General features: G+C 40.5%; 2 protein-coding genes across 7 annotated transcripts in view; one reads left to right on the plus strand and one right to left on the minus strand.

Moving 5' to 3' along the window:
- Positions 1-225: 225 nt before the first annotated feature.
- LOC113046763 (gastrula zinc finger protein XlCGF57.1-like) lies at positions 226-52,759 on the minus strand. Of its 6 annotated transcripts, none has more exons than XR_003276152.1 (4): positions 52,649-52,759; positions 40,991-41,664; positions 29,094-29,188; positions 226-384 (listed from the first exon to the last, which is right to left on the minus strand). XR_003276152.1 is itself a non-coding variant. In XM_026207720.1 (4 exons), the coding sequence occupies exons 2-4, from the start codon at positions 41,589-41,591 to the stop codon at positions 37,021-37,023; spliced, it is 1,005 nt and encodes a 334-aa protein (XP_026063505.1). In that variant the 5' UTR covers positions 41,592-41,664; positions 52,649-52,759; the 3' UTR covers positions 36,754-37,020. The 6 variants fall into 6 exon arrangements, 4 of the variants coding, with proteins under 4 accessions (XP_026063501.1, XP_026063504.1, XP_026063502.1 ...); XR_003276151.1 differs by lacking the exons at positions 226-384; positions 29,094-29,188 and adding exons at positions 36,754-37,283; positions 38,418-38,558 and having other exon boundaries at positions 38,699-41,664; XM_026207720.1 differs by lacking the exons at positions 226-384; positions 29,094-29,188 and adding exons at positions 36,754-37,283; positions 38,418-38,558.
- Positions 52,760-63,088: 10,329 nt separating this feature from the next.
- The window catches only part of LOC113046760 (uncharacterized), a 9,899-nt gene continuing 898 nt past the window's right edge, over positions 63,089-72,089 (plus strand). The window contains exons 1-2 of the mRNA XM_026207714.1: positions 63,089-64,727; positions 70,045-72,089. The exon at positions 70,045-72,089 is cut by the window's right edge and continues 898 nt beyond it. Of these exons, the coding sequence (XP_026063499.1) occupies positions 70,385-72,089 (1,705 nt within the window). The 5' untranslated portion in view covers positions 63,089-64,727; positions 70,045-70,384. The remainder of the gene's footprint in view (positions 64,728-70,044) is intronic.

Genomic DNA, 72,089 nt, shown 5'->3' on the forward strand with positions numbered 1-72,089 from the left:
TCCTGGTCAGACAAACTCATAGGCATGTCCCTTATTATCTGATGCTTTAGCATAATTATTCAACAGCTCTAAAAAAAAATCCTGTCACAAAAAAACACAATATTAAACTGCCTGAAGCTTTATAACCTTCAGCATTATTAGTGAAGAATGAAGTATAAACACCAACCTGTTTGTTCTTGCGTATCTTCAGTGTGTTTGATTCTGCAGGGCTCTGGATCTCTCATCTTCTCTCTGTCATCTTTAACTCAGTCTTTACATATTTAATCTCTTCCTGATGATTTGATGCTAGTTTTGTCCTGTGAACTGATGAGAATATGCCAGCATTTATTGCTGAACTGCTGAATGTGTGATTTTTGTGGGAGGAGTTTCACTGAACATCAGTTTCTGTGTGGAAGAAGCAGAATTGCCAAAATAAACAATAAATCAAAGATGCATTAAGTATTTTCTCTTTGTAAATCAATACATTACTATATTATATTACATTATACTATATTATATTACATTATACTGCTTACTGCTTCCGGCTTTGCTACCGTTCGGACGTTCTAGCTTACTGCTCTGCGCTTTGCTTCTTATTTCTGTACTTTTTTATAATTTTTCTAAGATTTTTACTTCAAGAGATCAGCACAGTGCTCAAACAACAGATTTTTGGCACAAACGCTAAAACTAAAAACATTGGGACTGGAATAATACTACAAAAAGAAGACTTTGTCTCCCACTGCTAACAGCTTACATTCCTGTGACGGGATAACAACTGCCTACATTCAAACAGAAGAAAGAGAAAATGCCTCCTGTTGGATCTACTTGTTGCATGAACTGCTGCAAACTTCTACAAAGGATTGTGATACTTGAAACAAAGTTACTTTCTGGACTTCCAAAACAGACGGAACACTCAGCAGACCGTCGTCATGGACCCCCTCAGCATAAAGCCGGTGAGTCCCATGAATCTTCTGAATCTCAACAGTTTATACCAAGTGTAGAGGAACAAGCCGAAACTGATCATCACACTAATCGATGGCACAAACAGGGAGCTAGACCCAAAGGAACACGAGACATCAGATTGTCACGAGTTTCTTGTATTGCTGCCATAGCTTCCTCTACGCCAGATTCGACTATGACAAGGCTTGTAAATACTGGTATTCTACCACCCCCTATACATCTTGAGAACAGATTTCAAGCATTTATGAATGCGGGTGAGGAATCCCCAAAGGTATTTAAACATGGATCTGATCAGCCAGCAGCTAACACCGCTACTAACAGGCGCTCAAGGACGAGCGGACAGCGGCTTTCAGCTCAGAGCGCAGCCGAGCCAAGGACTCTGATAGTGGGTGACTCTGTTATCAGAAACATCCGTAGCAGGACTACAACAACATGCTGACTTCCTCAAGCAACAGTCTCTGATGTGAACAAGGAACTTCAGAACATTCTGATGAAGCACAAGACTGCAAATCAAATCATCATCCTTGTGGGAAAGAATGATATTCGGAAAGAGCAGTCAGAACTCCTTAAGAAGGACTTCATTTAACTCTTTGAAACACTTAGAAGACTCAAAGTTCAGTCGTTCATCAGTGGACCACTCCCAGCAAGGGGAACAAATATGTTTTCACGGTTGCTTGGGCTGAACACATGGCTACAAAGATCTTGTAATATAAAAGGAGTAAATTTCATCGGATGGCCTCTACCCAAACAAACTTGGTGCCAGAGTGCTTAAGGACAATATCTTCTTCTCCCTTCATCATCCTTCAGCAGAGTGTGTCAATCCATTCAGCACACACACACCGGGTCCGAGTCATCATGTGGTTGACATATCCCACAGGGACACTGATAACACCACGCAGCCAAAACAATCACTGCTGATGGACACTATCCCTGCTGAGCCCTGCCCACAGAGCTCCTCACAGACTGACTGTGATGTATCAAAACCGCTACAAGATTCAGCACCCAGGGATGACTTTCTGGAAAACAGCCAGGGAAGCCAGGACAACACATCACAGCCACAGGAAACACCAGAGACACAGCCCATCTCACCAGACACATTATCCCTCTCTCCAGCATCTCCACTTCTGTGCTTCTCACAGAAAATGGAGGAATTGGTGTATGCTGGGACTAAACTCTCTCACTCATTTGCTGCTAGCCCCCAGATATCAACAAAAAAATGGCGGGCCCCCCAACAACCAAAGACTGTGGGCCCTGTTCCTGTGAGAGCTCTCCGACCGCTGCCACAACGCCAGGGCCCAAACCCTCTATCTGCTGAAGGTGAACCAAAAACAACTGATAGCAGCTCTCAGTGATATGTGTCAGGTCCCCGCTATAATAGCAGCAACATTGACAAATGCCTACTGAACAAGTGGGAACCCAGTGTGCCTGTAGCTTTCTCTATTTCAGTTTTATCACGTGATAGAAAATCTAAGGCCTTCTCAAGCCAAAGGGCAAACTCATCTAATCTGCGGCATATTATGCATCAAACTAAGATTGATATAAAGACACAAAGCACTGCCATCAAGTTAGCACTTTTAAACATTCGCTCACTAAAAAATAAATCATTTCTAATCAATGACTTTATAACCACAAACAATTTGGATTTTATATTTCTAAATGAAACATGGCTAGAAGACAGCTGCAGTGCAACAGTCCTCAATGAAGCAGCCCCTCCTAACTTCACTTACATGATTGTTTGCAGGACTGTTAGGAGAGGTGAAGGTGTAGCTGCTCTATTTAAAGATGTCTATCAATGCAAGCAAGTGTCATTTGGTCAGTACTTGTCTTTTGAATATCTAGGGATTGTGCTGAAAGGTGCTCCACACATTCTGTTTATTATTATTTACAGGCCTCCAAAATACTCTCCAGCCTTTGTTGAAGAGATCACAGAAATGTTATCAATGATTTCCTCAGAGTTTGACTGTTTTGCAATAGCAGGGGATTTTAATATTCACATAGATAATGCAGAAAACAAAACTACAAAAGAAATGATAACGGTTTTAAACACTTTTGACCTGATTGAGCATGTGCATGGACCCACACACAAAGGTGGACACACTCTGGATCTAATCATCAGTAGGGGTCTAAACATTTCATCCATTGTTATTAAGGATCTGATGACTTCTGTATTTTCTTTGATATATTGATCTCTGCTACCACTGAATCTAGATCTGTCTCTGTCAGAAGGAGATGCATATACGAGAACACACGTGTACTATTTATGGAGGCTATATCTTTAACACCAAGCATTTCTGCAGACTCTGTTGATATTCTCCTTGATTCCTTCAACTCAAAAGTTAAGAATGTTATTGATGATATTGCTCCAATAATAGTCAGTAAGAAAACAAACAGACAGAAATCAGTTTGGAGAAGATCAACAGCAGTTCAAACTATGAAAAGACAATGCAGAAAAGCAGAGAGGATGTGGAGGAAGACAAAACTTGAAATTCACTATAGCATCTATAAAGACAGCCTTCATGCTTTTAATGTTAAACTAGCCACAGCTAGACAGAACTTCTTCTCAAACCTTATAAACAGTAACTTAAATAACACTCGTACTCTTTTTGCTACTGTTGAGAGGCTGACAAATCCCCCAAGTCAGATTCCCAGTGAAATGCTCTCAGACAGCAAATGTAATGAGTTTGCTTCTTTCTTTTCTGAGAAGATCATCAATATCAGGAAGGCGATTAGCACATCCTCAAGTAATGCAGAGGTCAGACAGATTCGGCCACAATATCAAAAAGATACTATGTCTATTTTTGAAACAATTGATAGCAAAATTCTGGAAGACATAGTGCAGCACCTAAAATTATCAACCTGCTGTCTTGACACACTTCCCACATCTTTTTTCAAAAGTGTGCTTAACTGCTTAGAAGCAGATCTTTTAGAAGTGGTGAATGCCTCACTTCTTTCTGGGACATTTCCAAACTCCCTAAAAACTGCAGTTGTTAAGCCCCTCCTGAAAAAGAGCAATCTTGATAACACAATTTTGAGCAATTTCAGACCAATATCTAATCTTCCTTTTATAGGCAAAATTATAGAAAAGGTAGTTTTTAATCAGATGAACAAATACCTAAACTCAAATGGATACCTGGACAATTTTCAATCTGGTTTTCGCCCGCATCACAGCACAGAGACAGCACTCATTAAGATAATAAATGATATTCGCTTAAATTGTGACTCTGGCAAAATATTGGTGCTGGTATTGCTAGATCTCAGTGCTGCGTTTGACACTGTCGATCATAACATACTACTATAGAGAGACTGGAAAACTGGGTCGGGCTTTCTGGGATGGTACTCAAATGGTTCAGGTCATACTTAGAAGGGAGAGGCTATTATGTGAGTCTAGGAGAGCATAAGTCTAAGTGGACGTCCATGACATGCGGAGTCCCACAAGGCTCAATTCTTGCACCGCTCTTGTTTAGCCTGTATATGCTTCCACTGAGTCAAATAATGAGAAATAACCAAATTGCCTATCACAGCTATGCTGATGATACCCAGATTTACCTAGCCTTATATCCAAATGACTACAGCCCCATTGACTCCCTCTGCAAATGCATTGATGAAATTAATAGTTGGATGTGCCAGAACTTTCTTCAGTTAAACAAGGAAAAAACTAAAGTCATTGCATTTGGAAACAAAGATGAAGTTCTCAAGGTGAATGCATACCTTGACTCTAGGGTTCATACAACTAAAAAAAAAGTCAGGAATCTTGGTGTGATTCTGGACACAGACCTTAGTTTCAGTAGTCATGTCAAAGCAGTAACTAAATCAGCATACTATCATTTAAAAAACATTGCAAGAATTAGATGTTTTGTTTCCAGTCAAGACTTGGAGAAACTTGTTCATGCCTTTATCACCAGCAGGGTGGACTATTGTAATGGGCTCCTCACTGGCCTTCCCAAAAAGACCATTAGACAGCTGCAGCTCATCCAGAACGCTGCTGCCAGGATTCTGACTAGAACCAGAAAATCTGAGCATGTCACACCAGTCCTCAGGTCCTTACACTGGCTTCCAGTTACATTTAGGATTGATTTTAAAATACTTTTACTCGTATATAAGTCACTGCATGACCTAGGACTGAAATATATTTCAGATATGCTCACTGAATATAAACCTAACAGAGCACTCAGATCACTAGGACCGAGTCAGTTAGAAATACCAAAGGTTCACACAAAACAAGGGGAGTTCTCCTTTAGTTACTATGCTGCCTGCAGTTGGAATCAGCTTCCAGAAGAGATCAGATGTGCTAAAACACTAGTCACATTTAAATCTAGACTTAAAACCCATCTGTTTAGTTGTGCATTTATTGAATGAGCACTGTGCTATGTCCGAACTGATTGCACTATATCTTCACGGTTTTATTTTATATAAAATCAATTTCTAACTGTTTTTAAATTGATTTTAAGTAAATGTTTTAATAATTTTAAAAGTTTTAAAATTGCTTGTTTTATTTTTCTTATTTTTCTCTTATTTTTCATGATTATTTTACTTTCTTTGATGTAAAGCACTTTGAATTACCATTGTGTATGAAATGTGCTATATAAATAAACTTGCCTTGCCTATATTACATTTGACTTAAAGGTGCATGAAGAAATTTTTGAAAAAATGCTTTTGACTAGTGTCGGACCGAGGCCCAAAACACATCTGTAGCCAATCAGAAGTAAATAATAGAGAGTGGGGGCACATCATTTTTATTAGTATACTGTCATGCACAAGCATTAAATAAAATGATCATGAAATTACTCTTTTTATGTAAATCCTCTGTATCTATGTGTCAGGTAAAGGAACACAAAATCCAATTGCAAGTAAAACAGTTTATTTGCCACAATGCAAAACAGCAGGGAACAAGAAATTAGAGCAGGTGAGCTGGTGAGCTGTCTCTGTAACACGGAGGCTATGAGGCACTGACTGGAACCAACCCAGAGAATTCTCCTAAGAGCAGGGGTGGAAGCACACTGGGTGATCTCCTTGACAGAGCGCAAGAGATATCTGAGGACTGAGAGCAAGACCAGCATCGACAACTACGAACAACGATCTGACAACATGCAGTACAACCACAAGACAGATAAAGACAGGACAGAACCAGCATCAGGTGCAGCCATGTTGATTAGCTCATCAGCCCAATGATTGCCGGACCAATGCTGAATGAGCAATCAGACAGATAACGAGAAAACAGACATGCAGAATGAACACACAGATCTATGAACCGTGACACTATGTGATGCAACCATCATACTAAAAACAGTCCATAAACAATACAAACAACACTCTCACAGAGTCTAACCACAGTAAGAATAAAATATACGAAATTGATGTACACACAGTCAGTTATGTTTTCAGAGCAGGAAAGAACATCTGATACTGAAATAGATCTTTGCGTAAGTGTAAATGCAGCCTGTTAAGGTGGCCACTTTCTATGATCTTATCATTAATAATGCAGAGGAAAAAAAATTAAATCCTCAACTATTGGCTGTAAACTTTCAGACACTTAAAGAACGCTTATTTAAAAATAAGTAACTGTTTTTGAAATAATAGCCTGCTGTGCTTGTATATATATATATAAAAAAAAAATATATACAGTAAATATTGCACAAAATATGTAAAAAATTTAGCCATGTGCAGTAATATTGAAAACTGAGAATGTGAAGAAAAGTGATATTGTTTTGATAATGATAATCGTAATTGATTTTAATTGTGAAACCACTAATGATTCAGACCCTATATTTTAAAGTGAAAGTGAAATACAGCCAAGTATGGTGACCCATACTCAGAATTCATGCTCTGCATTTAACCCTTTCAAAGTGCGCGCACACACACACACACACACACACACACACACACACACACACACACACACACACCTGGAGCAGTAGGCATCATTTATGCTGCGGGGGGTTCAATGCCTTGCTCAAGGGCACCTCAGTCGTGGTATTGCCAGCACAAGACTCAAACCCACAACCCTACGGTTAGGAGTCAAACTCTCTAACCATTAGGCCACGACTTCCCACTTCTAAGATGGCAATACTGACAAAGAGATTCCAACTATAAAAAAGCATATAACTGCAATTTTGTTTATGTAAAGTTGTAAAGATTTATTAGCACAGCAGACAAATTAATTGGGGAAAAAAATGTAGATCAAGAATCGTTTTGGAAATGGATTGTGACTCCCAGAATCGGAATTGGATCGGAATATAAAGTGCCTGAAGGTTCCCACCCCTAATAGATGTAAAGGATGTAATAAAATTGTGTGAAAAGGAATAAAAGGTGTCAGCGTTTTACTGCCTCTAGTGTTCATTTGTTCTTGAAACAAATGATATGTACTTATTGCTACACATTTCATGTTTCACTAAAAGTGCCATGAGACCTGGTAGCACATAACAGCAACATCATGCTTAACGGACCATTTGACAGTTTCACTAATTGCATTAAAAGATCAAAGCTGTCTGTTACGAATTAAATTAAACCTTTACTCAAAGAGAAATGAACTGACTGTAACGAGTAATAGAGGTTCTCTTGAAAAGATCCCTGAGGGTTCTCGCTCCCACGCCTGAGGTTTCACAAGCACAAAACACTATGAAGGTGCAGGACAGGAGAACAAGGGGGAAAAACGGAGGAAAGGAAACCTCAAAGTAGTAGGAAAGACTCGCTCTAACTGCTCATAGTCTTCCTCTGTTAGAGGAATGCTGACAGAAGATTGAGTCATATAGACCTGAAGGCCAACAACACATGGAAAATACAGAAAACACAATATGAAAAATAGAAAATAAAAATAAAGAACTGTCAATCACACTAAAATAGGCTACTTATTTATCAATATAAGTTATGTCAAGCGTTGAAAAAGTTGTACATCTCTTCAAATGAGAGATGTCACTTTTAACAGCCTGCATTGCGACACAAAATATACAAGCAGCTTCTCTAATTCTCTAACGTTCATCTTATCACAGAGAAACATCGGTTTCCTTTCTGGCTCACAGGATGTAGAAACACCATTCTCACTCACTGACGGAGCTGAGGACTTTCTGGGTTTAAGACCTCGACAGATTCTGATACACAAACAATAATCACTAAATACAATCATCTCATTAATCTCTTCTTTATATAATTAATCTGATCTTTTGATTGGGAGACGATCTCTTCATAGTTTCGGTCCCGTTCTTCTTTCTTCTGTGTTTTCCCTTCTTTTTCCGTTGATTAGGAGATTGATTAGGAGAGTGCACCTCATTTACTGGATCTTCTGGATACAACAGTTATAACATTTAATCCTGAATTAATTTTTTATTACTTCTTTCCTTTATGTATTATTTCCCGTACTTATTTTAACATTATTGCAGATTTATATTCCCAGCCGCCTTTGCTCATATTGTGCCGATATTAGTGGAGGGCACTGTAAATAAATGGATCAATCTTTCATTCATCTTTTATATCCATTTAATTGATCCATTTATTTACGGTGCCCTCCACTAATATCGGCACAATATGAGCAAAGGCGGCTGGGAATATAAATCTGCATCGTTTATCTTTTTGATCTTTCATCCAAATATGTTACCTTTTTAAACTGCACAATTTTAAATAATACCTGTACATTAATTTAAACAACTGGCCTATATATTTTCCCCCTTTACTTCTGTATTTTCAGTTTTTTCTTAAATTAGTGTTATATTCCATCTCTACTGTGTAATTCTTTGTATGTCTAATGTTCACACGTAGGAGGAATGGCTTGATCTTTACAGTTAAACGCTCAAATGTTTTAAATACCTGTTTGCGATGTGATTCATGCACAATTGATGATGCTCATTAAATTTTCACTAATCTAGTATTGTTTTTACCAAACTATATTTTACAGTTTAACTATATTTAATATTTTTTTTTACTTTTAGTCTAGAAACACAGAAACATTAAGTCTGAGCATCTGCTGAAGTATACAGAGATTGATCCAAACACAATTATAAAAACCACACAACAAACAAATCATACAAACTAACAAAACATAACTCGGATATGTGTAACACATATTTAATACCTTAAGCGGATCCTTGGCAAAAATAAATGATGAAATCTGAAGGATTTTCTGTAGCATTTGTTGAATCAGAGAAACAAGTAAATTACAGAGAAGATTTAAAAGCAATACTACAAAACCATACCAACCTCTGAAAGTGAACTATCATATTCAATCTGCAGGATATATTCATGTAAAACATCTAATAAACGTGTTCAACTATAGTTAACTCTAAGACATTCATACAAAACCACAACAAAAGAGATTCCTATTCCTATTTACACGAAAGACAATAAACTAGTGGAACACAGTAAAGATCTGAATAGTTTCCCCCTGTATGAATACATTCTTTGTTGTACACAGTGCAAGAGTAAGAGATAATGAGACCGATTTCTTCAAGTCGTGTATTTATTTTGGTTTTTACATGGCATTTCTAAGTGATTAGAGGCTATCAGTTGTCAGAAATGACACCTTAGTGACCGACACATTAATACATACTGTAGAAAACTGAACATTTGTAAACTGCACACTTGTAAATATTTTAATGGAATAAATCAAGCAATAAGATGGAAAATAAAAGTTTGGCCTTTTTCACTTAACAAGAATCAAATCTCTAGGCGCATATTTAAATCATAATGGAAACAAAATGCTGCATCATACTTAAAGAGTTAACGTATATACAAATAATCAAATGGAAAAACAACAACAATAACATTTCCTTACCTCAATCTTACTTTTTTGAAGTCCTCCTCGACCTTTGGTCCAATTTTCACCAAAATAGAGTCAGGTGATTTTCTGACTGTGGTGACAAAATGTTATTTCATGTCGATAAGCAAAACCATTTTTGTTCAGTGCTGCTACAAATTTAAGGCACAGTGCAAAAACTGCATCTGAGGCTGTATCTCTGCAAATGTTTGATATTTTGATACCAAACTTTGAATGTGCCATTATCACCTCACCCTGACCATGCCACATTCATTTGGTAACAGCACCACCTGTTGGTCAAAAGTGATAAGCCATTATGATTTTTCAGCCATTTCAATTACAATCATCCTAAAATTGCTTTTATTACTCGTTGCATTTGGTCTGATGCTCCATGCCCTGCTTAGCTTAACCCCATCCACTCCGGATCGCTCATCTCAGTTCCTGTGTCACGCCCGTCTGCTTGCCTCATCTCACCACTTCTTCCTAGACACCTGTGATAGTAAGATAGAATCTTTATCGTACTATCACTCTCTGTTGTATAAAGTTTCTCCTCTCCTCTCTTTCACTCCAGTTTTTCACAAGTTTATCAAACAACTGTGGGAAGAATATTTCATCAAGCACGGTGGGTAATGGCTTCTCCAGCTATTGTTATTATTTGCACCTCTTGCTACATGTACAGTTTATCTATCTCTGTCGCTGATGAGGGATTCACATGTGATAAATGCAGGGAAATAGTTACGCTGACAGAGAAGATTTCAGAATTAGAGACATGCATCTAAACTTTAATTGAGGACAGGAAGAATGTTAGGGCACTAGATATGGCTTTGGGTGCGTCTAGCTCAGGGATTCCTGTACATTGTCCGGTTCCAGCAGAGCCCCTGCAGCAGGGCAACTGGGTGACGGTGAGGCAGCGTAGTCGTGGATCAAAACACCGCTCTTCTGTTCCGATCAAAACATTAAACAGGTTCTCCCCACTCAGTGATGCACCCACTGAGAAACCTGATGAAAGTGCTCTAGTTATTGGTGATTCTATTGTACGGAACGTGAATATAGAGACACCAGCCACCATAGTCAAATGTTTACCGGGAGCCAAGAGCGCCTGACATCTTGGCAAATTTAAAAGTGCTGGCTAGTGCTAAATGTAAATACAGTAAGATTATTATTCATGCCGGTGCTAATGATGTTCAACTTTGCCAGTCGGAGATCACTAAAAATAACTTTAAAGAGGTGTGTGAACTTGCAAGCATGGTGTCAGACACTGTAATATGCTCTGGTCCAATCCCTGCCTACCGTGGTGACGAGATGCATAGCAGATAGCATAGCTGGATGTCTAAGGGGTGCCCACAGAATAACAGAGGTTTCATAGACATTTGGATGAGCTTTTGGGGCAGACCTGACCTGTTGAAAAGAGATGGTCTTCATCCCTGCTGGGGTGGCGCCACTCTTCTCTCAAGAAATATGGCAAATAGTCTTAGAGTTTATGCTTGACTAACTGGGGCCCAGGTCAGGAAGCAGACAGACTGGTTAAACCACGGTCGGTGAGCTGCCTCATGTCACAGAGGTCAGTTAATTCTCAACACAGAGAATCTTTCACCTAGATATCACAACATAAAGACTATGTCTGTTCCCCGAACTAGAAAATACAAAAAAGTCCAAACCAAGTTAAGAGTAACAATTTAATTGAGGTTCAAGAAACAAAAAACAGATGCAATACGGATAAACAAATGATAAAGCTTGGCTTATTGAATATCAGATCCCTTTCTACGAAAACAGTTTTTGTAAATTATATGATAGCTGATCATAATCTAGATGTGCTCTGTTAGACAGAAAGGTAAAGTGCACATTATTGTTTCCCTGGTGCTCGTGTTCTCCATGTTTCTGCACAGATACCCGCAATCCTGAAGGCCGACGAGAGCCCCAGAGCAGTCGTCCTTCACGTCGGGGGTTAACGACACTACGATGCGGCAGACGGAGATGCTGAAGAGGGACTTCAGGAGCCTGATCGGGACGGTTCGCAGCACAAATGATTATTTTGGTCTAAATGAGTCGACTCCAAACTACTGTTATAAGCATGAGCCCCGTCAGACTGGTCGTGGAGGAGGTGTTGCAACAATATATAATGATATTCTCAATGTTACCCAGAAAACAGGATACAGGTTTAACTCATTCGAAATACTTTTGCTTAATATTACACTGTCAGACATGCAAAATAAATCTAATGTATCTCTTGCTCTAGCTACTGTGTATAGACCACCAGGGCCGTATACAGAATTCCTAAAAGAATTTGCAGATTTCCTCTCAAACCTTCAGTCATGAAATGACTGACAACATGGGCACTACTTTCTCTAAAACATTAGAAGCTGTTGCCCTCATCAAAAAGAAAGTAACTCGTAATCTTTAACGCAAACGGAGAAAAACTAACTTGGAAGTTTTTAGAATGGCATGGAAAAACTTTCCTGCAGGCCAGTCATACCAAAGTACACATTCAAACTACTCCTTGGTTCAGGGATCAGTCATAAAATGTACTTGAGTGACCTGTTCAGTCTCCAGGCTTAATTCTCATTTCAAATATCTGGTTGAATTTGAAGAAAGCAGTGGCAATGTGAAAACCAAAGATTATCAGTGATCTGAAAGCTTTTTCAGGTGTGGAATGGGCCGAGACTGTAGTAGAGAGGTGACAGAAGCTTCTAAACACTTACATACAGCGTTTATTGGAGATTTTAAAGAATAAAAGATTCTGCACAAAGGGGGTTGAATAATTTTAAACATGAATGTTTAGAGCCAATTCGAATTTTATCATGATTCATCAATGTTCCATTCTCAGAATCACTCAAAAGTGTATTAACACCCTTTCTCTAATACTTTATTGATGCCTTTGTTAAATTGATTTCATAAAATGTTATCCTCCACAGCAAATTGTCTTGCAAGTCAAGGGGGTAGAATAATTTTGATTGCAACTGTATGTCTAAAATTTTTGAAAAAGTTGTGTCTGCTCAATTGAGCACCTTCCTGCACAAAAATGATCTGTATGAAGTATTTTAGTCTGGTTTCAAGCCCCACCATAGCACAGAAACTGCACTTGTTAAAATTACAAATGACCTGCCTCCTGCGTCAGATCAAGGCTGCATCTCATTTCTAGTCTTACTTGATCTTAGTGCTGCGTTCTACACAATATATCATGACATACTCATAGATCGATTACAAAACTATACAGGTATTCAAAGGCAGGCTCTAAAATGGTTTAGATCCTACCAGTCCGATTGCTACCATTTTGTTTATTTAAATGGGGAGTCATCTCATTTATCACCAGTAAAATATGGACAGCCACAAGGATCCATCCTAGGTCCCCTTCTATTTTTCAATATGCATGTTGCCCCTTGGTAAGATTATTAGAAAATACGGAATAAGCTTCCAATGTTATGCTGATGATACTCAGCTATATATCTCAATGAAACCAGATGAAACTTCTAAATTATCTAAGCTAACAGAGTGTGTTAAAAATGTAAAAGATTGGATGACCAATAATTTTCTCCAATTAAATTCGGATAAGACAGAGATATTAATTATTGGACCAAAAAACACTACACGGAATCTTGTAGATTACAATCTGCAACTAGACGTATGTACTGTTACTTCCTCTTCAGTCAAAAATCCGGGTGTTATATTAGACAGCAACTTGTCTTTTGAAAATCATAATTCCCATGTTACAAAAACTGCATTCTTCCATCTTAGAAACATTGCCGGGCTACACAACATGTTATCTGTTTCTGTCACGGCTCATTAATTCACGGTCTCTCTCTCTCGTCTAGTGTGCTGTTGTGTGTGTCTGTGGGCGTGGTCACTGATCAGCGGTGATCAGTAGCGCCCGCTGGATTCTATTGTTTGTTCCCTTGATAAGTTCAGTAACCAGTGTCTCATGTTGTCAGATCATTGTGCTTCCCGGTGTGTTCCTGTACCTGTTCCTGTGTCTGTCTAGTCGGATTGGATTCCACATGTCATCGTCGTTTCTTCCCCGGATTACTTACTCAGCACTGGATCACCGAGCACCGTCACTGGGGTTTACTACACTGATCGGAATACCATTCAAGGGATCATTACTGGAATGAGCACCTTCACCAGTTGTCTACCAAGGTCCCTGCATCACAGTTCCTTCCTGCATTGTGTCCGCCCGCCTGTGCTACTGTGTTGCTATCATCATTGTCTCTATTCTGACCATTGTGCTGAGTTAATAAATAGCGTTTGCATTTACATCCTCTTTCTGTCTTACGTAACAGAACGATCTGACCCGTTATGGATGTAGCAGGCATTACGACGTGGGACGAGTTCGCGGCTTGAAGCTTCACAAGAATGGACACCCAAGAGGAGAACATCTCTCAAATACAACAGCTAAGAGTTTCCATTGCGCAGTCCACACCGCCAGCTCAGCTCCCTCCACCAGAGCCGCAGCGAGAACCGAGACTGCCTACACCAGAAGGATATGCAGGTGAACAAGAGTTTTGCAGAGCATTTTTGATCCGATGTTCTATGCACTTTGCATTACAGCCTCAGAGGTTCAATTAGGAACAGTCCAAAGTGGCGTTTGTGTTGACGCTGTTATCAGACAAGGCGGCTCTCTGGGGAACGGCGGTGTGGGAGAATCAAGACCCATGCTGCGCCTCGTTCCAGACCCTCTCCGAGGAGATGAAGAGGGTTTTCGATCGTGCGGTGGCTGGAGGGAAGCGGCCAGAATACTCGCCGATCTCCACCAAGGTAAAGGTTCGGTGTCGGAATATACGATCCAGTACCGCACTCTGGCTACAGAGTGCCGATGGAACGAGGAGGCGCAGTGGGACAGATTCCCACAGTGGGACAGAGTCCTGAGATTTATATGCTGGACCTTCCTACCAGTCTCAATGGACTGATTGAGTTAGCACTACGAGTGGATGCTCGGCTGAGCAGAATGGGTCACTTCAAACAGGACCATCCGTTTCGTGGCACCATGCGCTCTGAGAACCTGGATATGGTCAGTCCCCTTGACGACCCTTAGCCCATGCAGATGGGTAGAGCTCGACTTTCCCTGGAGGAGAGAGAACGGCAGAGGTCCCAAGGACTGTGCCTATACTGCGGGAGGACGGGCCACTTCATCCACTCATGCCCGTTAAAAGATCAAGCCCGGTAGTAACTATGAGGCTACTATTGGGTGGGATCTTCGCCGAGAAGACCTCATCCTCACCATCATCATCAGTAACCATGTGTGTTGGGCAACCAACACACATGACACCAAGGCCTTACTGGATTCGGGGGCAGAAGGTAATTTTATGGACTTAGAACTGGCTTACCGTCTTCACATTCCTATCACCCCTCTCACGTACAAGATTTCTGTCAATGCTCTTAATGGACAACAGCTTCCCAACATTTTTCATACGCTACTGAACCCATCACTCTCATCACGTCTGGCAACCACACTGAGACAATAACATTCCTCCTCATGAACTCACCTCTGGCACCCATCGTACTTGGTCATCCTTGGTTCACACAGCATAATCCCAGAGTCGATTGGGGACACAATTCTGTTTCTATGTAGAGTAATATGTGTTATGAGTCATGTCTTGTGTCTGCGTGTTCGTCTGTACCTGTGTCTGTTTTTCAGGAGGAGGCAGTGAATTTATCTAACGTGCCCAAGGAGTACCAGGACCTGAGAGAAGTGTTCAGTAAGTCTCGTGCTGCTTCTCTTCCTCCACATCGTCCCTACGACTGTGCCATAGACTTAGTGCCAGGTGAGTCTCCGCCTAAGGGCAAGTTATATTCACTTTCTGTTCCAGAGAGGGAGGCTATGGAGAAATATATTTCTGATTCTCTAGCATCCAAATTCATTAGACCTTCCTCTTCTCCAGTGGGGTGGGGTTCTTTTTTGTGGGGAAGAAGGATGGATCTCTGCAACCATGCATTGATTACCGGGAGTTGAACAACATCACGGAAAGAATACTTATCCTTTGCCGTTGATGTCTTCAGCTTTCGAGCGATTACAGGGAGCATCCATCTTCACAAAATTGGATTTACGTAACGCTTATCATTTGGTTCGCATAAGGAAGGGTGATGAATGGAAGACCGCATTTAATACCCCTAGGGGGCACTTTGAACACTTGGTTATGCCTTTCAGGCAATCCAACTCGCCAGCGGTCTTCCAGGCACTCGTCAATGACGCGCTGAGAGATATGGTTGACCAATTTATGTTTACCTGGATGATATATTGATCTTTTCCTCTTCTCTCCAGGAACACGTTCAGCACGTCAGGCGAGCGCTTCAGAGGTTGGTAGAGAATAGGCTTTTTGTCGAGATATTCGTTTTTCATGCACAGTCTGTTCCCTTTCTAGGGTACATTGTCTCGTCTGAGGGAATGCGTATGGATCCTGACAAAGTTAAGGCTGTGATAGATTGGCCAAGTTCAGATTCCCGTAAGGCCCTACAGAGGTTTCTGGGATTTGCCAAATTTTATCGCTGTTTTATAGTCGTGTCTCTGACTGCTTTGACCTCCCCCAGAATGACGTTCGGCGGAAGCTGTATTTGCAAAACTTAAGAGCCGCTTCGTTTCGGCTCCCATCCTCGTTGCCTCTGATCCATCATGTCAGTTCGTGGTGGAGGTCGACGCGTCAGAGGTGTGGGTAGGAGCAGTTCTTTCCAAACGTTCTTCCACAGACGACAAGATGCACCCTTACGCGATTTTCTCTTCTCGATTGTCACCTGCCGAACGTAACTATGACATTGATAACAGAGAGTTGTTGGCAGTCAAGTTAGCACGGGAGGAATGGCATCATTGGTTAGAAGGGTCAGGGGTACCTTTTATCGTTTGGACCAATCACAAGAACCTAGAATATATTAGAACCGCTAAAAGGAGTCATCCAGGAGTAAATCGCACTAATTTTTTCGTGAAACAACGATTCTGGTGGCCATTAATGTTACGCGACATCCGCAGTTTTGTTTTGGCTTGCTCTGTTTGTGCCACTGTAAAGACTTCCAATCGAATCCAGTCCTTTTGAGACCCTGGTCCCACATTGCGCTAAATTTTATTACCGTAAGTTATTGGGGGTTATTATTAAGTTATTATTTTGTAAGTTATTGGGGGCGACTGTCAGTCTCTCTTCGGGGTTTCATCCCCAAAGCAATGGTCAAATGGAGAGAGCCAACCAAGATCTGGAGAGAGCGTTGTGATGTTTGGTTCGGAGTACGCCCACAATTCATTACCAGTGTCATTAACGGGCCTTACTCCATTTGAATGTAGTTTAGGTTACCAGCCACCGGTTTTTGCTAGTACAGAATCTGAAGTCGCGGTCCCCTCCGCTCACACCTTCGTCCAGAGGTGTCACCACACTTGGACTAGAGCCCGTGAGACTCTTCTCCAAGTGCACCAAGGCCAAGTCCGATCGCCACTGGTCGAAGCCTCCCGTATACGTCATTGGTCAAAATGTGTGGCTTTCAACCAAGAACATTCCTCTCCGCTCCGTGTCTAATAAACTTGCTCCTAAATTCATCGGCCCGTTTCCTGTCACCAAGATCATTAGTCTGGTGGCAGTCCGACTCAAACTTCCTCCTACATACAGGAGAATCCATCACGCCTTCCATGTATCAAAGATCAAACCCGTGTTTTGGGCACCCATTAATCTGTTCCTGTGTCTGTCTAGTTGGATCGGATTCCCCATGTCATCGTCGTTTCTTCCCCTAATTACTTACTCAGCACTGGATCACCGAGCACCGTCACAAGGTTTTACTACACTGACCGGAATACCATTCAAGGGATCATCACTAGATTGAGCACCTTCACCAGTTGTCCACCGAGGTCCCTGCGTCACAGTTCCATCCTGCATTGTGTCCGCCCGCCTGTTCTACTGTGTTGCTATCATTGTCTTTATTCTGACCATTGTGCTGAGTTAATAAAAAGCGTTTGCATTTACATCCTGTTTCTGTCTTACGTAACAGTTTCTGATGTATAAAAGCTAGTTCATGCATTTATGACCTCTAGACTGGACTATTGTAATGCACTTCTGGGTGGTTGTCCTGCTTCTTCAATAAACAAGCTACAGGTAGTCCAAAATGCAGCAGCTAGAGTCCTTACCAATGTCAAGAAATTATGATCATATTACCCCAATTTTAGTCTCTGCACTGGCTACCTATTGAGGTCTGTTTCGGTTACAAATTATCATTACTTACCTATAAGGCCCTAAATGGTTTAGCTCCTGTGTACCTAACTAGCCTTATACCACGTTACAATCCATCACGCTCCCTAAGGTCACCAAAAGCTGGTCTTTTGGTAGTTCCTAGGATAGCAAAGTCCACTAAAGGAGGTAGTGCTTTTTCACATTTGGCTCCCAAACTCTGGAATAGCATTCCTGATAATGTTCGGGGTTCAGACACATTCTCTCTATTTAAATCTAGATTAAAAACGCATCTCTTTCGCAAAGCATTCGAATAATGTATCTTAAATTGTGAGTGTAGTTGTATCTGATCCAATGCACATTCTTATTATTTAGCTTGGGGTAAACTAATTAATTTTACTTTGTTGGATCATCAACTATGCTAATGATGTCTATATTTGTTTCTATGTTTTGCCACAGGATTTACATCCTGTGTTAACTAGGATTTACACAAGCTCCAGTCTAGATCCAGAACACCTGAGAAGAGATGATGCTGACCTCTCAGAGGACCTCAGATGATGCTAACCTTGAATCAACAAACCGAACTAACAAATATTGCTACAAGTGTGACTGCGTCATATAATAATAATAATTAATTATTAATAATGTTCATCGTCTGGCTGACTACGTCTTGTATTTTTCTAAAAATCCTGTCCTGCGTGCACAAACTGACAGTCGCCACTTATAAGCTATTACTAATTTTCTGTAAAGTTGATTTGCAACGATTTGTATTGTAAAAAGCGCTATACAAATAAACTTGAATTGAAAAACTATGGACTCTACCTTTTATAGCATTTTAAATACAGTTGCTCCTTTACGCTTAAGGAAGGTTAAGGAAAACAGTATGACACCATGGTATAATGAGCATACTCGCACCCTAAAGAGAGCAGCCTGAAAAATGGAGCGTAGCTGGAGGAAAACAAAACTAAAGGTATTTCGTATTGCTAGGTGGGAAACAAACCTATCCTGCAGAAAAGCATTAAAAACTGATCCGATTACTTTTCTTCTCTTTTAGAAGAAAACAAACATAACCCCAGGTATTTATTCAACACAGTGGCTAAATTAACGAAAAATAAAGCCTCAACAAGTGTTGACATTTCCCAACATCACAGCAGTAATGACTTTATGAACGAATTTACTTCTAAAATCGATACTATTAGTGATAAAATTGTTACCATTCAGCCGTCAGCTACAAGGGCAGTGTTCTAGGAGAGGAAGAATTGTATAAACTTGTTAAATCATCTAAACCAACAACATGTATATCCCTATATATAGATATATACAGTATTGTTCAAAATAATAGCAGTACAATGTGACTAACCAGAATAATCAAGGTTTTTAGTATATTTTTTATTGCTACGTGGCAAACAAGTTACCAGTAGGTTCAGTAGATTGTCAGAAAACAAACAAGACCCAGCATTCATGATATGCACGCTCTTAAGGCTGTGCAATTGGACAATTAGTTGAAAGGGGTGTGTTCAAAAAAATAGCAGTGTCTACCTTTGACTGTACAAACTCAAAACTATTTTGTACAAACATTTTTTTTTTCTGGGATTTAGCAATCCTGTGAATCACTAAACTAATATTTAGTTGTATGACCACAGTTTTTTAAAACTGCTTGACATCTGTGTGGCATGGAGTCAACCAACTTGTGGCACCTCTCAGCTGTTATTCCACTCCATGATTCTTTAACAACATTCCACAATTCATTCACATTTCTTGGTTTTGCTTCAGAAACAGCATTTTTGATATCACCCCACAAGTTCTCAATTGGATTAAGGTCTGGAGATTGGGCTGGCCACTCCATAACATTAATTTTGTTGGTTTGGAACCAAGACTTTGCCCGTTTACTAGTGTGTTTTGGGTCATTGTCTTGTTGAAACAACCATTTCAAGGGCATGTCCTCTTCAGCATAGGGCAACATGACCTCTTCAAGTATTTTAACATATGCAAACTGATCCATGATCCCTGGTATGCGATAAATAGGCCCAACACCATAGTAGGAGAAACATGCCCATATCATGATGCTTGCACCTCCATGCTTCACTGTCTTCACTGTGTACTGTGGCTTGAATTCAGAGTTTGGGGGTCGTCTCACAAACTGCCTGTGGCCCTTGGACCCAAAAAGAACAATTTTACTCTCATCAGTCCACAAAATGTTCCTCCATTTCTCTTTAGGCCAGTTGATGTGTTCTTTGGCAAATTGTAACCTCTTCTGCACATGCCTTTTTTTTAACAGAGGGACTTTGCGGGGGATTCTTGAAAATAGATTAGCTTCACACAAACGTCTTCTAACTGTCACAGTACTTACAGGTAACTCCAGACTGTCTTTGATCATCCTGGAGGTGATCATTGGCTGAGCCTTTGCCATTCTGGTTATTCTTCTATCCATTTTGATGATTGTCTTCCGTTTTCTTCCACGTCTCTCTGGTTTTGCTCTCCATTTTAAGGCATTGGAGATCATTTTAGCTGAACAGCCTATCATTTTTTGCACCTCTTTATAGGTTTTCCCCTCTCTAATCAACTTTTTAATCAAAGTACGCTGTTCTTCTGAACAATGTCTTGAACGACCCATTTTCCTCAGCTTTCAAATGCATGTTCAACAAGTGTTGGCTTCATCCTTAAATAGGGGCCACCTGATTCACACCTGTTTCTTCACAAAATTGATGACCTCAGTGATTGAATGCCACACTGCTATTTTTTTGAACACACCCCTTTCAACTAATTGCCCAATTGCACAGCCTTAAGAGCGTGCATATCATGAATGCTGGGTCTTGTTTGTTTTCTGACAATCTACTGAACCTACTGGTAACTTGTTTGCCACGTAGCAATAAAAAATATACTAAAAACCTTGATTATTCTGGTTAGTCACATTGTACTGCTATTATTTTGAACAATACTGTATATGTATAGATAGACCCTATACCATCTAAGCTCCTAAAAGAGGTGCTTCCATAAGTCATAGATCCTCTTCTGACTATTATTAATTCCTCATTGTCATTAGGATATGTCCCCAAAACCTTCAAACTGGCTGTTATTAAGCCTCTCATAAAAAACACAACTTGACTAGTTAATTATAGACCGATCTCGAATCTTCCCTTTTCTGTCCAAGATACTAGAAAAGGTAGTATCCTCACAAGTATATTCCTTCTTAAAGAAAAATGGTATCTGTGAGGATTTCCAGTCAGGAATTAGACTGTATCATAGTACTGAGACTGCTCTCCTTAGAGTTACAAATTACCTTCTCTTATCATCTGATCTTGGTTGTCTCTCTATTAGATCTATTGGTGCTGCGTTTGACACAATTGACCACAACATTCTTTTGCATAGACTTGAACACTTTGTTGGCATTAATGGAAGTGCATTAGCATGGTTTAAATTGTACTTACATGACCATCATCAATTCGCAGCAGTGATTGAAGAGGTATCAAATATTGAACACAAGGGCAGTATGGAGTACCTCAAGGCTCAGTACTAGGGCCATTACTCTTCACGCTTTATATGTTACCCTTGGGAGATATCATCAGGAAACATGGTGTTAGCTTTCACTGTTATGCTGATGATACTCAGCTCTATATTTCTTTTCTTTGAAAAACTAATGAAATTCATAGTCGATATAAAAACGAAAAGTATTTTCTTACTGCTAAATTCTGAAAAAAAAGGAAATATAGGACCTAAAAACTTTGCATGTAATAACCTAGAACACTGTCTAAGACTTGATGGCTACTCTGTCAATTCTTTGTCATCCGTTAGGATCCTAGGTGTGCTATTTGATAGCAGTCTTTCTTTAGAAAGCCACGTTTCTAGCATTTGTAAAACCTTTTGCATTTATCGATCTCAAAAATATATCTAAATTATGGCCTATGCTGTCAAGGTCAAATGCAGAAATTTTAATCTATGCATTTAATATGCATTTACGACCTCAAGTTTAGATTATTGTAATGCTTTATTGGGTGGTTGTTCTGCACGCTTAGTAAACAAACTACATCTAGTCCAAAATGAAGTAGCAAGAGTTCTTACTAGGACCAGGAAGTTTGACCATATTAGCCCGGTCCTGTCAACACTGCACTGGCTCCCTATCAAACATTGAATAGATTTTAAAATATTGCTTATTACTTATAAAGCCCTGAATGGTTTAGCACCTCAGTATTTGAATGAGCTCCTGTTACACTATAATCCTCCACGTCCACTACGTTCTTAAAACTCAGGCAATTTGATAATACCAAGAGTATCAAAATCAACTGCGGGCGGCAGATCCTTTTCCTATTAGGCGCCTAAACTCTGGATTAACCTACCCAACATTGTTTGGGAGGCAGACACACTCTGGCAGTTTAAATCTAGATTAAAGACCCATCTCTTTAACCTGGCTTACACATAACATACTAATATGCTTTTAATATCCAAATCTATTAAAGGATATTAAGGCTGCATTAATTAGGTAAATCGGAACCGGGAACACTTCCCAAAACACCCGATGTACTTGCCACATCATTAGAAGAATGGTATGTACGCTAATATTAGTCTCTTTCTTATTCCCGAGATCACCGTAGCCACCAGATCCAGCCTGTATCCAGATCAGAGGGTCACTGCAGTCACCTGGATCCAGTACGTATCCAGACCAGATGGTGGATCGGCACCTAGAAAGGACCTCTACATCCCTGAAAGACAGCAGAGACCAGGACAACTAGAGCCCCAGATACAGATCCTCTGTAAAGACCTTGTGTTAGATGACCACAAGGACAAGACCACAGAAAATAGATGATTTTTCTGCACAATCTGAATTTGCTGCAGCCTGGAATTAAAGAGCTGGTTTCGTCTGGTCAGAGGAGAACTGCCCCCCCAACTGAGCCTGGTGTCTCCCAAGGTTTTCTCCTCCATTCTGTCACCGATGGAGTTTCGGTTCCTTGCCGCCGTCGCCTCTAGCTTGCTTAGTTGGGGTCACTTCATCTACAGCGATATCGTTGACTTGATTGCAAATAATTGCACAGACAGTATTTAAACTGAACAGAGATGACATCACTGAATTAAATGATGAACTGCCTTTAACTGTAATTTTACATTATTGACACATTATTACATTATTTGCTTCCTAATGAATGTTGTTCAGTTGCTTTGACGCAATATATTTTGTTTAAAGCGCTATATAAATAAAGGTGACTTGACTTGACTTGACGTGAAAATTGGCCTGAAATTTTGGGCTGAAATGCAGGGCTTTAAAGGTGACTGTTCCGTTGCTGACTATGCCATTGGATTTTGCACCTTGGCAGCCGAATGCAAGTGGAACGAGGAGGTGCAGTGGGATATGTTCCTGCATGGGCTGGCTGACCGTGTTCAAAAGGAGATCTACATCATGGGTTGATTGACTTGGCTTTTCGGGTGGATGCCCACATTTAACAACTGAGACAGCATGTCTGTTCTAAATGTTTCCCCGGAAACACTGAAACTGGCAACCCAAGCAGAGAGAACACAGCCGGTTCTGTCCTCGATCACGAGCCCATGCAGGTGGGTAGAGCTCAGCTGTCCCGGATGGAGAGAGAGAAGCGGAGGTCCCTGGTCCCTGGAGCGAACGTTGTCATGAGTCCTTTCTGGTGTCTACTTGTTCTTCTGTGTTTGGTTCTGTGTTTCAGGAGAAGGCAGCGATTTTGTCAAACGTGCCCACAGAGTATCTGGACCTGAAGGAGGTGTTCAGTAAGTCCTGAGCTGCTTCTCTTCCTCCCTTCCCTATGACTGTGCCATAGAGTTAGTATCAGGTAAGTCCCCATCTAAAGGCAAACTATTCCTATTCCTGAGAGAAACGCCATGGAGAAATATATTTCTGATTCTCTAGCAATGGGGTTCATCCACCCTTCCTCTTCTCCAGCGGGGGTGAGATTTTTTTTTGTTGGTAAGAAGGATTGTTCTCTGCGACCTTGTATTGATTACAGAGAGCTGAACAACATCACGGTGAAGAATACTTATCCATTGCTTTTGTCTACAGCCTTTTAGAGGTTGCAGGGAGAATCCATCTTTACAAGATTGGATTTAAGAAACGCTTATCATTTGGTCCGCATCAGGAAGGGGGGTAAATGGAAAACTGCTTTTAACAGACCCATAGGGCACTTTGAATAGTTGGTTATGCCATTCGGGCTTTCCATCTCTCCAGTGGTTTTTCAAGCCCTCGTGAATGAAATGTTAAGAGACATGGTAGATCAGTTCATATATGTTTACCTGGATGACATTGATTTTTTCTTTGTCTCTCCAAGAACACATGCAACACGTCAGGCGAATACTCCAGAGGTTGCTAGAGAATGGGCTTTTTATCAAGGTGGAGAAATGCATTTTTCATCTTTCCTAGGTTACATTATCTCGTTTGAGGGAATATGTATGGATCCTGAAAAGGTTAAGGCTGTGATAGATTGGCCAAGTCCATATTCCCATAAGGCCCTACAGCGGTCTCTGGGGTTTGCCAATTTCTATCTGTGTGTTACTTGCAACTTCAGCCAACTAGTCGCGCCTCTGACCGCCTTGACCTCCCCCAGAACAACATTCAGGTGGTCCAATACAGCCGAAGCTGTATTTACCAACCTCAAAAGTTGCTTTGTTTCTGCTCCCATCTTGGTCGTCCCTGATCCCACACATCAGTTTGTGGTGGAGGTCAATGCGGGTAGGTGCAGTGCTTTCCCAACGCGCTTCCTCAGATGACAAGATGCACCCTTGCACGTTTTTGTCCCATTGCGGGACAAAGCTGAACATATCTATGACACTGGTAACAGAGAATTGTTGGCCATTAAGTTAGCGTTCGAAGAGTGGCGTCATTGGTTGGAAGGGCTGGGGGTACCTTTTATCTTCTGGACCGGCCATAAGAATCTTGAATATATTAGTTCTGCCAAAAGACTCAACAAAAGGCAGGATCGGTGGTAACTTTTTTTTTCAAACATTTGACTTTTCTCTATCGTACTGCCCGGTTTCTAAGAACATCAAACCTGTTTCTTTGTCATGCATTTTTGATCCATCCGAACACCCGGTTGTTCATTTCGGAGGGGTTACAGTCCGACATTATTCAATGTGGTCATTGCTCCAATGTCGCTTGTCATCCAGGAGTTAGACGTACTCAGTGCTTAGTAAAGCAATGATTTTAGTGGCCACTTATGGCTCGCAACATTCATGATTTTGTTTTGGCCTGCTCGGTTTGTGCCAGTGGTAAGACGTCTAACCGACCTCCAGATGGGTTACTCAACCGGAGTCTGTTCTTTCGAGACCCTGATTCCACATCGCACTACATTTTGTTACCGCTTTCTTATTTATGAAGGTTGTTTTGACCGCAGTGGATCGATTTTCGAAGGCGGCACATTTCATTCCCTTGCCCAAATTATCTTCTGCCAAGGAGACAGCAGTTACTGTAATTGATCACTTCTTTCAGTTACATGGCCTCCCAATGGACGTGGTCTCTGACAGGGGTCCCCAATTTGTGTTTAAATTTTGACAAGAATTTTGTTAATTATTGTGGGCTACGGTTAGCCTGTCTTCAAGTAATCATCCCCAGAGCAATGGTCAGTCCTAGTGTGTCAACCAAGATTTGGAGAGAACTTAGTGATGTTTGGTCACAAAGAATCCTTCATCCTGGAGCCAACAACTCTCTATGGTTGCGTACACACATAACTCATTGCCAGTGTCATCCACAGGCCTCTCCCCGTTTAAGTGAAGTATAGGTTACCAGCCACCATTTTTTCTAGTCTGTAATCTGAAGTCGCGGTCCCCTCCGCTCACGCCTTTGTCTTGAAGTGCCACTGCACATGGACCAGAGCCCATGAGACTGCTCCAAGTGAGGGCACGCACTAAGGATAAGGCTGATTGCCACCGGTCAAGGCCTCGCGTATCAAGGCCTCCCGTATACGTCATGGGTCAAAAAGCGTGGCTTTCTGCCGACAACATTCCGCTCCGTTCCGTTTCCAATAAGTTAGCTCCTAAATTTATTGGCCCATTCCCTGTCACCAAAATCATTAGTCCGGTGACAGTCCACCTCAAACTTTCTCCGGCGTACAGGAGGATTCATCCCCTCTTCCATGTATCCAAAATTAAACGTGTTTTACGCCCGCATTAATCTGCCCACCCCGGTTCCTCCACCACCACAACTCATAGATGGGGAACCTACTTATTTGGTAAATCGCATTCTTGACTCGAGATGGGAGGGGACGAGGATTCCAGTACTTGGTCGACTGGGAAGATTACAGTGTGGAGGAGAGGAGTTGGGTACCTGCTAGGTAAGGATGCTTGTGGGTTTTACTTGGGACTTGGAGTCATAACGACCATCTCTCCTCTTGGTTTATGAGTCAGGAGCATAAGTAACTGTTCTATAAGTATCATCCTGAACTTGGGGCTCGTACTCCAACCAATCCGCAAAGTCGCATCAAGCATTGAGCAATCTGGGGTGCGTTTCCCAAAACCATAGTTGCTAACTAAGTTAGCAACTTTGTTGGTTGTAATAAAATTTCCCATTGCCAACCAATGAAGTTGCTAACAGGTTAGCAACTATGATTTTGGGAAATGCACCCCTGAATGGTTGGGAATATCTGGGCCTTTTGTACAAACTCAGCTCATTGGCATTTAAAGGAACATGTACTGAAACCACTCACTGTGAAGAGAGTTGTTTTTGACAGGGTAAAAATTGTGCTGCTTTAAACTACAATTGAGAATTTTTAACTAAAGTATGTTATAGACTTTTTATAAAGACCCTAAAGAGTAATTTCAACTTGTGGAAAATGGGCATTCAATGACCCCTATAAAATGTGTGTCTCAAAGTATCATTTATGCACAAAACACTTTCCACACTTAGATCAGGTTCAGTTCAGTTTATTTTATTTATTTCCCGAAGGCAATTTGGTTGATTTTCACATAAACAACAAAAACACAATACATTTCCTTCCTAAAAAGTTCTTACTTTAAATTTTAAAACTTTACAACTGAGGGGATACATGAGTTATTTTACTTCCCTGGTTTACAATCATCTCAAGACAATTCATGTTTTTCCCTTTTAAAGAATTAAACCAGCACAACTGTGAAAAAAGATAACACTAACTCAATGTCAAGTAACTCAATCAATGTTTTGTTCACATTTAATAACCTTAGTTTCTGCAAGCAATACAAACTTTGCTGCCCCCCTTACACAAAACCTCAGTATTGGGAGAAGAAAAAAAATTGTTATTCAAAACCAGTGACGACCGCACAGAGTAGCATTATAATTGGACTTTCAAAAGAATCTAGTATGATAAAACAGTGCTGCTTTACCTCTAATACGCACAACTGGAAGCGATCGACTGTGGCATAATAAAAGCTCAGCCGCTTTCGAACTATACGCGTGTCATGCTCATTCATTAGCCTTGTTTCACTTAGATGGCGTATTTTGAATACACGCCCTCCAGCGGGTGAAAAATTACACATTGTGCCACTCATTAAGCTAACGATAACAGAATTATCAGCAAATTTTAAAATATGCCTACTTCTATAACTACTCTTACAGCCTTTGTGTACAAAATAAATAATAAGGGGTAGAGGACACATCCTCGAGGTGATCCAGTTGATAAGAATAGTCATTAAGAAAAACAGTCATTTACTTTAAAGCTGCGGTAGGTAACTTTTGACGCTCTAGCGGTTAATAAACAGAACTGCTTGCGTCTTGCGGAAGAACATCGTAGCCAGAACTACTTCTCTCTGTTTATGTCTATGAAGAATCACAAAGGTACTGGGTTACTCCGCCGCGGTACCCCCGAAGCAATCTAAAATAGTCTGAATATAAACACTTATTATAGGTGCACCCTAGTGATACAGGACAAGCTAAAAACACGGTTTGGAAAATGGATTCATGGTGTACTCGCTTATTATATAAATTTTTCTATATTTTGAACACAAACAAAGTTACGGACCGCAGCTCTGATTGGTTGTTTCCTAACAGGAGCCATGTATTTCTGCAAATGGCAATAGGACCACTGGGAGGAGCCAGAGGAGCTTGATTTTTTTCACAGATTATCTGTCTCATATTCTAGTGTCAGGACATGATGACAGGTTTAACAAATAAATTACTTAAAAATATATTTTTACAAAAGTTACCTACTGCAGCTTTAACTCCCTAAGGTGAAAGGCTTTTATGAAGAGTGAGTTACCAAATGAGCATTTTAGTGTCATTTCTCCGTAAAACTCTTTCCAGACTGAGATCAGCTAAAAGACTTAATCCCAGTATGAATTAACATGTGCCTTTCATGGCTTGCTTTCACGGTAAAACTCTTTCCACACTGAGAGCAGCTGAAAGGCTTTAATCCAGTATGAATAAACATGTGAGCATTTAAGCGTATTTTCTGTGTAAAACTTTTTCCACACTGAGAGCAGCTGAAAGGCTTTATTTCAGCATGAATTAGCATGTGCTTATTAAGGTTTGCTTTATTTCTGAAACTTTTTCCACACTGAGAGCAGCTGAAAGGCTTTATTTCAGCATGAATTAGCATGTGCTTATTAAGGTTTGCTTTAAGTCTGAAACTCCTTCCACATTGAGAGCAGCTGAAAGGCTTTATTTCAGCATGAATTAGCATGTGCTTATTAAGGTTTGCTTTAATTCTGAAACTCCTTCCACATTGAGAGCATATGAAAGGCTTTATTCCAGTATGAATTAACATGTGATCCTTAAGGTGTCCTTTCTGTGTAAAACTCTTTTCACACTGAGAACAGCTAAAAGATTTTATCCCAGTATGAATTAACATGTGATACTTTAAGCTTGCTTTCTGTGTGAAACTCTTTCCACACTGAGAGCAGCTGAACGGTTTTATTCCAGCATGAATTAGCATGTGCTTATTAAGGTTTGCTTTAAGTCTGAAATTCTTTCCACACTGAGAGCAGCTGAAAGGCTTTATTCCAGTATGAATTAACATGTGATACTTAAGGTGTCCTTTCTGTGTGAAACTCTTTCCACACTGAGAGCAGCTGAAAGACTTTATTCCAGTATGAACTAACATGTGATCCTTTAAGCTTGCTTTCACGGTAAAACTCTTTCCACACTGAGAGCAGCTGAAAGGCTTTATTTCAGCATGAATTAGCATGTGCCTATTAAGGGTTGCTTTAAGTCTGAAACTCTTTCCACACTGAAAGCAGCTGAAAGGCTTTATTCCAGCATGAATTAGCATGTGCCTATTAAGGGTTGCTTTACGTCTGAAACTCTTTCCACACTGAGAGCAGCTAAAAGGCCTTTTGACTTCTGTTTTTTTAATGCTGCAACTCACTGATTTTTCACCATTGACATCATGATCTTTCTGATCCTGATATTTCTCCTCCACCTCATTCAGATCTTGCCTTTCTTCTTTCAGTTTCATCAGGCCTATAAAAAAATGAAAATCGAACATTAAATTTGAAAAATAAGGATAAAATATTTGTGTTCAGACATAAACTATGTCAAAACTGCCCTTTTTTAACACAGCGCCATTAAAATAACAAAATTCAATTAAAGTTTATTTGTATAGCTCTTTTTACGATACAAATCATTACAAAGCAACTCTACAGAAAATTACGTTTCTAGCTTATCAGTGGTGACTGTCAGTTTGTGTGCATATGACAGGATTTTTCTGAAAAATTAATACAAGACATAGTCAGCCAGACGCTGAACACTATTAACAGCAATTATTATATGATGCAACCACATTGTAAGATCTGTATGTTGATTCAGGGTTAGCATCATCTGAGGTCCTCTGAGGGTCAGCATCATCTCTTCTCAGGTGCTCTAGATCCAGACGGGAGCTTGTGTATAGTTATGTAAATCCCGTGGCAAAACAGAGAAACAAATAGAGACATCATTTGCATAGCTGCTGTTCCAATAAAGTAACATAAATTAGTTTAACCCAAACCAAAGAATAAGAATGCGCATTTGAAATAAAAACACTGCATTATGCTGACAGGTCAATAGATGGTAACATCACTTTGTAAAGAAACACTACACATGGACAGCTCCAGCAAACAAGGTTTGTTCTTTGATCACTTTCTTTAACAATTTAAACAACACACTACATGGACCCACTTTATATTAAGTGGCCTTAACTACTATGTACTTAGATTGTAATTAATAATTTAGTACAATGTACTTATTCTGTATATACTTGTTTTTACATTGTACTTATATTTAAAAAAAAACATGTAATTACATCTGTATTTAATTTCTGTAATTACATTTATAATTACACTGTTGACCCATACTTTACACCTTAACCCACCCTTAAACTTACCCATACCTCCAACCCTCTCCCTAACCTTACCCCTATCCCACCTCAATAGCAGCAAAAGTGTTTTACAATACAATTCGAACACAATAAGTACATTGTACTTATTTTTTATGTAAGTACATAGTAGTTAAGGCCACCTTATATAAAGTGGGACCCACTACATTCATATCATTGGGAGAAACAATGTTTAGTTTGGTCATTGATACACACACACACACACACACACACACATAAAACATTGAACACTTTGAGACAAATACAATCTGACTGAACCAAAATAATTACACATCACAGATCACTAATTGGGTCAATCTCATGAATCTTTTGAAATGCCATGGCACTAATTATTTTAAATATTAAACATGTAATTTAGTAATGTATAAAAATATCATAATAAAGACAATATTGTTCTCTACCTTACGCAAAGAGTAATTTCAACATAGGAATTAATTATTTTTGTATTTTATTGCATTTTCTGCTGAAATTCTCATTACCGCAATGCGTCCAGCTGTGTCTGAATCTATGTAATGCTAGATGTTTTTACATGACAGAAAAATGACAGACTGAATTTATGTATAATAATGATACAAGTGGAAAAATAAAGTGTCCATGACTGATGAACACATCCTCCGCAACATTTTTTGAGGACCATTTATACACACAATTTGTTTTTTAGATAAATCTTGATTTTAAATTATGCAACACATGTGGCTGAACCTTCAAAATAGCTAGGCAGATCTCTTCATATTGTTAAAGTTACAAATTCCCTTGTCAGAAAGTGTACACGACAAATTGATTATCATTGCCAAAATGGGTAGTTTTACACATTAAAAAAAAACTATATAAAAATATACTTCATTAATGTCTGATTATATACATTGAGTAAAAAATTGGCTAAATCATCATGGCTTCTCGGTTGTTAGCAAAACATGCTAACACACCTCATCCTCTACAACACCATTCTCACTTACCACAACAATTTAAGGCCAGTTGCGGTAGAAAGAACTTCTTTTTTTGGTAATGATAATTTAATCGTACAGGCTATTTTTAAATGTTTATTTAGTAACAAAAAAAGCCTAAGCAAAGACTATGGTGACCAATTCCAGAGAAAACGTTTATACCAACCCACCAACTCCCAGGAAGGAGTTACAACAAGAGTAGTTATCAAAAATAGTCTGCAGTGTTGGGAATAGGGAAGTAACGGTATGAAAATGTCTTATCACGGTTATAGTGACCAAAATTATCACGGTTATCAGTATTATCACAGTATTGTTATAATGTGCTAGAGATGTTAAAAAAGTACATACACAAATCACTTAACTAAAATAAAAATATAATAAAAAGAAATTAAATGTATAATTAAAAAAATTAAATGAAATTAAAGTATAAAAATAAATAAAAAGAAATTAAATGAATTCTTGTTTGCATAATCAATAAAACAATAACATTACCAATGATGTCCCGATTTTAAATGACAACTTGACTTACAACAGTTTAATAGCATTCAAGAATTCAAAATATCTAATGTAAATTTCCAAATAAAGCTTTGAAAAAGTTTAATAAAAAGGTAAACCTCACATTTCAGCCTTTAAATAAAGAAAAGATATGTCAAAATGATAATAGCTTAATAAACCCCAGTGATCACAACAGCATTGCTATTAAGAACACTTCCTTTAGGTCAGCAGTTCTCAAATTCCAGTCCTTGCGCCCCCATTTTATTTCACACGTCTCTCATTAGCCCCTTTCACACTGCGATTCCAGAAAATACACAGGTAATGTGCCCCGGCAATTGTTCCCGGGTCGCTAGATTTTCCCCCTTTCACACTGGAAGTGATTACCCGGAATGTGCTCGTGCATTCACACACAACCAGTAAAAGTCCCGTAAAGACCTGACACCAGGATGTAACTTTCATTTAAGCTATGATCTCAACATTTTTTTGTTGTGAATGTTGATCTGCATTTAAAACTCACACTAAAATAGTTGCACGATAACATGCATCATCGCTATGACACACCCTTTACAGCATTAGTTCTGGCTTTTGTTCACACAGAACTCATTCTGGGACTGAACCTGGCAATGTTACTAATGGGGCGGCAGTGGCTCAGTGGTTCATGTAGGTTGTCTACAAACTGGAAGGTTGGTGGTTTAATCCCCGGCTCCACCTGACCAAGTGTCGAGGTGTCCTTGAGCAAGAAACCTAACCCCAGCTGCTCCCGACGAGCTGGATGGCACCTTGAATAGGTGACACCGCAGTCGGTGTGTGAATGTGTGTGTGAATGGGTGAATGTGAGGCAAACTGTAAAGCGCTTTGGATGGCCATGTGGTCTGTTGAAAGCACTATATAAATGCAGTCCATTTACCATTTGCCAGGTCCCGGAATCAATCCCGGGACGTGTTTGCATTCACACAGAAGGCAATACAGCAATGTTCCGGCAATTTTCTGGGACCAACATGCAGTGTGAAAGGGGCTTTTGTTAACACATCTTATTCAAATGATCACCTTGTTAGAAGTGAGCTCCGTGCATGAACTGTTCACATTGACATGGTCCCTATGCAGTGTTCCTTGCTCCCTACTCTGTTGAAGTTTACCTCACTTCAGAACATTCTTTCATGGATTTGCGCTGCGCAGCATCTTTACACATGGACATTTAGATTCACGTCTCACACTAGAGTATGTGAGCAGAGTGGAGCGGCAACAATTTACCTCTGCGCTCCCAAGCTAGTGTTGGGCGATATGGTAATTTTTCAAATCGTCATATCGTCAGTCCGTGAGATCGACGATACATGATATTATCGTGCATGGGTGGAGCAAGAGAGAGACTCTTTGTTTTTGTCATAGCATAACTATTGGGTGTTTTAAACCACACAAGTGCATGAGAGAGAGCCTATGGAATCACCAATAATCAAAAAAATAGTTTTTCTGCCATTTATACTACTCACTGCAAATAGTGGCGATTATCTGCACCTCAGTATTGTAGTACATTATAAAACAGTATGCAATAACTTATTGAGTCTAATTAAATGGCTGCCACTGTGGGATTACAAATCTGTACTATGTTAAATCAAGTTTCAAATGTAATAGTATGTACTTTGAGTTTTTAAATTCTTAGGTTAAGATTATGACATTCTGAGATGATCAAGTCAAGCAGAGCAGGTTCCTGAGACATTAACCTTTTGTCTTCATGCACATCCTAAATATAGGGCAATGTACCAACATAAAAGTGCCTGCTTGACTCAAGGCACAGCTGTGCCTTTATTTCTATGATAATGTGAAGGTACGGGTGATACTATCAGGCACCTCTGTATTTAAATGACACTGTTATGCTGATTAGATCAAGGCTGGGAAGATGCCAGTGTCAGGCACTTTACTGATTCCATTTGCATGCTTTGTTTAAATGGTCTCCACCTCCATGTATCCCTCCTCCTAGAAATGTATATAATCTACAATGTATAAATGACTGGACAGACTTTTGATGACTGCAGCGCCACGCAGAGTGTTCTCAATAAACAATTCTGCTGAAGATTACCCAAGAGTCTCCTGGTCACCACCTTATTGGGACAATAAAGCCCTTCCTGCGCCTACCCTTATTTTGATTATTTACTTAATTTTCATTGAAAATAACTGCTTTTCTGATGTGATTTGAAATTTGGGAAGCGTTTAATTTTTTTTGCCAAAGCCAGATTCGAACCCGGGTTGATCATGTCAAAATGTGTATGACAAACGTACCACTGGAGCTGATTGTCAATTGATGTCTTTTGTAATCAAACTTGTACTAAAACTTGTGATAAAAATTGATAAAATTATCCACTCCATAAATATAGTTGTCATGATTCTGCCTTCATGTCCTGACTTTTCTCTAGTCTTGAGGCAGGATCATGACAGACCCGTGTTTTGTGTACAAGCACATGGCCTTGTCTTTGGACCATGTGCTTGTGTTGTCTCGTCCCCTTGCCCCACCCCCCTTGTTATCCTAGTCTTGTCGTGATTGCCCTATCTGTGCCACCTGTTGTGTCTTAATTAGTTCCCCTATTTAGATCCCCTAGTGTGCTCTGTCTTTTGTCGGTTCATTGTTCCACACTGAGATTGTTCCTACTTGTGATTGTACCTCATATGTGTTTATACTTGTCAGCCTCGTGAGAGAGTGTATCCTTGTCACCCCTTTGAGAAGTCTTTGTATATCCGTGAGTGTTTATTTGTAGTTAGTGTTCTTGTGTTTTGAGTCTTTGTTTATCGTGCCAACACAGTCCTGTTTAGTTATTTTGTATCTGCCCTAGTCCTTGTTTTCCCCTTCGTGGGTTTTGTTTTCCCCTTTTTTCGTGTAAATAAATCTTGTGTTGTACTTCCCGTCTGTTCCTGAGTTCATCCCTACCCCACCACATAACAATAGTAATAACAAACTTTGATGCAATAAATAGGGTAAGATTTAGAAATGAGCATCCCTCCAAAAACATCCAAATTGTCTCTTTTCAAGTGTTAGGGTATATAAATAGTTGTATTTATAGGGGTTGTTATAACACAATTCTATATTAAGGGGGTTATAGAAACCCCCTGGACCTCACTAATTTTCAAAGCCTGGCTACGGCCATGATTGTGGCATTAAACTCAGTTAGTTAGGGCTTGTTTTAAATATTGCACATATATGGCGCTTTTCCACTGCATGGTACGGTTTGGTACGGTTCGGCTCGCTTCGCTTTTCCACTGCTTGGTACGACTCAACTTGGTACAGCACGGTTCGATTCCCTTTAGCTCGGTTACTTTTCCACTGGAGTTAGTACCGCTTCAAAACGGGTGGGACTGATCGTTCATAGTTGCCGCCTCTACTGTCATGACATCATCCTAAACGCGCCATATTTCAAACGCACAACACAGGAACAATGGAGCCTATCGAGGGGATGGTGTTCTTGATTCTCGGCATGTGGATGTTTTTAACTTCAAGATGGAGAAATGTTTTAAAAATTAGGCTGATGACAGCAAAACAAATTACTGCAAAAAAAACCAAAAGAGTCTGGGAACTCTTACAACAAAGTGAAGATGACGACATCACTCGATTTGCCCGACGGCGCACGAGGGTAAGCTAATCTTGTTTAGGATCTCAATCGCTGTATTGTCACAAAGCATATAATGAATTTAGCTAACAATTTTATGTATTAAAATGTGTACTCTGTGTATTTCAGATGTATCATATTTTGCAAGACCATCTGTTTGGACATTTAACAGAGCTTGTTGGAGTGGTGGGGTGTGATTGTTCCTGGGTTTACAAACACGAATGTCGGAAGAAATGTTTATTTACTTGTGCAACAAACTGCGTCCTGCGATGGAGAGACTTCCACGTGTGTGTACCTCTAATGAAGATTGTAGCCATTGCACTGTGGAAGCTTGCTACCGGCTCTGAGTACAGAAGTGTTGGACATCTTTTTGGAGCAAGCATTTCAACTGTGTGTCGGTGTGTTCAGGAGTTCTGTGCTGCAGCAGAGACGTTGTTGATACCAGAACAAATTTGTTTTCCAGATCAGGAGAGGTCTAAAGAAATGGCTGCCTACGTTGAGAACAGATTGGGACTTCCAGTGTATTGGTGCTATTGATGGATCACACATACCCATAATAGCACCACAAGACTATTTCAACCGTAAAGGCTGGCACTCCATCATCCTTCAAGGTGTTGTGGATGGAAAGGAACTTTTCTGGAATGTGTTCACAGGACTGCCTGGAAGCCTGCATGATGCTCGGGTTTTGAGACTGTCCACACTGTGGGAAGTGGCAAGCTGTGGAAACCACATACCAGCTAGCACCAAAAACATTGCTGGGGTGAATGTTGGCTACTACATCCTTGGAGACTCTGCCTATCCCTTGCAGAAATGGCTATTTAAACCATTCATTGACATTGGACGGCTAACAGCCGATCTACAACATGAAAATCTCCAGAGCACGTATATTGGTGGAAAATGCTTTTGGTAGATTAAAAGGAAGATGGCGTTGCCTTATGAAAAGAAATGACTGTGCAGTCGACCTTGTGAAATCTATGGTGCTGACATGCTGTGCTCTACATAACCTTTGTGAGAGTCATGGAGAGGCCTATGAGAGTGCATGGGATCCACCTTCTGCAGCAGAGCCTGTGCTGGGACTGGCACAGCCTGTAGAGGAGGGCAGGGATGTCTGTGAGGCCCTAAATATAATATTATAAATATTATAAATATAATATTAATAATAAGTAGCATCATTATAAAGATGCAAGACTCCAGCTTTGGCCACGGTTTATGATAAATCTGCTTTGTAGTGACATTAAATTCTTAATTTATTCCAGGAGTGCAAAATTATTAATCTGTAACATTTGATATTTTGAATGGCAATTATCACTCATAATGCACTTGGGTTTGTGTTCACTGACATGAAATATACAGCATTCATCAGGGCTCTTATCCAATTGTTAGCACATTTGGAGAAATAATTATCACATGTTCTTTTAAATATTTTGCCATACAGAATAGCATTTTTGTTCATTTAATGCCCAAACACTATTTTAAACCACGAGCAGAATATGATACAAATACTCAATAGCGGTTTAAAGTGAGTTTTAAGTAAAAGTGTACTATTAATCTTTTAAATTGTGACATTTAGCTTGATGATACCTGTTGCTCTAATCCACATGCACCATTAAAAAGGAAAGTACACTTTTGACTAGTAAATTTTATTAAAGAAAAATGTAAACAGATCAAACGTTAAACAAAGTATTAATGTATGTAGTGCAAAAAATGTATATAAAGACATATATAAACATTTAAAAGTAAAAAATGTACACTAAGCAAACTTTAAATGTTGTGCACAAATGTATGTAGTATAAAAACATTCAGAGGAAAAACAAGTAAAAAAAATAACTCCGTGAAGTATGGACTAGGGAGGTTTTAGTCGGGCAGAGTGTTCTGTTCTTGTCAGTTCTGTCACTGTTCTGTTCTGTTACTCATCGCCTGTACAAGCATCCCCATGATGTTGAGAAAGGCTTGATTGAATGCAGCCGTTTGTGCATTTTCCTCCCTCCTTAAGGCCGCTTCCTGCTCCCTTGCTTGCCGGGCCTCATCTATTGCCATCTGCAAATATTGCTCCCTCCTTTCCCGGTTCAGTTTCTGCTGTAGAATATCAGTCACCTGCATCTCTCTTAAAAAGGCAAGATGCTCCTGATGGTGCATGTTCCGTTTCCTCTTGCCTAGACACAAAGAAAGAAAAGTTACAATTTTGATTTTTTTCTAAAGGTTTTTGCTAAAATCAAAAAAAAAGATTTGAGAGGAAAAATAAAGCTTATCACATATCGTCAATTAATTTATGAAAGAACTGTTCATTAACAACCCCATGATCTACAGTGTGAACTAATCAAAGTTACAGTAGCTAGCAATAATGGATTTATGGTGAGCAACAGGATTTCATGAAATATCCAATTTTAGTGCAGGCTTTCAAAATGACATAAGAAAAGGATTAGGTAAGCTTAGTCTAAATATATGATCTGTAACATAGAGGGCCCTATCTTGCACCCAGCGCAATTGACTTTGTACACCGACGCATGTGTCATTCCTATAAAGCGCGCTTTTCCCTCCACAGAAGCACGTCGCTAAACTAGTGAATGAACTTGCGCTCCCTGGGCGTTTCAGCGCAAAAAAGGAGGCGTGTTCCGGCGCAAACAATCCCTGGTGCTATTTTGCTGTTCCATTAAACAATTGCGCCACTGACCAGAAAAAACCTAGTCTAAAGTCAGTGGCGCGTTGCGCGTTGTTCATTATGCTATTTTAAGGGCGCATGCTTGACCATAATGTATAGCGTGCACAACGCGCATACACTTTGCTCATATAATCTACACAGATGCAACAGTTATTTTTGCATATCATTAATTGTTACACTAAAAAAATATTAATGAGATGACGGAAATCATTGTGGTGTATTTTGGGTGGGTTTCTCCCATCCCCATACAACACAACTTCTCTGTCTTTCACTGCTCTTACAAGAACATCAGTCTCCTCGGCTGTGAACCGCTCCTGGCGTGCGCCTGGTAAATACGCCATAATAATAGCAATCCATAATGGAACTTGCGCACCTGCTTTTAAAGGGAATGTTGGATGACGCTCTGATTGGTTTATTTCACGTTACGCCCAAACCACACCTATGAATAATGAAGCTACTTCAGACCAACCCATTTTAGATTTGCGCCGGGCGCAAGAGCCATTTATCCCGCCGGGAAAATAGCAACAGCGCCGAGACCCGCCCACAAACTTACTTGCGCTTTGCGCTTTGACACTTGCGTTTCAGATCGTTAAAATAGGGCCCTAAGTGTTTTAGTCATATTTCATACCTGGTACCACACGCTCTGGTGTCCTGCTGAAGGTTGCTGGTGTCGACGGTCGTGCTGGTGGCGACGCTGCTATCACCAGTTGGGACGTTGAGGCATCACTGCACGGAGAAAGTGCTAATGAGTCAATCGTAGACAGTGCATCTGAAAAAAAAAGTTTGTACAATGTTTGTTAATGCAAAAATTACAGCAACACAAATCAATCTAGCAACAATAACAAATCCAGAACATCTAAATAATAATTGAATTGGCATAAATGTAAAAAAAACAAGATAAAGCTTTACCAGTATAGATGGTCAATAAAGTGAAGAGCTGTGCTACTTCTGGATCCGCTCCTCGGCAACCAACGAGAGGAACGTCTGCACCTCGTCCACTGACCACGATTCAGCCATTTCTTTTTTGAAATTTTTAAAATTCTTTTATCAAGTAAATACTGTAAAAAGAGGTGCTACCCCGTTGGCTGTTGTCTGGCTATTTAAATCTAGCGGGTTTTAGTGTCTCGTGTCGCAAATACAATGACGCTGGTAGTGACGATTCTGTCTGACCAATCAGTGATCTGCAGTGTTTTCACATCACATTTTAGTATCGGTACGGTACGCTTGGAACCTCAACAGAGGTGGTACCATTTAAAGCGAGCCGAAGCGAGCGAGCCGAGCCGTACCGTACCATGCAGTGGAAATGCGCCATAACTGAGCCGTACCGTACCGAACCGAGCCGTACCATGCAGTGGAAAAACGCCAATATAGACCATTCAGATTACTTGTTAAAGTGCAATGAAATAACTTATATCTGCAGAAGATGTACATCGGTTTCTGGATGGAGACTTTGTAACAGCCAAAACTATGTATTTTGCATGCATGACATTATAGTGCGGAGTGCATGAAAATAATAAGGCGGCAGAGCGAACTTTACATAGTGGTTCTCACTTCGTCCTTCTACGTCGTCATCACCACATAGTGCGTGTTATAAGTTGAGTGATCAGTCTTAAAGAGAAGAACTACGTGAGAACTAGGGCTTTGCAATATGGACCAAAAAAAAACAACAACAAATTTTTTTATCAATTTTGTGATTTGTATTGGTTTTGAAAATGAATTATGTACTGTGTGTACAGTAAGGTTGATACTGGCATAATTTCAACTGTAGTAAACCAGTTTTGTAACTACAAACATACACCTTTGGACAGTGAAAAACTCTTGGTCAATTACAGTAGTTGTTTTCAAAGATTAATTATGTACTGTAAGGTAAGCGAAGATAAGGGATATATTGGCAAACTTTCACCTGTAGTAGGTCAGTCTTGTAACTAAAAACATAATACAACCTTTGCGACATAAAGCCTTTATGGTTGATTACATATTCATTCTTAGAAAACAATTACGATAATGTATGTACAGTAAGGTTGATATTGGAAAAATTTCAGCTGTCGTGACTCAGTCTGGCCACTAGGAATGTACTACAACATTTGGAACATAAAAACCCTATTGGTTATTTACAGTAATTGTTTTTAAAGAATAATTTGGTACTGTATGTACAGTAATGGGAGATATGGGCAAAAGTTCACCTGTAATAAGTCTTGTAACTAAAAATTTACTACAGCCTTTGGAGCATGAAAAAAAAAACTTGTTGAATTAAAGTACTTTTTCATTAATATATTTGTGTACTATACATACAGTAAGGACGATATTGGAAAAGTTGAACCTGTAGAAGGTCAGTCTTGTATGTATAAACTTTCTACAGCGTTTGGAATAAGGAAAAAAATTATGAATTACAGTATTTTCTTCTAAAAATAATTAGGTACAGTATGTACAGTAAGACATATGAAGTAATTGTTTTGTATGAAATATGTACTGTATGTACAGTAAGAGATATATTGGCAATCCTTCACCTGTAGTAAGTCAGACTGGACACTACGAATGTACTACCACCTTGAACAGCAGTTTGGGTATTTACAGTAGTTTTTTTTTTACATAAGTGTTTACTGTACTGCATATATGAAGGCAGGTATTGTCAAAACTAGTAAATCACTTTGAGTTAATACAGGGCTTACAGTTTGGCAATGTTTTATTTTAAATGTTAGAAGTCATGTTAGTTCAAATAAATTGGACGTTTTAAACCCAACTGGTGAAAGCGGTCCCTTACGCATCAAGTGCCGCTATTGCACGTCAAAGCTTTCTCCGGTTTAAATTTGCTGCTACAATACACATTTTGGTTTTTAAATAATATTTTAACATTGATATAAAGTACTAATTGTGGTAGTGGTATCTTTGTAGACTCATGGCACATGAAAGCCAATGTCTGGCGAACATTGAACCTAAAACTACCTTTATCCCGCTGGTTTCTACTGCTAGTGTAAAAACTTATTCATTCTCCCCAGGCTCTGAGTTCAATACAGTTTCCTTATTTTCAAAAAGCAAAAATAAACTCTATTTAAAGTAATAATTAGATCTCCTCACTGTCAGTGAAGTTACATTTCCATAAGAATTTTAAAACAAGGATTTAAGACAATTTCATGGTAGTTAACGTCTTAGTATGTACCACAAATATTAAAATTTAAGGATGAATGCAAAATATACACCAACCTCGTTGTTCCTCGTGTTTTATTCTCCTGGCTCCTTGCATTTTATTCTCTGTGTTTCTGGTTATTATCTTGGTTTCTGGCTCCTCAAGTTTTATTCCCCGGGTTTCTGGCTCCCCGTGAGTTATTCTCTTGGTTTCTGGTTCCTCGTGTTTTATTCCCCGGGTTTCTGGTTCCTCGTGTTTTATTCCCCGGGTTTCTGGTTCCTCGTGTTTTATTCCCCGGGTTTCTGGTTCCTCGTGTTTTATTCCCCGGGTTTCTGGTTCCTCGTGTTTTATTCTTTGGGTTTCTGGTTTCTCGTGTTTTATTCCCCGGGTTTCTGGTTCCTCGTGTTTTATTCCCCGGGTTTCTGGTTCCTCGTGTTTTATTCCCCGGGTTTCTGGTTCCTCGTGTTTTATTCCCCGGGTTTCTGGTTCCTCGTGTTTTATTCTTTGGGTTTCTGGTTTCTCGTGTTTTATTCCCCGGGTTTCTGGTTCCTCGTGTTTTATTCCCCGGGTTTCTGGTTCCTCGTGTTTTTTTCTCTGGGTTTCTGGTTTCTCGTGTTTTATTCCCCGGGTTTCTGGTTCACTCGTATTTTCTTCACTCTTCTCTTTAACAAACTCCATCTTCACAGCAGCAGATCTCAGTTCAGATGACACTCCTCCTGATATTCCTGCTTGCTTCAAAACGTAGTCACAACTGTGAGGATGAGAATATTAAAAGGTATTTATTGACCCGATTCAAAAACTGTATTTCTTTATCGACAGAAACAACTTTTTTTAACAGTTTGTATTAAACCAGCATCACGAAAAAAAAAAACAGAGCGCGGTGAAATAATCTTCTTCTGCTGAGGTTTAATTGTGTTTGTCAAACAAATGTGTTTAGCGCCACACACTGGACTGGAGAGTGAAGCGGCGAGAGGAGGAAAAAAAGAAAATGACGTGTCATACAGCCAGGTATGGTGGCTCATACTCAGAATTTGTGCTCTGCATTTAACCCATCCAAAGTGCACACAGCAGTGACCACAAACACACACACACACACACCCAAAGCAGTGGGCATCATTTATTCTCTTGAAACTGACCTGTGTAACCTTTTAAATGTTTGGTTGACTGCATTTTATTTTCATAATGAACAGACTGCGATGCAAGTTTGAATTGCTAGTATATACAACTTTTTCAGGGTTGGGAAAACATTAGATCGTGACCATGCCTCTGGATGCCGTTCAAGATATATAGCCTTCATTAATGTGGCTTTGTTCTGGTTTGCTGGTTTCACAGGTTTATTTTATTATCTTTCACTTTTAATCACATCTCTTACTGTGTGTTGTAAACATGGGAAATGGGAAAATGGGAAACTAATCTTCTTCCGCTGAAGTTTAATTGTGTTTGTCAAACAAACTAATGTGTTTTAGAAGTGCAGTTAACTGATGAAATTACTTCGTTACTACGTTTCTATTGCTTTTCATGTTGAACAACTTATGTTGTTTCCATTTTAATGTACTTTTAAAGTTTAAAATCACATTAAAAGTTTAGCTAGTACATTGTCAATGAATGATGATGCATTTATATAAGGTCAACGTCACTCATAGCCGCTTACACGTGTTCTGCGTACGTGTCGCACATAGGCCTGGGACGGTTACCGCATTACCGCAATCACGTGACGCCTACCACGGGTCTAAACCTGTAACCGTCATCACAGCACAAAAAAAAAAAAAAAAAAAAAAACACACATTGGCCTGCACATCTGAATGCCTTCGCCAGAATTCAAATGAGCCTTTTTAATCTAGATTAATTCCAAGATTACAGGGAGATTAATATAGATTAAAAATGTATCTATGCACCATCCATTTGTATTGACTAGAGTACCTGTGTAATGTCTTGTAGCCTATATATTCATTTTACTAAAGCATAAAATACAGGCGGACGACTCATGAGAAAGCCAAAAAAGCAGGACCTCAGTTTTTAATTGCACGTGCTTATTCTGCTTAACACAATTCTCTCACGTGGTTGCGCAGCTGACAATTGCGCATTTAAGATACTATTCCATCAAAACATGATAGAGAGGGCTAACTTGGTGGCAAAGCCAAATGTCACGTCGCCAATATGGGCACATTTTGGCTTTGAACCTGATGAAAAAGGACTTCCAGGCAATTTTAATGAGCCCATTTGTAGAATTTGCTACAAAAAGATTCCAGTATCACGTTCAAATACATCCAACCTGAGGACACATTTTACAATACAGTCTTTTTTTTTTTTTTTTTTACTTATAAATATTATTTTTATTTACTTATAAATATTATTTATATTTATCTTATTTATAAATATTATTTATATTTATCTTATTTGCAAGTAAAAAAACAACCACAATATTGTGAGCAGTGACACTTTGTTAAATTAAATAGCATTCGTTAAATTATAGCCTTGAACCACACTGAGACCAAAGTGCACACGAGATGTAGGCTAAATAAATATAAATATGTAAAAATATATAATAAATAATATTTATATATATATTATAGATTTTTAAATATTTATATTAATTTGGCCTATATGTCTACATATTTATATTACTCTATATGCCTTCGTTAAATAGCCTTCATTAACCACTGAGACAAAAAAGCGCACACGTATTATCTATATAAATATTAAAATAGAAAGGAAAAATGTCTGCCGTTTTGATGGAACCCTAAGTATAAGGATATTGACATTTCTGACGAGGTGCAGGATGAGCTCATGGAGGAGATGTTGAATGTCCCCGCCCGAAATATATGACCATTTGCGCTACAAGCATTCCCTCAGAACGTGTGTTCAGTGCTGCAGGTAACGTCGTTACGTCTTTCAGGGCCTCCCTTAAACCTGACAAAGTGAACATGCTAGTTTTTCTAGCAAAAAAAATATGAAGGCTGGGATGTAAACCATAGCGCATTTCGTTTTGCCAGCACTTTTTTTTTCAGACATAATTTCTGTTCTAAATGTTCTTATTCTAAATGTGAAATAATAAATGTTAAATAAACATGTTCCTTATGCTCAATTGCCTTAGCCTCTGTGTGCGCAAAAGTCGTTATAGTTTAAGTGATTGTTTGATGACGAAGACTGTAGCCTAATCTGAAGGTACAAATATGGAAAATAAACATGCAAATTAATATCTATTACTGAGCAATACGATAAATAAAAATGTTTTTGTGTTTTTTTATGATGCTCTATCTTCAGATCTCTGTTGTGAATTGCGATCAGATCTGATATCGCCCCCCAAAAATATGATGGCTAGGGTAACCTCGCCTATTATTTCGTTTTGCAGAATTTGTATTTCAGACATCATTCCATTTCTGTTCTAAATGTTCATGTTCTAAATGTAAAAAAAAAAAAAAAAAAAAAAAGTGAAATCAACCTGTTCCTTAAATTCATTTGCCTCCCGTGTGTGTGTGCGAAAGTGAAAGTCCATCGATCACGGTGGCGTGGGGGGGGGGGTGGTAGTTGCGGGTTGCGGTTTACCGCAATACCGTGGGAATTTATTGCTTTTCAACCGCGGTAAGAAAAATACAATACCGTCCCAGGCCTAGTCGCACACAGCCCAACATTAAATCAGTTAACCGACCATCGACAGCCTTAAATCGATATAAACCTATAGTCAATTAATCTTTGCATGCCTAGCCACTAGATATTAATTTGTGGGAACATCATATTAACTCGTGGCCACGAGATCATTTTGTTGAGGTAACGACATCCTTATGTCTTGGCTTCGAGATGTTATGTTGAGGGAACAACATCCATTTCTCGTGGCCACAACTTCTTATGTTGAGGGAATGACATGTTTTTCTCTTGGATACGAGTTTAATGCATAAACAAACCTGCGCGACCATAGCAACTCTGGATTATCAGAGATGGATTCAATAATATTTTATTTTGAATTGAGAAATTATTATATTTAGTTTTATTACTTGACTTAAGACCTTTAGTGTCTTGGGCGCTCATAACCTGTGCTTGTGAGTGCTTTCCTCAATGTTTATGAGGTTTGGAAGCAAACAAAACAATGGATAATTTACCTAGAGATATTGATGTATGGACTCATTTCAATAAAACACTTCTGGTAGGCATTTTTGAGCATTTATTTTTAGTATTTTACTAGTGTAGGTACTTATAAGCTCAAAGTAACTCACAGAAGTTCACCTCACATGAGATACTTCAGCGAAAAGTAAAAAAAAAAAAAAAAAAAAAAACTTTTCAGCACAAGCTGTGTGGAGAAGCCCATTTTCACCTCCATTGCGTTGGAAAGGCAATCCCGTGTAAAATGCAGTTTGCACACTCCAGCTCTAGGCGGGAATTTGCGGTTTCATCCGACCAATAAAAGAAAAGTGTTTTCAATACAAAAGTCAACCTTCAAATAATTATGTTCAGTTATGCTCTCAATACTTGGTCGGGAATCCTTTTGCAGAAATGACTGCTTCAATGTGGCGTGGCATGGAGGCATTCAGCCTGTGGCACTGCTGAGGTGTTATGGAGGCCCAGGATGCTTCGATAGCGACCTTAAGCTCATCCAGAGTGTTGGGTCTTGCGTCTCTCAACTTTCTCTTCACAATATCCCACAGATTCTCTATGGGGTTCAGGTGAGGAGAGTTGGCAGGCCAATTGAGCACAGTAAAATCCATGGTCAGTAAACCATTTTCTCTAAGGGGTTCAGGTCAGGAGATTTGGCAGGCCAATTGAGCACAGTAATACCATGGTCAGTAAACCATTTACCAGTGGTTAAATAAAGTTCCGGGTAAAAAAATGCCCCTCAGAAAGTCCCTGCTGGCGAGGTGGTACTTTTTCAGAGTTCCGGAACTTTCGGGGGCGGGACTTTGGCGCTAAACATTCTGATTGGTTGATTTCACGCAGCATTGGTTGAGTTCAAACACCATTTATTCGGATCAACATTTTCAAAATTTTACTGTTATTGTGTCATGAAATGTAATTTTAAAAGTATTTCAGGCGAGAATGTAGTGGTTTAAAATTCAAATCTGATGTTTATTTATATAGACAGCGCCTATTTAAAAATGTGTTTCGCCGATCTCTGAGACTCAGTCCTCATGTATCCGCCGAGAGCAGCCTCTCCTGGGATAGACCTTCTGTGCCACTGGCTCTGATGTCTCTTTAGTGGTTAAACATAAAATATAATTCAGCTGCGGGGTAAATCTAACAGGTTTTCTTTGGTCTGTATTCAATTTATCTATATGTTAAAATGAAAATAAAAAAGGCAAGTCTATATTTCGTTTCATTGTAATGGCTGTATATAACGTTACACATATCCCTGAACTAAGTACATTTCTGCAGCTGTTTTTATGTTTAAATGAAAACGAAAGGAGGCAGTGGTATTTTATATCCTATTTCGTGTTATTGTATATATACTGAGGGGAAAATTGCTTTAGCCAAAGCCATCTGGGTTCACGCAGCATTGGTTGAGTTCAAACACCATTTATTTGGATAATTTTCAAATATTACTGTTATTGTGTCATGAAATGTAATTTTAAAAGTATTTCAGGCGAGAATGTAGTTGTTTAAAACTCAAATCTATGGTTTATTTATAAAGACAGCGCCTATTTAAAAATGTGTTTCGCCGATCTCTGAGACGGTGAGCTCCATTCGATCAGCGGGAGCTCAGTCCTCATGTATCCGCAGAGAGCAGCCTCTCCTGGGATAGACCTTCTGATATGTGCCGCTGGCTCTGATGTCTCTTTAGTGGTTAAACATAAAATATAATTGAGCTGCGGGGTAAATCTAACAGGTTTTCTTTGGTCTATTCAATTTATCTATATGTTAAAATGAAAATAAAAAAGGCAAATTTATATAATATTTTGTTTCATTGTAATGGCTGCATATACACATATCTCTGAACTAAGTACATTTCTGCAGCTGTTATTATGCTTAAATGAAAACCAAAGGAGGCAGTGGTATTTGATATCCTATTTCGTTTTATTGTAAATATACAGTAGGGAAAATTGCAGTAGCCAAGACGAGCTGACTGAAGTTATCAAGTATAAAATATATATATATATATATATATATATATATATATATATATATGTATATATATATATATATATATATATATATATATATATATATATATATATATATATATATATATATATATATATTAGGGGTGTAACGATACGCGTATTCGTATTGAACCGTTCGGTATGACGCTTTCGGTTCGGTACGCATTATGTATACCGAACGGTTCGTTGGAGTAATTAATTATATTTGAAAAAAAAAAAAAAAAGAGAGAGAGATAGAAATATAATGATATGCGTTCAACAAGGTAGCCCAATAACCCAAACAACGTAACAGGCAACGCCCCTGACACTCCCGAAGAAGAAAAAAACACCATCTTATATGTTTATGTTAGGCTACTCAGCAGGCGCTCGCTCACTCAGTACGCGCTGAAGGCTCGTTGCAAAATAGCCAATGCGTTTAACAGACTAGAAATGAGAAGATCCCCCAATAACCAACAGGTCTGGTGTTTGGGTGCACTTTGGATTCCCTTTAAGCTATAATGGTGATGGCAAGAGAGTGGTGGATAAAAAAACAACGGTATGTCGCATCTGCAACATGACAGGGTACATCAGCGGGAATACAAAAAAAAAAAAAAAAAAAAAAAAAAAACACCAGCAGGAATATCTGGGATATATGCGTCAGTACTATCTGGGAAAAGACGAAAAAAAGGAGAAACATGCACGCAGCAAACTATCCCTGCAGCATTTAGACACTATAGCTTACAGGGAATCCAACCCAAACACCAGACCTGTTGGTTATTTTAGGATCTTATATTTCTGGTCTGTTAAATGCATTAGACATTTTGCAACGAGCCTTCAGCGCGTGCTGAGTGAGCGAGCGCCTTAGGGGCCGTTCACATATCGCTCCTAAAAACGCGTGGAAAACGCTAAGCGCGTCTTTCTCCTCCTTTCCAAAGCGCTCGGGCAGAAGCGCTCATGAGGCGTCTGTCTTTGCTAAGCAACAATGACGTGCTCTCTCCATGAGACGCGGAAATTTCAGCGAAGGATAAATGGATTTGCAGCTCTAAAAATCGCTTGCAGTAGCTCTGCTACTAAATTTATTTCAAAATTGCAATCCATATACAACTATGATCAGCTGTTCCTTCATCTTGGCTGAGCTCTCAACCTTGTTACGGGAAAGGATGAAGCTGATTGGTTGGTTCTTGTCACATGACCCGCGGTGCGCTTGCGGCATTCTGAAAAGTTGAGATGTTTTTACATTTTGCTGTATCTAAAACGTATCGAACCGAACCGAACCGTGACATCAGTGTATCGTATCGAACCGAACCGTGAATTTTGTGAACCGTTACACCCCTAATATATATATATATATATATATATATATATATATATATATTAGTTACACTGCTGTTTATAGATTTACCGGACTTGCATAGTTGCAGACATCACACTCCCCAGTCGAATGCACAAAGTCTGAACTAACTACCGATGATGCACGTCCAAAATCAGCATACTTTTTTCTTTTCTTTTTTTATCAGCGGTACTTTGTATTGAGGAACATGCGCGGACCTACGTCACCAGTCATTTGCCTAATCTTCCCGGTACTTTACACCGCGGTGGAAACGCAGAAAGCAACAGGTCTGGGGGGAAAAAGTTCCTGGTAAAAATGTTCCGGGTAATTTCGGTGGAAACGCGGGATAATAGTGGAGTACCGACGGAGACTTGCTGCCGCACTTTTGCATAATAGATATCTTCGGCTACCATGTTTGTTTTGTGAGCACCTACACTTCAGAATAGTTCCGAAGCTACAAGTCATTTTAGTCTCATGTACAGTTCACAAATGGATGGGTATTTTCCTGTAAAACATCCCGTTAGTTCTTCAATTGGATCTGTCAAGTCTCTGTGCTGTTGTCCTGTTGCTAATCCTTGCCCTTCCAGCGAAACAGCAGTTTTCAAAGCATCATTGTGCTTACAACCTTAGCAACCTTAGCGTGATGTTGGGCTTTTTAAGACAGCGTGGTTGTAAATTACAGTTCAATATGTTTTATTGCACTATTAAGATACAAATTATACTTTCTGAAAGGTATGATGTCCTTTCCTAAACAGGGTTATTTGTTTGCTTTCAAATTATAAATACATAAAAGATTTTATGTAAACAATGCTTTTTTAAAGAAACTCATACAATTCGCACATGTATTTTTTCTTATTTGGAGAAATATTTGAATATTTGGACGCAGTTTTTTGTTTGCATGTTATTGCCCCCACACCTAGCACAATGGATTATATAGGTATGATTACATTATTATTTTAAATATTATTTAAAAATACCAAGATGACAGGGTGGACGAGCCCACGACGGAGTGGACACAAAGCAGAACCCAAAACGCATGACAAAATATGACAATGAAACATTTATTCAACTTAAGAAAATAAATATATAATTACATTCTCAATCACATCGATATTTTTTTTATTACAACTATTATCTACAGCAGATGTCCACCCTGTCATGTGTATGTCCACCCCATCGAGTTTAAGTGGCCGACAGGGTGGATATTTTGTAACAACGACAAGGTGGACATTTTGAGCTTCAATTAGCATATTAGCTTACAACAAACTGTGACTAGCTAAATTGTTAGTCTGGTTGTTGAAGAGAATTTGGTATATTTAAACTTACATATTTTGAAAATATTGTATTTTAATTACTTCCTGTATATTTTATGGCGACAGGGTGGACATGTTAAGCTTAGGCAAAACAAGTAAGCAAAACTTATATGATGAAAATTTGTCAGTTGAAAAGTCAGCTGCTACTCACCTCAGCAGTTGAAATTCCTGCCACTGAAGATATAAAAAAAATCTGTTGTAATGATGTCACTAATGGTGATGGCATCTTCTTAAAGGGACAGATTCCGCAATATGACAGGGTGGACAACCATTCAAGGGACATGGACAGACTCTTCTTTTTTATTAAATAAAAATATTGTTTTTATTACAAAATGATCAATACACTCAATTTGAGTAATATCTTATTTAACAAACTATTAATAGGAAAAATTTTTTTTTTTATTTGACTATTTTACTCTCATTCAAATTTAATGAGCAGTGCCTGGGACATAGCAAAACAACATACATCCTCTCATACAAAACTAAAGAAAATATTGAAAATGTATCTAAAGAGCCAAGTAATGCTTCTGTTATGCATAAAAAAACTTGATATAACACACCTTTCATAGTCATTTGTGTGTTGAGTTATCATGGCAAATGAGTTATTTATGTTCAGAACACCAAAAGGCACCCTACAGTGATATTGACCCGAATAGCAAAAAAAAGATGAATGTTGAAATTTCCCGTATTTTGGATGAGTAACCCAAGAAATTTCCCTTATTTTCAATGTTGACTTAAGCTATATAAATGAATATTCAGATGTTATGGTCTTCGTCGCGCCTCCAAGCAGGAAAGCGGTGTAAAGTTAATCCATTCTCACTTTATTTTCCCCATGGCAATTATGTGTTGCGCTGTTACACTCCACAATACAGCAACGGTTTACCATGGTTGAAATAGATTTTTAATTAATCAAATTAAGACACACGGATGAGAGGGAGTATGTCTAAACACTGCGCAGTAGCCCGAGTAGCAGTAAAGGAGGCTGTCAACGTGGTGGCCATGCCAAGTAATGACGTCACGACGCCCAAGCCCTATAGAGCTTGGGAAACTACGTCACTGCGCATTGCATTCTGGGTAGTCACGGCCATTTTTGAGGACACGCTTATCAGTAAAAGTGAAAGTGACATGACAAACAGATCAAGTGTAAGATTACATATAAAGAAAAACTCAAGGAAGAAAAGATACGGTATTCAGAAAAAAATCAAGACAATCAACGAACTCAATCTGCACGAACACAAAGAGTGGTCGGATGATCTTAAAGAGCTGCTGCTCGTAACTTTCCCCAATGTGTTTTCTAACCTTGTTTGTAGTGTCAGAGCGTACACCTCTGACCAGTTTAAAAATGATAAATTTACAAATGGATGGGTGCAGAACCTACACATTTTCCGCGTCAACGAGCGAGTTTCACGGCCCCTTTACTTTTTAATATGCGTTATTGTAAACTACAAATTAACCTCAGTGCGTTATGATGCACAAATAAAGAGATACAGAATTTATCAATTTTGCTGTTTATTACTGTAACAGGTGGTATGCAATATGCATAACACTGATAATGCAGGAGATGTGGTTCATGCATAGGTAACATTTAATGTAAGTCTGTCCAATCGATTAATCACATCCAAAAAAAAAGTTGTTTATATAACGTACATTTCTATATATATATATATATATATATATATATATATATATATATATATATTAAATGCACATACATACGTGTGTATATATCAAGCCAAAGGGACAATCCTTCTTTTCCTTCTTACTGCTGCTGACCAAGCTATGTGATGCCGCTTTGTTAACTCGGAGACCTGAGATCAAGGTGCGGTTATCCAGCGGGAAAGCTGAAAAATCGCACTCCATTCAAATGATTTTTCCATGCCGGTCATGAGTACGAGTATGGCAGTTAATTACACAACAAGGTTTTACCATTGTAACTTATTTTTTAGCTGTAGAGAGCAAACAAAACAGTCTATTATCAATACAATACAGCAGCGTCCGTGTCTTAAAGTCCCAGAATGCATTGCGTTGCTGACGTCATGATCCCAGACTCTATTAGCAACACTGTGCACTAGCGTGAATCCCGCGATAGTCATCTTAGATCTCACAGGTGTCAGATCGACTACGAGAAGAGAGATCTGTCCGGCTTGCCTGCGCTTTGTTCATTCCTCCTCTCACTGCATCCGCCTACTCTCGCATACATTTCAGGCAGGGCGAAGCGCATCACAAACAAGCCTTATGTTTCACAACCAAACACACGCGAGATGTGACAAGGAAACAACGCGATATTACACGTGCAAGACCGGAGTTTTCACGTGAGACTGGGATAGCTCAGATGAAACGTCAAACAGACACGGGTGCTCCTGCTAAATTTATACCCATTTATCTTCCATTTCATGGGTCCAAATAGACAGAGAAGAAAGCCTTTTTCTGAAGTGAAGCCATACTTGCTGATATTGTGGTCTATAACTCCTCCCCGAACTCCCGCTGCTCTGTATCTTGCTCTCTCATTGGCTGTCGGTCATTGCCGATGTAGTTTTCAGACAGCATGATTTTGAATCGCCCACAGGTCCAGATATTTAGCTCGCCAAATATCTCACGGGCATCAGTGACTCATCGGCGATTCTCTCAGATCTTTGCTCATTCATACTGCGTGATTGTCACTCGCGTGAACGAGCTCAGATTTGCTTGTGATTTCGGGCATTTGTCGGCGATTTCTCAAAACATGTCGGCATGACAAAACCTGGGCTAAAATCGTGCAGTCTGAACGCGGCTTACCAGCAACATTATCACTGCAAACATCGAATCCATCATTTACACGAGCATACAAAACATTAAAATAGCTCAGTTCTTAATGAACTTAATGTTTTCCTCACCTAAAGCTACTTACTGCCTGCTGCTGCTCTAAATGTCGAAGTCAAACACACAAACAGCTTACTCGATGAAAACAAGCCAGAAATTAGCTCATGTACTGTTCAAACATACAATGTAAAGTGTGTTTTGCAGTTGTTTAAAGATGAGAAATACCGTGAACTGCTCCTCTCTCCTCAGAAGATCGCTGCAGCTGCGTCCGAAAGCTTTGATGACTCGTTCACGGTTTCTGCTGAAAGTGATTTGTTCCTCAGAGTCAGCTCTCACTGAATCCAGGACAAAAAAAAGAGGAGTTTCCCAATCACTGGGCGTTTTCAGACCAAGATAACTGTCCAATCAGGAAACCCCTAGGAAGAAGATGAGAGTTATTATTCTCTTTTCACTTTCTGAAGTTACCAGCTATATTGTTATTATGTCTATAGACCACGAGACAACAATAGCAGGTTTATGATAAATGTATTTAGGACATTCATAAACCAGAGAACAAACGCATTTTTTCCTGTTACACAGCACACGTTTAACAAAGTTTCCTTGAAGTTGTGAATCTTCGGAAGTGGAGCCAATTAAAATTATAGAAAACTGCTTAAAAACGTCAGTCTCCTCTCTCCAGACCTAAGCCTAAACTTTAAAACTCATCGATTAACTTTGTTCTCTAAATAACTAATTTACCCTTCTGCTTCTCAAGTTCCCAGTTTCTGTCTGTATAAGCACCTTTTTGACATAATTGATGTTCATCTTATGATTGCATGACCTCTTGTTGTTAATTATCCGTAGTTCTTTGTCAACACTTGTTTGTCTGGTGTATTTTTTGCCAATTCCTTCTGTTATTTTGTAAAGCATCCTTGGGGTGTTGAAATGCGCTATACAAAATAATAATAATACTATACAATTAAAATGGATTAAACCTGGTTTAACACTTTGATTAAAGCTGTTTTGTGTTTGCTGAGAAATAAAACTTAAAGTTCAAGATTGTTTTCTGGTCATTCATCAGTGTCTTTACAAAGATACACAATCAGACTGATGGGACGACAGTGATTAACCTCACTCTTTTGTCTCTAGACATAAAGACACATTTACATATATGGCCGAACATCAACAGCTGATTTTGTAAATGTGGACAATTACATTTGCATTAAGCACCAGTTTGTGCCTGTCTATAGCTTTCATACAAAATGAGTCTACAATAGCAGAAATATGTATTTTTAATGAAAGGATGTGTTGGAGACGAAGACCAGGAGACTCTTGGGTAATCTTCAGCAGAATTCTTTATTGAGAACGCTTTTATTACAAAGAATATGCATTAGCATAGATGTAAAATATGTTATTGCTCTGTTATTTTGACATAAGTACTTTTAGTTCATCAGGTTAAGAAATCCACTTTACTCCATAAATCAAAGTAAATAACAACTGACAAATATTGTAAATGTACTGTGTGACAGAAACCTCTCACAAATGTCTGGCTGAATGACAGGGTTTTATTTTGTACACAGAGGTCCTTGTACAAGCAGTTCACCAGAGTCTTCACCAAGATCTTCATCCTCTGACTGAAATCAGCCATCATCATCATCACACCCTGATCAAAATCTATTGACGTTTTCTTGTGTCAGACTTCATTAATATTATTCATATTAATCTATATTGGCATTTATGAATAGATTAGAAATGTCTTTACTCATTACAGGGACAGTGTTTAGAAGTTCTATATATTTCAAGTTGATCTAGCATAACCTGCCCGATTTGGTGCTATGCCACTGTTTGTGCAAATAGCTATAATAAAGAAAAGTATACTAAAAACAGAAGTATAAAAATAAGAAAAAGTAAAATCTCAGGCGAATGAAAATCCAGAGCGTCTGCATGGAGCGCAGGTGGCACCAGATCTTTATTCGAACCAGTTTCAAATACAAACAAACCCCCCACCAATAACAAACAGCAGTGTCTTCTGAGGAGAAGAGCAGCTCACGGTGTTTCTCGTTTTTACACTATTATCAAATACACTTTATTAAAACGACACTTTACAGGCTTATTTCTGTGTTTTTTTAATTGGGTTCAGTGCTACTTGTGCGTCTTTTCTTGCGTCTTTCTACTGAAATAAACATTAGCGCAGCAGCGAGTGTTTGAGGAACACATGATGAAATCAATCAGAAGATTTTGTGAGCTTTTATGCGTTTGTGCGATTGTTTCTATGTTTGTACTGAGAACTGTTGATGAATGCGTGTCTTTGTTTAAAAGCCAGTATAAAATTTAACTAACTGCCTAGCACAAAATCAGTGACGCTATATGTTCAAATTAAGCCTACAGCACTTACCTGTTGCCATTTCTGATACAAAAAAGCTACACAGGGGTGCAAGAAATGCAGGCTGAGTGGGAAATGCACTCCATTCATGTGTGAAGCATGCCAAGTGCCCCTCTGTGTTATTCTGGCGTCCTATCACAGCTAGGGTTGCCTGTGTAGATGTAGTGGTTCAGCATGTTTAGGTCTGATAGTGTACAGTTTTTTATTTATTATTTATTTTTATTTATAAATTAAAATGAATTTTTACGCAAGAATATCTGACATGGTCTCATTCAGTTCAATCAACATTGCTCTCAAAAGCAAAATGTTACTGTTTGACTTCACAGCGCACCTTTATAAAAATGAATGCATCTCTGCAATGTTTTCACTGCAACACATCATCAGTGAAACTCCTCCCACAGTAATTCAGTAATAAATGCTGCAATATATCCATCTATTTATATTAAATATATATACATATATATATATATATATATATATATATATATATATTTATTTATTTATTTATTTATTAAAGCTGAATTTTCATTCCATTACTCCAGTCACCGCAGCTGTTTCACAACAAATCCAGACCTGGTGGGTATTGAAGGACAGCGGAGGCTGGGGGAGGGGTACATTGTTTTAATTGAGTAAGCTTACTAAATTTCTTAAGAGTGTGTTTAAATATATTAATTTTGATTTGAATTAAGTAATATTTTTGTTCCCTGAAACAGATCAGTTTAATTTTCCGTCCTTAAATAGTTTGATAGACATTTCACAAATATATTATGTGTATTATAAATAAACAATTTGTTAGTCAAATACTAAATTGTTTTAGTGGAAAAAAAGATAAAATATAACTGTACATTTTAGATAAAATTAACTGTTGTATTTTTAGTCCATTATTATATGTTTACATTTATGCATTTGGCAGACGCTTTTATCCAAAGCAACTTACATTGCATTTCAAGGTACACATTTACAATCTTATCAATTTTTGCTAGCGCCGACGCTCTACTGTTTGAGCTACAGGAAAGCCATCTTTTGTATAATCAAGTAAACGATATTCAGAGATTTTATTAAGTTAATAAAGTTAAATATTACTGTAATATTTATTAAGCCACAGAATTATTTAGAGGGTTAAGGGTTGAGTGTGAGGGTTAATGCAATGCATATTTTTTTTCAAGTAGAGCAATTAAACAAGTTTTTTTGTTTCAAAAGCATTAGTCATTTTACTTAAATATTAAACATGTTTATAAAGAAATTGGTTGAAATAATGTGGACCTCAATAAAAGCCTATAGCACTGATTTACAGCATAGAAGCTCGCAGTTCGTCTCTTTTCATTTTTCTTTTAGGTTTATTGTTAAAAATAAATGTCCCTATGTAGAAAATTAACCTGTCCTCTTGTTAAGAAGAATGCTGTTAGTTTTTGCAACTCCTCCCCCTAGTAAACTTTGTTTGAGATTTTACCTATCATATGGTCCAACAGAATGTTTGCTTCTTCAGGTGATATTTGTTTTGTGTATTTGTCGCTTTCTTGTAACATTCAGGTTTGAATGTTAGCTCTAACCAGTTATCTTTAAAATTTGCCTGTAGAGTTTAGCTGATCTACCTGTCTTCGTACAAGCAGAGTTGGCAGAGGAGGTCATAAGAATCTACATCCTTCGGGACAATGATGGGGCAGTCAGCGATGTAGGAGTTGTGATTGAGGGAATCACTGTCCTCTGCAGTCTTGGGAATCTCAGCAGAGCCTGCTGCTATCTTTTGGGAGTCACATATGCATTGGATTTTAGATATCCCAAGACCCACAAATACAGGTCCTTCTCAAAAAATTAGCATATTGTGATAAAGTTCATTATTTTCCATAATGTAATGATAAAAATTAAACTTTCATATTGTCACATCCACACAAGGAGAGGAGAAGACGGGTAAGTACTTTCGTGAAGTTTTATTAACATAGGATTTCAACAGAGCAGGTAAGTGTGGTCACAGACGGTGAATCTTCAAGCACTGATCAATAGGTGAGTTCAAGCACAAAGCTAGGCCTGACAACAAAGAGTCACTTCCCTTAATCGCTGTAACTGAATCTCCACAGAGTCACAATACGGTCCACAAGAAGCAGGCAGAAGATCCACAAAGAGCGTCCATGTAAGCTTGATTCCAGCCGGTGAGTGAATGAGTGAGGTGAGTATTTAAAGGTGTGGTGATTGCTGGTGCAGGTGCAGGTAATCAGTATTCAGGTGACGGTTCACGTGAGCGGTGCATGGGAGATTGAGTGGATGGTGACTGGCAATGGTGACTGGGGCTAAGGGAACGAGCTGAGGGTGTGACACTACCCCCCGCCCCACGGGTGACTCCAGGCATCCTAGAGCGGCGACGGGGACGACCACGACCTCTGGGAGCCGGGCGGTCCGGGTGTTGTCGGTGGAAATCTTCGAGGAGAGCCGGATCCAGGATGTCATTGCGTGGTATCCACGACCTCTCCTCGGGACCGAACCCCTCCCAATCTATGAGGTATTCCAGGTGGCCGTTCCGCCGCCGGGAGTCGAGGATCTCTTGGACCTGGTAGATGTTGTCTCCGAGGATTTCGGGTTGGTCTGGAGGGGGAGGCGGTTCTGGTTCTGTGGAGGAAGGAGAAACTGGATCAGTGTGACGTTTTAGCAGTGAGACGTGAAACGTGGGTGAGATCCGGTAGTGTGGTGGTAGGTCCAGGCGGTAGGTGACGGGATTTATCTGAGAGTGGATGGTGAACGGCCCTATGTAGCGGGGACTCAGCTTTTTGCAGGGCAGTCGGAGGCGGATATCCCGAGTGGAGAGCCAAACCTTGTCTCCAGGTAGATAGACGGGATTAGGCGATCTGCGTCGGTTAGCGGTCTCTGTATGTCTCCGAACTGCCCGCTGGAGATGGACGTGAGCTGAGTCCCACACCCTCTCGCTCTCCTGGAACCAGTGATCTACCGCGGGCACTTCAGAGACTTCTCCTGACCAGGGAAACAGCGGTGGCTGATAGCCTAAAACACATTGAAAAGGGGTTAAGCCTGTAGTGGTTTGGCGAAGGGAGTTTTGGGCATACTCAGCCCACGGCAGATACCGGCTCCAGGTATCCTGGTGTTGGGAGCAGTAAGTACGGAGGTACCGTGAGATCTCTTGAATCTTCCGCTCGGTCTGGCCGTTGGTCTGAGGGTGATATCCAGAAGATAAACTGACGGATGTTCCGAGGAGTTGGAAGAACGCTCGCCAGACCCTGGAGACAAACTGAGGTCCTCTGTCCGAGACAATGTCCTCTGGAGTGCCATAATTCCGGAACACGTTGGTGAAGAGGGCTTCGGCGGTCTCGAACGCTGTGGGAAGACCCTTTAATGGGATTAGTTTGCAGAATTTAGAAAAACGATCAACAACAACTAGAATGGTAGTGTACCCCCCTGAGGGGGGAAGGTCAGTGGCGAAATCCACCCCTAGATGGGTCCAGGGTCGGCGAGGAATGGGTAGTGGTTGTAATTTACCCACGGGAAGTTGACGAGGTGTGGTGGTAACGGCGCAGACCGAGCATCCGAGGATGTACCGGGTAACGTCACGAGCCATGTTAGGCCACCAGTACTTCTGCTGGATGAGCGAGAGGGTTCGCCTGCTGCCAGGGTGTCCTGAGCCAGGTGACGTGTGCGTACTTTCCAGTAGGGGGAGTCGCTGGTTGGTGGGCACGTACATTAGACCCGTGGGTACCTCCGGAGGTGCAGGCTCCTCGAGGGTGGCGGCTCGAATTTCCTCGTCGATCTGCCAGAGGATAGGCGCGAGGAAAACGGAGGGTGGTAGAATTGAATCAGGCTTGTCGGTGTCTGGATCTGGTGAGTACATACGGGACAGAGCATCTGCTTTAGTGTTCTTGTGACCGGGTTGATATGTGATCTGGAAATTAAAGCGAGCAAAGAAGAGTGACCACCGAGCCTGACGAGCATTGAGTCTTTTGGCATTCTGCAGATATTGGAGATTTTTGTGGTCGGTGACAACAGTGAATGGGAACTGAGCTCCCTCTAGCCAGTGCCGCCACTCCTCAAGGGCGAGTTTAATGGCCAACAACTCACGGTCTCCGATTCCATAATTGCATTCGGCAGGAGAGAGTTTCTTAGAGAAGTACGCACACGGATGGAGTGAGCAAGGTTCACCAGACCTTTGAGACAACACGGCTCCAATGCCGTGATTGGCCGCATCAACCTCTACGACGAATGGCTTGGACGGGTCAGGATGTCGAAGAATGGGTGCCGAGGTGAAGAGGTGTTTAAGATGGCTGAAGGCCTCTCGAGCTTGGGGTGTCCAGCGCAGCCGGCGCTGACCTCCTTTTAGAAGGGATGTTAGAGGAGCCGAGTGCAGGCTGTAGTTCTTGATAAAGCGCCGATAGAAATTGGCAAAGCCAAGGAAACGTTGGAGTTCTTTCACCGTTGTGGGCTCCGCCCAGTTGGCCACAGCATCTACCTTGGCTGACTCCATCTGAACTCCCTCCGCAGAGATCACGTATCCGAGGAAGGAGACGGTAGTGCAGTGAAACTCACACTTCTCAGCTTTTAGGTAGAGGTGGTGGTCTCGAAGTCGTTGTAAGACGTGGCGGACATGGGTTTGGTGTTCTTCTATGTTCCGGGAGTAGATCAGGATATCGTCTATGTAGACAATGACGAATTGGTGGAGATAATCACGGAATATTTCGTTCATGAAACTCTGGAAGATGGATGGACTGTTAGCAAGCCCATAGGGCATAACCTGATATTCGTAGTGCCCGGCAGGGGTGATGAAGGCAGTCTTCCACTCGTCTCCCTCTCGGATACGGATCAGATTGTAGGCACTGCGGAGGTCGAGTTTGGTGAACACCTTGGCTTCCCGCAGTTCCTCCAGAGCCGCCGGAACGAGTGGTAACGGGTAGGCGAACTTGACGGTGGCGTCATTTAGCACTCGGTAGTCGATGCATGGTCGAAGTCCGCCATCCTTTTTGGGGACGAAGAAGAAACTGGATGCAGCTGGAGATGTGGACGGCCTGATGAACCCCTGATCGAGAGCCTCCTGGATGTATTCCTCCATTGCCACCTGCTCAGGACGGGAGAGTGGATATATTTTCCCATGAGGTAGCTTGGCACCTGGCAGCAGGTCGATACAACAGTCCCAGGGCCGGTGTGGTGGTAATCGGGTGGCTTGTTCCTTGCTGAACACATCGGAGTAGGAGGAGTAAAGGGCAGGTCTACCCATGGAGGTGGAGTGCAATTGAAGGTGCGGCGGCGCAGACTGTGAATTCTGGACTGGTGGATGGTGAATGTGACTCTGGCATCTCGGGTCCCACGCCTGGATCTCCCCTGTGCTCCAGTTGATTTGTGGGTTATGTTGGGCCAGCCACGGCCTACCCAGGACGACGTCAACAGTAGCGCGAGGAAGTACGAGGAGGGCCAGTCGTTCCCGATGTCCGTGGGGCAGAACGAGCTCCAGCTCGTGTGTCCTTTTAGTTATTTTGCCACCGCCCAATGGTGATCCTTGGATGGTAGTGATACGGTAAGTGGTCTCGTTCTGGACGATGGGTATACGGTGCTTGGTTACGAAGTGAGAAGAGACGAAGTTGCTTGCGGCTCCGGAATCCACCAGGACATGGATGGAAAGATTGCGTGAGTTAATTGTGATCTGGGCTCTGATATGAGGTATGTGAGATACAGATGGGGTAATGGAAACTGTACTCACCATTGGGCGAGGCGGACGGGCCGGGCAGGCGTGGATCAGGTGAGTGGCCTCGCCACAGTATAAACATAGCCGCTGCTGAATGCGGCGTCTCCGTTCAGAGGCATCTAGGCGGAAGGAGTCGGTGTTCATGGGTTCCTCCTGGTCTCGTTGGGGCGAGGGCGTTCTGGCTGATGGAGAGATGGTATATGAGGCCGGGGAGGCACAGGCCGAGAGGTGTTGAGCAACATTTATAGTTTTTCTGATGAACGTCTCGAGATTGACATTATCGTCGTAAATGACCATTTGCTTTCTGATCTGGGGCTTTAAACCTTTACGGTATGCAGCTAGCAGGGCAGTTTGGTTCCAACCACTGGTGGCGGCTAATGTCCGGAAACGGAGAGTGTAGTCATGTATTTCCGTGGCTCCCTGGCGGAGATTTAAGAGTTCATCATGGGTTGAAAGAGGAGTTAGAGCCACCCCGAACACTTCCTGGAGGTGGGTGACGAAGGCGTCGAATGAGGATAGAACCGGACTCTGGGAGTTCCAAAGGGCCTCTGCCCATTGTAGCGCTCGTCCGGTGAGGAGAGAGATCATAAAGGCGACTTTGGTGGCCTCATTGGGGAATTTACTGGTATTTGCGTTGATGAACAGTGAGCACTGCAGAATAAACCCACTGCAGCCACTCGGTTCACCCGCATAGCACGCGGGACGTGCAAGGGGCGTGCTGTTGGTGGTGGTAGCACTAGTTTCGGTGGGTGGTGAAACTGACTGTAATACTTGGCGGAGAGCAGTCACCATTTCGGTGAACGGGTCCGAAGCCGCTCCCTGAGCAGCAGCGTTAACATCCATGGGAGATATGAAGTTCTGTTTTTCGGGGCTGGAATCCTGTCACATCCACACAAGGAGAGGAGAAGACGGGTAAGTACTTTCGTGAAGTTTTATTAACATAGGATTTCAACAGAGCAGGTAAGTGTGGTCACAGACGGTGAATCTTCAAGCACTGATCAATAGGTGAGTTCAAGCACAAAGCTAGGCCTGACAACAAAGAGTCACTTCCCTTAATCGCTGTAACTGAATCTCCACAGAGTCACAATACGGTCCACAAGAAGCAGGCAGAAGATCCACAAAGAGCGTCCATGTAAGCTTGATTCCAGCCGGTGAGTGAATGAGTGAGGTGAGTATTTAAAGGTGTGGTGATTGCTGGTGCAGGTGCAGGTAATCAGTATTCAGGTGACGGTTCACGTGAGCGGTGCATGGGAGATTGAGTGGATGGTGACTGGCAATGGTGACTGGGGCTAAGGGAACGAGCTGAGGGTGTGACACATATATTTTAGATTCATTGCACACCAACTGAAATATTTCAGGTCTTTTATTGTTTTAATACTGATGATTTTGGCATACAGCTCATGAAAACCCAAAATTTCTCAAAAAATTAGCATATTTCATCCGACCAATAAAAGAATAGTGTTTTTAATACAAAAAAAGTCAACCTTCAAATAATTATGTTCAGTTATGCACTCAATACTTGGTCGGGAATCCTTTTGCAGAAATGACTGCTTCAATGCGGCGTGGCATGGAGGCAATCAGCCTGTGGCACTGCTGAGGTGTTATGGAGGCCCAGGATGCTTCGATAGCGGCCTTAAGCTCATCCAGAGTGTTGGGTCTTGCGTCTCTCAACTTTCTCTTCACAATATCCCACAGATTCTCTATAGGGTTCAGGTCAGGAGAGTTGGCAGGCCAATTGAGCACAGTAATACCATGGTCAGTAAACCATTCACCAGTGGTTTTGGCACTGTGAGCAGGTGCCAGGTCGTGCTGAAAAACGAAATCTTCATCTCCATAAAGCTTTTAAGCAGATGGAAGCATGAAGTGCTCCAAAATCTCCTGATAACTAGCTGCATTGACCCTGCCCTTGATAAAACACAGTGGACCAACACCAGCAGCTGACATGGCACCCCAGACCATCACTGACTGTGGGTACTTGACACTGGACTTCTGGCATTTTGGCATTTCCTTCTCCCCAGTCTCCCTTCAGACTCTGGCACCTTGATTTCCGAATGACATGCAAAATTTGCTTTCATCTGAAAAAAGTATTTTGGACCACTGAGCAACAGTCCAGTGCTGCTTCTCTGTAGCCCATTCCTGCACACCTAGGTCCCGTTGCAGTAATGGGCGTGGGGAGTTGGTATATAAGCCAGTTGGACGCCGACAAAGTGCAAGAGAGCTGAGGACTCATGAGGAATGGAGAGTGGAAACCGGAAGTCAGAGCAACATTGCAAGATAGTGATTGAGAGTGTTTTCATGTGGCGCGATTGTTTCATTTTATAATTCAAGTCCTCATGAGCCTCAGACAGCCGACCCTGGTCTCCTAACCCTTCCCACACACACACCTGGCCTGGCATGAAGCAAAAAGAAATAAAAAGATGCAAGTACTTTAACATATTCTCAAATATTTGGTTAAATATTTTCAGCATATCAATTTAATTTAGTAATTAATTAAATAATTGTTTTAATACATGTAGCCGACCACCTTGGTGTATCTGGTTGTGACATTAGATACATTTTCACTTGAGTCAGAATTCATCTGGACACACAAGAAGTATCTTCACTGCATGCATGGTTGCATGTGTAAGGTTATTGATGCCGTTTTGACTGGATCAGATAAAACATCACAACAGGGAACTTTCATGAGAACCAACACCTAGATCCTGTCTCGCAAGTCTGAAGCAACACACCCAACTGAGAGGGACAGACAAATGGCCCACACCATATGCATAAACATTTCACTCCTTTTGCCCACTCCCTCCTAACAGGAAACACTGAAACTCAGAGTTTATAACAATGCAATAATTCGTGTCTCATGTTTTTACAAAAAGGTCTCTGTGTGTCTGGTAAAAGGGGTCTCATTCTCTTAACAATAGAACAGGTAACCACAAACATTATAAACAGACTACTCCCAGGTTTTTCACACAAATTACCTCCAGTATGTAAATACAGCCTCCCATAGAAACCAAGGAAACCAATCTTCAAAGGGTAATATGCTAAACCCCTGCAATAAATACCATTTGGCAATTCTGGGGTCCTGCTGGAGATATAAGGGAAGGTGACAAAGAGCTCAGGGAATCTGTAAACAGATATCCCGCATAATTGCTGTGCGTAGCTCTGAATTATCAGGTAACTTTTACATTCTCTCATCTCAGTATTATTGAATGTTTATTTGTGATTGATTAGTGTTTTTTATATTGTTTGAATTGGATTTTGAATTATTACTTTGATTACCTGATTAATAAATTGTTATGTTTGATTTTATTCTGGTTGTCCTGAAATTATTTTCTCAAGTAGATTAAGTGAAGGCTATGTTTCCGCAAATCTGCGTCCAGGGTTAAGTGCATACTAGAACTCAGACTAGATGGAGCATAGGGCACATCAGGTGAGGTTTTAGATTTCTGGCTAGACCGCTTGGCTTTAGTTAAGTTGTACTCAGTTGCATTAACTATGGGGGACCAGTAAAAGTATTGGTCATAACCGCTGGTTATTGTCTCAGCTTTAATTAAGTTGTACGGAGTTATATAATTGTCGGGGGCTAGACAGATAGTGCTAGCATAAACCGCTGATTATTGTTGGAGCTTTGATCAAGTTGTACGAGTTATATGACTGTCGGGGGGGGACTAGACAGACAGTACTAGCAGAACCGCTGATTATTGTTTTGAGCTTTAACTAAGTTGTACATGGGTAGCTGAGGGGAACTAAACGGAAATACTATTTAGAACATGGTAAGTATAGGTAACCTATTAAATAGTATTAGTCATAACCTCTGACTACTGTTGAGACTGGCGAGATTGTGATCGTGGGGCACGTACAAGAACGGCCGTCGTGGGGCACCCTGAGCGACATAGATTCCTAATGAACGAGTAAAAAGAAATGTGAAAGTAAAACAGGATTGTCAAACATACACCTAAATTTAATATATATCAAACATCTCTTCTAACCCTTTTCATTTTTGGAGTCAGATGAATAAAAGAGGTAAACATGTAAAGAAAAATGTATTTAATCTGATATCATTGCGTTATATGAAAGGAAAGACAGCAACGCGCAAGAATCCTTCTACCGGATCATTGGCTACCGTCATTGGACCAGTGGGCGGACCTTACAGTGGTGACCCCGACGTGATCTCCCTACTTAGGCGAGTGACGTCTTTCCAGCGCGAAATTCAGATTGATTCTCATGGAGAATATGAGGTTTGAGCTCCTTCTTCCCTGTCTACAACTGCTGTGGTAAGTTCGTTCCTTTTTCCTATTAGAAGTTTTGAGGGAAAGTTTTTTGCACCCTTACATATAGACACATTTTTAGAACGGGTCGACATACCCATTGTTAGACCGGAGACCGTAGAAATCCGGTGGGGGGAGAATTAACTGGGGAAACATGGCTTTTCAGGGACAATACAGCGACAGTGTAGATCAGGAGATCATGGAAATTCAAGCCCTGCAAATAAAAGACACTCTTCTTCGTTTAAACGATAAAGGATTCAACCTTAAATGGAAGAACAATGAAATAATATCCTGGTTTTTGGCCGAGGGCAAAAAATTGACGTCTAAAGCGAAATATAAAAAAATCCCGACTGCCATCGTCTACCTTCTTCGCAAAAATGACCTAGAGACAATAGCTGAAAACGAACGCGCGATAACAAGCATAAAAGAAATTGAAAAGGCGCGCTCTGAAGAATTGCAAAAGTTAAGAGCACAGGTCGAGGCATTTACTTTCGAAAGACAAGGTTGGGCAAGACAGAGTGAGATGATGTCTAGAAAAATCGAAGAACTTCAAAACAAACTCCAAAACGGCAACAATTACATATCAGCTCTTGAAGACTGCTGCGATAATGCAGGCTTCCCAGTGGCTGCAGTTAAGCAAGCGGCACTGGACGAAACCTTTGATTATGATAGGAACAGCGATAGTGACGACGATGATGTCACCGTTTTAGAGTGTCAAACACGGAGGGAAACTCGTAACCGAGATCCCGTTCAGAGACACGGAGAACAAAACCAGCTAAGTCCGATAAAAACCAGAGCAAAACTCAGCGAAAAACCATCCAAATCAGTCCGAGTTGCTGTACTAAAAACCATGACTAATGCAAACGGTGATATAACCACGATTAGCCGCCCATTAACATGCGACGAATGTTCGAAACATAAACAAATCGTGGGAATGATGCCCAAAAAAGGACCATTTCAACCATATTGGGACACACTGATGTTACAGGCCACAGTGTATAAACTAGAAACTAGAGATGTATGGCAAATCGCACTCCTAACCATTCCTGAAGAACTCCGAGCTAAATTAACCCCTCAAATGAAATCTGGAGACGTAATAAAGCGAAACAATAACGAAACTGACGAGAATATATTTGAGAGATTAAAACAGGCGCTGCTAGACCTCAGGGGACCAACACAAGCAGATTGGAGCAAAATATTAGAAATCAAACAAGCAAGCAACGAGTCGTTTGAAACATACGCTGAGCGTTTATGGGTAACTTTCAAGGAACATGCAGGCCTAGAAAATGCAAGCCGTGATCACGAGCCGCTATTACAGCTTCTAAAGAATCACGCCGGCATCCCGGTACAGAAAGCTCTATTAAACGGTGTAGATCCATCCGAAAACACATTTAGAGCGATAGTCGAATGGGGATCCAGAATAGAACATAGATGGAAATCGAAACCCCGTGCCGTAGCATCCGCACAGTGGCTGACAGAAGGGAGAAGCCCAAAATCACACAATGAAAAATCTCAAACCAAACTTTGCCATTATTGCAAAAGGGATAATCACCTTGTTAAGAATTGCCGAAAAAGAGATAGAGATCTCAGAGGACAGCAAGAATGGAGTAAACAGGACCCATCTCATGGCGATACTGAACTACTAAGACAATTTGAAAATTTCATCGCTGAATGCAAGAGAAATAATAGTCCAAATGGTAAAACTAGCAGCATGAGCAGAATTACAAAAAACCATAATTCAAAATAGGGATACGTGGCCTCCGTTGCAGTAGGGAGTATAGTCAATAGCGGAAACCGAATCAAAATAAGAGCTAATCTAGGAGGCCGGTTAGCTAACGTACTTATTGATTCTGGTGCTTCTTGCTCCTGTACAAATATTCCACTACCCTTAACAAACAAAACGATTCAGATCAAAGGCATCGGCGACACATTAATGATTGCAACCCAAACTCAACCAATTCAACTCGACTTAGGCGCTGTAGTCCTGGAGGAACCATTCTGGTATCTACCAGATAATAGTGAAGGGACTGTGTTGGGAATGGACATCATGCAGAAACATGGTTTTGTGATTCATTGTTTTGAAAAACAGATTGAATTGAGAACTAGTAAAACCGTAAAGAAAAGCCTATCAAAAAACAGAGCCAACATCATGTCCATATCCACTACAGACCCCATTCAACAAATGATGAACAAACACAACGACATTTGGGCTACACATGAACATGACTGCGGTCTGATAGATTATGTTGTGTGTCTTGAGGGGGAGCCCCCTCCTCCACAAAAACAATACCGCATCAAACCAGAGGCAGAGTCAGCTGTGCACGAGATTGTGAAACAACTTGAAATCAGGGGAATAGTTAGGCGATGTAGCTCAACAACAAACTCCCCGTGTCTACCTGTACCAAAATCAAATGGTAAATGGCGCCTTTGCATTGACTATCAACGTCTTAACAAGGTTTTGCCCAAGGCTACACCTATCGTGGCAAATCCATCAACATTATTGTCGCAGATTTCCACTAATGCGTCGTGGTTTACTGTGCTCGACATAAAGAACGGTTTTTGGTCCATCAAAGTCAGGCGCGAAGATCAGTGGAAATTGGCCTTCACTATGAACCAAATACAGTACACATGGGAAAGAATGCCACAAGGCTTGCATAACAGCCCTGCAATTTTTCACAGAGCATTAGAAGATACACTAAATCCGCTGACAGGGACAGGAAATGTGATTCATTATGTTGATGACATACTCGTTGCGACTGAAGGATCATTTGATGATCATTTGCAATTGGTTGACGAAGTGCTGTTGACACTCGGTAAAACTGGCTTCAAATTGAACAAAGAAAAAGCCCAAATTGCACAAAAAGAAGTCCAGTACCTGGGCTATACAATCACGCCAAGCCACCGAGCGCTAACAGATGACAGACGAAAATGCATTGCCGAACTGCCCCGCCCACACACATTAAATGCGTTACAGAAGGTTTTGGGAACAGCAAATTACTTGAGAGATTTCATTCCAGATTTCGCTAACATCGTTACGCCATTGTACTCGCTCTTAAAAGGTAAATCAAAGCCCTCTGATGTCCTTGAATGGACAGAGGAGCACGAAAAAGCTTTTACAAATTTAAAAGAACAGTTATGCTCCGCGCCAGCACTAGGTTTGCCCAGCCCTTCGAAAGCTTTCCACTTACAAGTTGATGCAAACGAGAATACCCTGAGTGGCGTTCTAGCTCAAGATCATGGGGGGAAACTGAGACCGATAGCATATTACAGCAGAAAAAAATCACCAGTCGAACAAGGATTCGACCCATGCACACAACACGTGTTGGCGGTTCATTGGATGTTGACAACAACAGAACCTATTGTAGGTTTTCAGCCTGTTGTTGTGCATACAGTGCACACGCCAGTACAAATGTTGTTACAGGGCCGAATCAAAGGTGTATCAACACAGAGATTAGCAAGATGGCTAGCAGATATACAGGCCCGTGACATCACAACGATTAACAGCCGAGTTTTACCACACTTATTGGGAGACGTGGAGGGCCAACCACACACATGTCAAACCAAACAAGAGACACAGAGCCTGGTCCATGACCAAAAGCTTCCGGACCAGACTCCGGTTTACATTGATGGCTCCAGATATTGGCATGACGGTCAGTTTCACACAGGATGTGCTGTGTGGACCCCCCACTCTCCCAATTCAAATGCTAAACAATTACTAATCAAATTACCAGGAAATACATCAGCACAAGAGGCTGAACTCATTGCATTACTAGAAGCGATCAAGTCACACCACGAACCGTTGTGTGTATACACTGATAGTCGTTATTCATTTGGCGTAGTTCATGATTTTATGGCACAATGGCAACTGCGAAAATTTCTCACCTCAGCCGGAACACCAATAAAGCATTTTAACATCATAACCTCAATCTGGCATTCAATCAAAATGCGCGAGTCAACGCTTTCGGTCATTAAAGTGCGTGCACACATTAGTCACAACCCAGATGAACATGAGAAAAACAACAGCATAGCAGACCAACTAGCTAAACTAGCAGCGGTAAAAGGAGACGATTGGCAGCTTGATAGACTGAGTACTTCTGCAGTAAGTGCTGTACAAACCACTCCCATTGATTTAAAACAATATCAACAAGAACTGTGGAGCACAGATAGAGAGCTTGTACCGCATTTACAGCAGGATCAATTAGTCAAGGTCACTGAGGGAATAATTCTGAGAAATGGAAAATATGTTGTTCCTGATGCCCTCCAAAAACCAGTGATAAAATTATACCATGATTATGCACATGTGTCAGCTCCCAAAACGCAACAGCTGATACAAAATTACTTCTGGTGGCCAGAAATGACATCAGACATTCAAAGATGGTGTGACACATGTATTGTATGCGCTACCATTAACCAAGGGAGACCAGGACGAACAAAGCTGTGCCGACCTGAACCACCCAAAGGACCTTGGGAATTTTTGCAGTTAGATTTTATTGGTCCGCTGCCCAGTGCCAAGGGGGGATATCGTTATTGCCTTGTAATAATTGATAAATTCTCCAAATGGATCGAAGTGATTCCCACCCGCAATAACAGTGCAAACACAGTGGCACGAGTGTTAGCGAACCAAATTCTTCCGCTCTGGGGAGCTCCAGTTCAAATTGAATCTGACCAGGGAACCCACTTCACTGGCCAGATAATGCAATCTATGTGCAAGATGCTAAATATCAAACAGAGATTTCACGTTCCTTACAGACCACAGAGTTCAGGGGTCGTAGAACGATCAAATCGCACGATTAAAGAAAGCATCTCAAAACAGATAATCCAACACAAGAACAGGTGGACCGACGCATTACCCACGGTACTAACAGTGATGCGGGCGACTCCATCAAAGTCCACGGGCATCAGCCCGTTCGAGCTCATGACTGGAAGAGTCATGAAACTACCAATAGACCCAGAAATCACTCCAGCGGATCTGGGACCTCTCATGATTGCAACTCAACAGAGTATTTTGAAACAGCTACAAGGCCGACTCAGTGTGTTACATACACAAGCCGCTCTGAAACAACAGCAGTCTGACTTGATGAATGATACACATTTCAATCCAGACTCTGAGATAAAATTCTCAGAGGGTGACATGGTGATGATACGGGTCTTTGTAAAACAGGGCCCATTCAAACCTCGATGGCATGGGCCATATGAGGTCAAAGCAACATGCAACAGTTGCATTGCCACAGATTTCAAAGGAAAATTGCGATGGTATCACATGTCACAGTGCAAACTATACAAGGGTAGACAAGACAAATAATTTTCTTCTTCTATCTTCTAGGTTGACTGCAGCAATCCCATGGAGACCGGACGAGAGGAAAATATCCAGGCCCACGTGCATCAGACTGGGCCAAAGGGTTTCACTCACACACAACCTGAAATGCGGAAGGTGGGTGTGGAAATATTCCAAGGGGCCTTCCACACCTGAAATTACGGTAGTACAAAAATAGATAGTTACATGGCCTCCCGGGTTAGCACCGGATCAAAATTGCACCCCAAAAATTTGTTGCAACTCAGGTAGCACACACCCACCGACAGAAAGCATTTCAGGATACACGCATGCACCAAAATTTACACATAATATCACTGCCTGGTATCAACTTAAAACTGATCCAGGGATCATGAACACATTACATGAGAAAAACAACAATGGGAGTGATCCAAAATTATGCTATTTTATAGGAAATTTGCAACCTTTTACATATAGGTGCACACACACTGAAACACACAATACTACACACCTAAGGTTCACAGAATCAATTTACAACCTTACCTCACTTAAACCAGACGAGCAAAAACCAAAAACCTTTGTGTGGACCAACCGAAAGGAAGGAACTTATTGTGTGGGAAAATGTGAATTTAGCATAGACTATTTCACCAGCCCACATAACTGTTCATGGACTGTCCATCATTGTTTTAATTTAACCACTTGTGGCTACACTAGGCCCAAACAATGCCCATCATTGCACCCAATTCCTCCTGGTGGACTGATTAGAGGAAATGTAAATAAGACATTACTACATGATGTAAATTTAGTAATGACGCATGTAACTTACAATATTTCAAATGTTCTCTTTGCTTACACAGAATACTGTAATGATGATGATGAAACCTATGCATGGCTACAGTCACAGATCGATGATTTAATCTCTGATTACAAAGGCAGACTTGCGGCCCAAATCGCACCTGCTCGATCAAAACGAGACCTACTAGGCAATATAGCAGGTTTATTTGGCTCAATCAATTCAGCAACTAACACATACAAAATAAACCAACAATCTCAGTTCTCTACATGGTTGGCAGACCAGATGGCCACTGGGCTCCAACATCTCACCAATAGCAATGAAAACATCATAAAAGCGGTAAGATCCGAAGCGCAGGCGCTTCTTGCGATCAGCCATACATTATTCAATCAGACCCGTACCATCGAACGTGGCTTAGCCTGCAGATCATATGCTCGAGATTTATTTTCTACTGCAAGGCAAGAAATCCTAGATCTTCGCCTTCACAAAACACCTAGACATGTTTTAAGTGACTTGATTGAAATTCTGGATCTACATAGGTGGCTTTCATCAGAAAAAATGAAAAATGTGAAATATTCTGAATTATTATCAACTATTATGATGTACACTGGAAATGAATGTAATGGATGCCTTGGATTTTTTGTCACTTTTCCTTTGATACACCCAGACCAAGTTTATCCAAATTCTACCACTATTCGATCAATTGGCATGGTAGTGAAAGACCAAGTAATTAAATGGGACCACCTTACAGGATACATGACCTTAAAGGGTATTGAGACCTTGTTTACCAGTCGCACGTGTTGTCATGAGACCCATAACTATGTTGTCTGTACATGTAACACGTTACAGCCTTTTTCCTCCAATGACAGCAAACTTGTAAATGTTCAATCATTGCATGGTCATTCTGATGCTATTCAGGTATCTCACACACAGTGGTGCGTCGTCAGTGAGATGAATTCTTTCACATATGGAGGACTGACTTGTCCTGCTAACCACTCGTTTTGTTTAGAAGCAACTGAGGACTTCTCAATGGGCCAGATTAACATCCTTGGAAGGATGCCACTGGATGCAGAAGTTTCCCCATGGTGGGATGACACCTTCTATGAACAAGGAACACAGGCCCTAGTTGACACGATGGACTTGGTGCAAAGAATCATCACACAGACTGAATATCATCTCTCACAGGCGCAGGTAGAGGCGAACCTGGCTCAAAAGACTGCAAACATCCTGTCCAGCTCTTCTACCCGTTCAGCCCTGAGTGCTTACACGTGGTGGGACTGGATACTTCGGGGGTGTGCCGTCG

The sequence above is a fragment of the Carassius auratus genome, chromosome 28 (assembly GCF_003368295.1).
Source record: "Carassius auratus strain Wakin chromosome 28, ASM336829v1, whole genome shotgun sequence".
Taxonomy (NCBI): Eukaryota; Metazoa; Chordata; class Actinopteri; order Cypriniformes; family Cyprinidae; genus Carassius; species Carassius auratus.

Bases quoted from the DNA above. Each gene is read 5' to 3' on its own strand.
- LOC113046763 (XM_026207716.1), bottom strand. From the start codon at position 41,591: ATGGAGTTTGTTAAAGAGAAGAGTGAAGAAAATACGAGTGAACCAGAA. The intron at 29,189-40,990 runs GTTGGTGTATAT...ATTTTTTTATAG, and splicing joins AAAACACGAGGAACAACGAG to GCCTGATGAAACTGAAAGAA.